Source organism: Cydia pomonella, chromosome 8, assembly GCF_033807575.1.
Source record: "Cydia pomonella isolate Wapato2018A chromosome 8, ilCydPomo1, whole genome shotgun sequence".
Lineage (NCBI taxonomy): Eukaryota > Metazoa > Arthropoda > Insecta > Lepidoptera > Tortricidae > Cydia > Cydia pomonella.
Window position 1 is genome coordinate 8,181,499 of NC_084710.1, and position 63,616 is coordinate 8,245,114.

At 36.3% G+C, this 63,616-nt stretch overlaps 1 protein-coding gene and 2 long non-coding RNA genes across 3 annotated transcripts; 2 read left to right on the forward strand and 1 right to left on the reverse strand.

Moving 5' to 3' along the window:
* Window positions 1-11,923: 11,923 nt before the first annotated feature.
* On the reverse strand, window positions 11,924-13,535 carry LOC133520477 (uncharacterized). Its single transcript, XM_061854912.1, has 3 exons — window positions 13,121-13,535; window positions 12,848-13,022; window positions 11,924-12,677 (listed from the first exon to the last, which is right to left on the reverse strand). Exons 2-3 carry the CDS (start codon window positions 12,876-12,878, stop codon window positions 12,034-12,036), a joined length of 675 nt encoding a protein of 224 aa, XP_061710896.1. The 5' UTR covers window positions 12,879-13,022; window positions 13,121-13,535; the 3' UTR covers window positions 11,924-12,033.
* Window positions 13,536-40,257: 26,722 nt separating this feature from the next.
* Window positions 40,258-45,276, forward strand: LOC133520487 (uncharacterized). The gene is made up of 2 exons (XR_009799763.1): window positions 40,258-41,177; window positions 43,249-45,276. It is a non-coding gene; the product is annotated as an uncharacterized LOC133520487 (long non-coding RNA).
* Window positions 45,277-50,600: 5,324 nt separating this feature from the next.
* Window positions 50,601-58,669, forward strand: LOC133520486 (uncharacterized). The gene is made up of 2 exons (XR_009799762.1): window positions 50,601-51,938; window positions 52,166-58,669. It is a non-coding gene; the product is annotated as an uncharacterized LOC133520486 (long non-coding RNA).
* The last annotated feature ends 4,947 nt before the right edge of the window (window positions 58,670-63,616 follow it).

Here is a 63,616-nt window from a genome sequence, read left to right on the forward strand (position 1 = left end):
ATGAATCTCTTTTCATCTTTACCACAGAGAATTTTCTTTCTTCTAATTTTGAGTGTAACATATTGTGCTTATCACTAATCAAATTATACATGTTATCATAGAGAGTTTTACTCAAGTCTAAACAGGTATAGTATTTATTAAAATTTAACCTACGTACAGCAGCGGCGTTAACACCTTTGTTTTTTTTTATACATTTAATTTCGTTATTGTCATCCGAGTCTAATATATACGCATACATTTTTGCCCTTAACCCAACAAATTATCGTATTATTCTTCCATTGTTTTCATCCTTCATCATGCCCACAACCTTTTTATTGAACTTGTGGTAAATTATATACGGGTATTTTTGAGGCAAATCTGAAAGTGTCAAATCTGCTTTGCAAGTCAGGTTTAATGTCTTCGTAAAAGTTATCTGTATTTGATATGATAAACAAAAGAGGCGGTGTCCGTGTATGAAAAGGCTTACATTAGTCACCGTATTTTATTTAACATGTAATCATAGTGGAAAGTTGTACATGATTTGTTTACCTCAAATCTAATACACTAAAACCATACATAAATAGGTTTGTCGTAAGTACAATTATGGTTTTGTTCATTTGCACAGCTACCCAGTTCTTCAGAGAAAATAGAGGCAACTGTGGAAATTTGGTCTGGAAATGTAACCGATCGAGACCATATGTAGGTTATTGTTCGTTTGCTTATGGTTTCGCTTTGTGCAAAGTATCCCATCTGTTTACACAACTTGACATCAACCCTTTTTCTCGACATTTTCAATAGTTTTCCCGAATATGGAGTTATTCATGAGTTTAAAGAAATCTTTTTCAAAACTGTTTTAGCTTGGACTCTCATTTGCGAATTTAAGTCAATATATGATTTAGCCAAGATGATTGATTGAAAGTGAGAATTCTATGAATTTTCTTACAAATTAACCCTTTTTTTAATATATAGTTTGAGGTTAGCATAGTGCACAAACATAATTGGTTTTGTTATCGAACGTTAGCAATAACTTTTTAATTTTACCCTCAATTGGTAGTTTGGTTTCAGCACAGAAAGGGTAATCATTATTGCAAGTCATGTAAGCTATGTGGCTACTCCAAATCTACTTCCAATATAGATCCAACATCAGAGTCTATCCGTTGTGTTGATATATCAAACAGTTTAACCTCGTCTTCACTCATCCACCTAAAGTTATCGATTGGAAGCGGGCGTCGCATGGCATCACCGTAAAGATTATTTATATCCAAATAGATGATAAAACTGCTGTCCTGATTCACGTCATAATCATGCATAAATATATTATTGGCCTTAGCATAGCGGTTTGACGCTTGACATACACCACCTCTTATACCTTTCTTTATAAATTGAATCATTTCATAGTCCGTAAACAATTCTAGGCATACTTCGGTATGTTTCAACATGGCGTCCCAACTCAAACCGGGTGCAGTGACATATTGACACGGATCTAATTCATACGCACCTATACACACTTGTCTAAAGTTTTCAACCACTTCAGCCAATAATAGAACGTCTGTCTTTAAATATACGTCACAGTATTCACCCAGAGTTGTAATATTGAACGCATCCCAAACATCTTTTGCATGTTGGTAATCCTCATCGGAAATATTTAAGTCCGTGAGGCTGCTCTATAGAAGGCGGCCTGAGGGGGTAGCGCAGTTTCCTCAAGCCGCCTCCAGTCACTTACATACTCGTAAGGGAAAACTCCCCTTACGCGTATGTAACTTCATATATTTCTCACGTTCGTAACAATTATCGGATGGTGGTACGACATTTGGTAGTATTTTGAATTGGTCCTGTGAAAGTGTTTTGAAACTAGTTTATCCAAGCTACTTGACATGAATTTATACGAGTCGACAAACCTTAGACTGTATTCGTCAATCCTTAAATCGAAATGAAATATATTTTTCCTTGTTAATGGGAATGCAGGTTAACTTTCCCTTAATCTTGGCTAATTCCTTAATGAATAGATGACAATCGTAACCGCTCAAATTGTGAAAGACGACTGGTATAAACTTTGGTAATTGGTAATTCAAATTACATGAATTGTGTGTTTTGCCTCTAATATTACCCGTTAAATGACAATGATCAATTACATAAGCTTCATCATCTCCAATTTTTTTCTTGCAAATATGACATATATTGGAGGATGTGTTAGCACCGCTGCTGTCGCTGTAATTTTTTTTTGGTGGTACGACTTTTTGCAAGATTTTTATGATTCTATCAGCGTCTTCACGAATGCTCTGTATAAATTTCTCCACACAATCTTCACCGCGATAGATAACAAATTTGGATAAATTATTGTCATATTCACAATGAATATAATAGGAAAAACTACATGGCACATGTTTATGGGTGTTACAAGTAGCACTTGTAGTAGTAGACTTTTCATTATCTAACGGAACTAAAATCGATTCAAAGTCACCATAAATTACAAATGGCACTTTCATTTTATTTTTATAATTTTTGAAACGTAAGTATTTATTATTAGGCTTAGGTAGCTCTACAAGTGTCTCCCCACAACCAATTGCTCGGTGTCGATCTAGTTTATTTTTATTTGCAAAGGGGTGTAAACACCCATCACATATCCATGTTGTTTTTCCATGCTTACTAATTTGCGAACTCACTAAACGAGACAAATTTTTAATCCAACAATAATGTGAAACATCACCTCTCTCAAAATATAACAAATTTACATGATTTTCGCAAGACATTTTCGAAATACGTAGAGGTACAATAGTCAGACCCCTGTCATCCCTTTTCTTATCTGTATCAATACCATATACATTAACACTGATTTTATTTAATTTTTCAAACTTTTTAATGTCCGAGAGACAAACCGGATCTTTTATACCTGTCACTTTAAAAATGTCTGTATAATGTGGGTACGATGAGGGACGATCACTGTTTTTATCAACTGGATAGAGAGCACTAATGATGGCCCAATAAAAACACTTGTTATCACGATTTTTCACGTTAACACATGCATTCTTCGATTGCACCTCGGGTGGCAGTGGTATATATGTAGATCCTTTGAGTGGTTGATATTTGTTAACGTTGACGTTGAGAAACTCAATCTTCTCGAGACCCCAACCGCTGTCCCTTTCGTCGAAATCTTCACATTTTTTGGAAATACACAAGGATATTTGTTCAAAATACGATGGAAAATCCATACATTCTTTATGCAGAGCCACGTTTTTTGTGTTGAATGACTTTAGATCACGTATCACTTCACCTTCAGCATTGGTTTTCCAAAAAAGTACCAAAGAGTTCAACATTTATTTTTACATGTTTATGTGTTTTTAGTTCAATGGTAATCAGCTTTTCAAGCGTTTTCTCCAATATTCAACAAATACATTTTAGGATCCAAAATGTCTGCACTCCCATTAATCCGGTATGTAATTATTCTGCACTTGAAGGCACTGTCAACAATGTAAACAGCACCGTCGGCAGACTTTTCTTGTGCACAAAGCAGGATGTGGCGGTCACTTTCCGAATGAGATATCAAACAGTTTGATAATACATCTTCGTTACAAAGTTTGCAATGATGTAACAACGCCATGGTTCAATTCACTCGCTCAGACAACGGTACGGTCGTGCCGTGAGGCGGGCTGCGGGCAACTAAGCGAGTTGCATCATGCCATGCGCTGGCGTCTGCGGTGCGCGGCGAAGCGGGGAAGGGGAGCCTAGCCGGCGCCGCGCCCACGCATGATTTGCACGTGTCGAGGTCGACCTCGACTCGTGCGCTGACGTCTGCGGTGCGCGGCGAAGCGGGGAAGGGGAGCCTGGCCGGCGACGCGCCATGCGACGCCCACACATGATTTGCACGTGTCGACACAGTGAGTCATTATTGCATCATCGGGCTTGACTGAGAATGGTTAGAGAAAACGGGGATTTCCCGTCGACCAAACACAAGTGAATGATTACATATCTTCAAGTATACTCTGGTGAACCCACTTTGTGAGTAGAAAAAAAAGACGTAATATTCAATTATGACTGCGCGTTATTACTGTACAGCCTACAATTGCATTGGTGTAGGGGAGGAAGAAAGATAAGGGTTCTATGTTAAAATAAATAATAAATAGGTTAGTTATTGTTTTTTATTTTTATTTTCATGAAACTTTAACCGTTTCAATTGAAAATATAGGTATTACACAAAATATCGGTGGCATAACACTTGATTTCAGAGTCGACAATATCGTTTACATTGCACAAACTACCTATAATATTGCGTGCATGTTGAACATTAGCGGGGTGATATATCTTGAAATGTTTCTTGAAGAAGTTGAGACGGTTTTCGTAGGTAGATTTTATTTTGTTCAAGTATCCGATACGTGCGTTAATACACTCCATAACACATTCGATATGACTCCATTCCATGTGGTTTATCACCAAGGGGTGTGTGTTCGTCACCGGTTCATTGTCACAGCTGAGTAAAAGTAACGGTACAGGAGAGATACACATCCGAAGACGATCGCACTGAATCAGCTCTGGTGAAACACACATTGGGCTATGAAAGAAGTTTCCAATGACGTCAACTTTTTCCGCAAACATTGCATTCCATTCTTCACAGGTGAGTTCATAATGGCCATTAAAACTGACACAGGTATGTAATCTGATTTTAGCTTGAATAAACTGCAACTTCAAGTATACATGGATATTTGCAATCGGAGCACTTGCACCAGCAGGACAGCGTTTGAGATTGTAGACACTCTTGCTCAGCTCACAGCAACCATCACCAGCACCGGAACAATCAATCGATGGTGTGTAAGAAGGTAAAAAAAATGTTTGAATAATTCATTTTTTAAACGTATTTTCAAAGTTCCAAGACACGTTTACAATTGAGGGTGGTCAATGCTCTACTGAATGATTTTACGTGTGGCACTGGTGAGAGCGTTGTACTCAAACAGTGAATCATTGATAATGAGACAGTATGCCGTGGTGTTGGCAGGTACATTCTCTTTAAACTCCATTTCCAATTTAATATCAATAGCACCAGCTCCCGAGTTGAAGCTGTCACACTGTCTGGACGTGTCAATGACTATTAATGGAGAGTGTGTCTTGTAATGAGCATAATTTACTTGAGGGCTGGTATGATCACGGCTGTAGTACGATCGTTGGAAATTGGTAAATGCATCATATAAGAACGCATAGTTGTTTGTTTTAAATTCAGCCGAAAAAGGATCGTATGGATAATACTGTGCATTCAAATACACCCTGCAATTGGTAAGATTACAATGGTCGAATATACTCATATCTTTGGTCTTGTCGTTCCTGCGTGCCGTTTGGAAACCAACAATGAGATAGCGAGGTTTCTCCAGCTGAGTACTAGTCTTGATGCACCAAATATGACGTTCTGAGGAAGGTAGTATGGGATATTCATACAGTTCCCACGTGCGGAACGCTATCTGAACTGGTATGCTGCCCTCAACATACGACATTAAGCGCAGTTTCTCCTTATCAGATACTTTTATGACTGGCATCCTCCATGTGACACGAGTGATTTCAATCTCACCATTTGGAGTCGGGCGGTTTCGGTACCGTATTCGGATCAACGGGTGCTAAATCTAAACAGTTTACATCTATACTGGCGCGATTTAATATCAACTCGTGTTTCCCATTCATTATTACCTTCTTGTAATCCTCGGCGAAACCCAAGAAATGAGATAGTGGTATGGTTAATGTAAACTTGTCATGTATCTTTTTAGCACCAACTTCCCACCCCGCTGTCTGAAGACTATGGTCCATTTCCTTGGTGTATGAGACTAGTCCCTTAATGGTGGACGTGATGCCGCAGTTTCTCGCTCGATCAATCTCCACACCGTTCAATTCATAACGAATGTCTTGAAATAAAAAAGCAGCACCATTGTTGACCAGTAGACAGCCTTTCTCCACAGTGCCTTCCACTAATATTTGACTTTGACTCGGTAGTAGAATTAGATCTTGACGGTTGATACATATGTGGATGTTATCGTTGTTTTTGAAAGAGTCATTATACGGAGTGTATGGGTGAAATTCTATACTTTCTATACTGTCATCGAATAACACCTTCTCACCAATGTTTAAGATAGATGACGAGGACATACTTTGAAACCGATACTCTGTAAAAATGTACTGTTTTCTCTAGTCAATTTCCTTGGTTGTTGTTGTTTTTGTAGTGACTGCCGCTGTCTCTCGTTAATACGACGAGTTGTAGTAGTTCTCTCGACGAGAGCAAGATCTCGACTAGTTGTGAAGGTGTTGTTACCAAGGCTTTTATTGTTATGTATAATCATTTTTTTTTTTTACTTTTTACGAATATGCAAACGAAGTGCAATGCTTTCACTTCGGAAATTTACCGTATTACCGTGCTCGTTTACAATGCGCAATTCAATGTTTTGTATGCGATTGTTACTCTTCTTGACGGGTAGATATATAATATTGGTAGGTTGTTCAATAATTTGGTAGCCGGGCGGGACGTCAGGTGAAAACTCGTGTAAAACATGTGACGGCTTGTTGTTTACGAATGAGCCCTCCACAATATTGCACTCTATTCTTATAGTGTTTGTAATGATTATGTTAATTGTTTTATCCGACCAATGTGATGTTTTTGCTTTAAGCTTTTTCGCTGAATAACCAAACAATGACCCTATGCTGTTTGGTTTGTCAAAGCGAATATCATACTTTGGCGAGAATATCATACACTTGGAGGTATTGTTATTTACAAAGATATCCACCAATTTTTCACCATCACCTTTAGCCCTCTTTGTCATTTCCTCGTTCAAGAGGTGTATTATACTGGAGAGCTCGTATGAACCTTCAGGAATTGCGATTACATCATCCCCATAGTGAAACATATTATTGCTCTTATCAACATTAGGAATAGTGTTGAAAGTCTTAAAGTACACGAGAGCACACTCGTAAAAACCATCATTGTCCAATTCTAGAGCCGGTTGAAAGTCTACATTCAACACAGGCTCGTTACCGCTCAGACTTATTGTGAATGATGTCATAGACATGATACTGACGGGTAGACGATTAATGTAAGAATGAAACTACACATGTAATGCTCATGATATTTATTTAAAACAAACGCTTAGCATTGGTACACAGGAAGGCCAAACATAAGTGTCCACAATTTACAGTATTAAATTTCTGTAATCGATTGTAATTATACTCTACTCGCATGTTGCGCTGTTGTTTGGTACTAGCGGAATCATTTATATAATCAATAAACTCTCGAGGTGGTCTCAAATCACCAAAGCTATCAAAATATAGACAATAATCACCCTTTTTCGCATAGGCACACCAATGTGTACCTTCACCCTGCTGAGAGTCTAAATTGATAATACCAGTTTCATAATAGTGAGGTTTCTTTGGGAGATTATCTCGCATGAAAACACCCCTAAAGTAGGGGATTTTCTCTCTACGTGCAAATCTCACAATGTCCACATCGGTGAGAGCTTGACCAATCGGAGGTAAATCTAATTTCTTGTTTTTTTTTTTTCGCCACTTTTGCAGTTGCCGATACTGTTGCTGCTGCTGCTGCTGCTGCTGCTGCGTTATTAGCCGGTGTAATGTAGAGTCCCATTCCACGTTTATAAGGTGCTAAATATAAACCTCTACCGACAATCTTGCTTTCATTATTATTATTATTATTTCTATTCCTGACCATTTCATAAATATTTTTAGCAGCAGTGGTAACACCGCCGGCCAAAGTTCCCGTGGCTGCTAAAGCACCCAGTAGCGGTATCAAAGCTGGTAGGAAACCGCCTTTCTTAGGTATTGGAATGACTCGCTGTTTCTGTTGTCCCTTAACAATTTTCCCTTTAACAAAATGTTTAGCAGCTTTTACACCCACTTTTAGTAGTGTATTAGTAGCTGTATCCTTCTTTTTCGCAATGTGTTTTTTTACAGCATCACGACTTGCTTTAATGACTTTAGATATGGGAATCATACCCATACCGTGTTTAACTTTATATTTCATAATCTTATCTACCGCTAACGCGGCAATACGTTCACCAATTGAATTGTTACCACGCCAACGATTTTCAGCAGCTTGGGCCAATCGCAAATCTGCTTGATGACGTCCCTCCAATGTTTTATCACGTGAGTAGGCAATATCGTGTAATTTACAAGCTTCGTCAAGCGGATTCACACCGGGATCGTTGCGAGCCAATCTCTCCTTCAATCTAGTACCGGGACCGCAATAATTGTAACCGGGTATGTGCGCTTCGAATGGTAGATTATTAATTAAATTATTTATAATACCCCCACCGCTACTATGAGATCGCAGTCGTCTAGGTCGTTTGGGATTATGCTTAACACTAACCCCGCCAATGTGTGTTATCATCTCAAGTATCTATACTTGACTGTGTACGTGAGTATAAAGTATGCCTATATATCTATATAATATTTAAACCTTTGAAATTTGATCATGTATGTGTGTATGTGTGAGTATAAAATACATGTCCTAACGATTTGATACATCACAGTGAAATGAAGCTTAAAAAACAAAACACGTCACTGGCTATTAAAGATTGGAGTGTTGTGCTAGATGATAATGTGAAACCAGCAATGACTCGTCGCTCCCTTAAACATGGCTCGTTGCTGGCGAATAACATTAGATGTCTCATCTGTGGACCTTCCAACTGTGGCAAGACAAATGTTCTGTTGTCTCTGCTCTTACATCCGAACGGTGTAAAGTTTCATAATGTTTATCTTTATTCGAAATCATTGAATCAACCTAAATACAAGTTTCTGAGTGACGTTTTAGAGCAAGCGGGTGACATACCGTTTCACACGTACAATGATAAGAGTCAAGTCGTCCCACCGGAGGAAGCTGCGGAGGACAGCGTCATTGTATTTGACGATGTGGCTTTGGAAGATCAAGATGCCATTCGTCAGTACTTTGCAATGGGACGTCATCGTTGGTTAGATTGTTTCTACTTATGCCAGACATATAGTAGGATACCTAAACAGTTGGTACGTGATAATGCCAATCTTATATTGCTATTCAAACAGGACGAGTTGAATTTAAAACATGCCTATGACGATCACGTGAACACCGATATGGGTTGGGAAAAATTTAAGGAAATTTGTCGCGAGTGTTGGCAGAAAAAGTACACTTTTTTAACAATCGACAAGGAGAGAGACATTAATAAGGGTCGATATCGTAAAGGATTTGACGTTTTCATTATTGTATAAAATTTAGTGTCATCTCCGGTTTATTATCAGTTTTATGTTGTCAGCTACTGAAGAACAACGTCGTTTAATTTATATCCTATCAACATATTAGCATCGGCCGTACCAAAAGCAGCAGCAGCAGCAAAAGCAGCATCAGCACATACACTATAAAATAAAATATGTTTGGTAATAAAAAGTTGAAACGGAAACTCGTAGATTCCATTGAGAGTGTAAAGAGAAAAGTAAAAGCGTTGCGAGCAGATAAAACTTTGCTTGACACTTCGCTAGCTCAAACCTTTGAACCAATTACAAAACCGCTCAATGTTTTAATGACTAAAGCTTTAGAATCTAAAGGTAATAATAATAATGATGACAATGCTAAACCAGCAGTAATGAATAACCCCCAGCTCCCTTTGATAAAGACCTCCACACCATTGTCAAAACATTCACGTAAAAGGAAATATCTGATTAAAACCGAAGAACCCAATAGTAAACTGATTAAGTGGAGTAATAATCTTTTTACAAAAACACAACAGTTTGATGATGCTGCTGATGATGATGATGATGAAGATGATTCTAATGATGATGCTGATAATGATGATGATGATGATGAAAGAAAAACAGAGGGAGATGAAGAGTTTAGCGATGCTGAAGATATGAAGTCGGCTCTTGAATTTGATGAAGGTGGTGGTGGTAGTGGTAATAGTAGTATTGATGATCTACAAAATAAATATATGAAACATCTTTTAAAAACATCAAAAATACCATTTGGTGTTTATCTCAAGGATAATAAAATGCATATTGGTAATAGTCGGGTTAAAATCATTGATGACGTGTTACATATTAAAGATTCACGATTCAACCTAACTCCTGGACTGTTGGAACTTATCTTTAAAAGAATACCAAACAAGAATATAGTTTTGAGAAAAGATGTAGAGGATTACAATAATATTTTAGACATTACAAACGCTCATCGTAGAGGATTCTCGCCAAACGGCCAATTGAGTGGAGATAGAAGTGTAAAATATCAATGTTACATTAAACAACCACAAGAATCAAAGAAACATAAAGAAGGTGGATGTTTGAACTCTGGTAGAAGAGATGTATTAACAACTAAAACTTTTTATCCTAAAACTGATTATATCTATTGGGATGATCCCAACGAACTGGTGAGCCGTTTACAGCTTTTGATAGCATCACAGAATGCTGGCAACACCTCTCATTCGAACGAGATCAATGCAATCGTTGAGGAACTGACTGAGAGCGGTATAATTTTAAAGTAAGAAAACAGACCCTCTTCTGTTTTAGCTGTTTTTAAACCTGTTCTGAGCTGTTATCTAATAAAACAGACATGTTTTGTAACTAAGCCTCTCCCCCCTTGCTACCTTGTTATAAATACCGATGAGGCCTCCCCCATCGTTCACTTTCACAATGCCTCTTAACAAGTTTGGACAATACTTGGGTAGCGAGTCTACAATCCGTGACGACTTGAAAGTGGAACGAGATTTAGTAAATTTTGAAAATAGACGGGTGGCAGGAATTCATAAATCTTTTCTTAAAACTGATGCTATTTGTAGGGCTGAATTGGATGAACAAGTAGTATTTTTAAACACAAAGCTAAAGGCAAATATTAAAGATATAAAAGATTTACGGGTAAAGGTTGAACAATTATCAGCTAGAATTACTACACAAACACACGCACCACAACCAGCCCAAACACCATCAGCAACGGCAATAGCTCCAGGAAAGCGATTGAAGAAAAATGAGTAAAGCTCAAGTGGTCAACGAGATACACAGGTATGCGAGAAAAACATTTCCACGTCGTCGATTCATTCAGAGGGGGCTCGATGACACATGGCAGATTGATCTAATTGATATGCAAAAGTACTCCAAGGATAATAACAACTACAAGTACATTCTAGTGTGTATCGATACCTTTTCCAAATACGCTTGGATGCAACCGCTAAAGTCTAAGAGCGCTGAAGATGTTACAAAGGCAATGAGCAGAATTTTGAGTGAAAACGGGAGAAAGCCCAAGAATATTCAATCAGATGATGGAAAAGAGTTTTTCAATGTCAAATTTAAATCGCTCATGAAACATCATCATATCAATCACTACTCTACCTATAGTGTCATGAAAGCTTCCATAGTGGAAAGGCTAATTAGAACCTTAAAACATTGGATTTGGAAACAATTTAGCATGAATGGTTCCTACAAATGGATACAGCTGACAAGTGAAGTGGAACAATATTACAATAACAAACTGCATCGTACTATCGGTATGGCACCGGCGAGTGTGAATAAAAACAACTCTAAACAGTTGTTACATAAAGTCTACAATCACATTAAAGTCAAACCACGTGCCAAGTTCAAGGTCGGTCAACATGTGAGAATTAGTAAATATAAATCCACTTTCGCCAAAGGCTACACCGGCAATTGGACTACGGAAATATTTACAATAACTAAAGTGCAAACTACTAATCCAGTGACATATTTACTTCAAGACGCTAATCACCAACCCATCTCTGGATGTTTTTATGAACAAGAGTTGCAGAAAACTAAACACAATGACATTTATCTAGTGGAAAAAGTTTTAAAGCGTCGTGGAAATAAAGTGTATGTAAAATGGCTTGGCTTAAATGAAAAAAGTTGGATAGAAAAAGATAACATTGTGTAACTATTTTACTCAATAAATATTCATTTACTCCAAATCAATGAGGTTTCACTCAATAAAACATTCCTATATTCAGTAATATGAATTTATTATTAATACGTGTACATTAAAACATTTACATTCGCAGCGAGCTAACAATTTAAAATTAAACAATGACAAGGAATAAATGCATCATCACCTTAATATGTACGAGCATTCTTACATTTAGGTTCACATTCATAATCACCGGAAGCTATTATGTTTGGACCTAGCACACAAAATATTACATTGATTAAATAATTAAAAGATTTAGTATTGAACACCACGCGTGAAAATAGTTCCGCTGTAACGCCACCTAATAACGCAATCCAGTCTTGATAGTTGATTTGAGCATCTCCCACTATCTCTTCTACGTCATCGTTTAAATCGTCCCACATTACAATTAACAGGTAAATATGACAATCGTCATGGTGACCTTCGATATACAATCGTTTTAACAATCTCGCTACTTCCGCTCTAAATGTGTGAAATGGCATGGGGAGGCGCCATCTATTAATCAGAGTATTGTTCTGGAACGCTTTTATCCACTTGCTTTTACATCCTTGATAAAAAGATTTCATTTCATCGCTCGTATCGCTCTCAGAAGCGCTCTCTAGGCAGTTTGTTTTTCCCTTGTCCCCATCGTCTTGTTTTAACAGTGCCTTTGCTGTTGCCATCGGTTGTGGTCCGGGTGACGATTGCGAAGTGGAGCTGCTACAGCCACCGTCACAGCCGCCGCCGCCGCCGCTTGTGGTGGTGGACAACCAGCACTGGCAGCACCAAGTGGTGATGGTATTGTTGTCGGCTGGGGAAAATATAATAAAAATATTGTTATTATTTATATTAAAAGTAAGCAAGTATTCCTAATTGAGAACATAGGGGATAGGTCGAAAGTGATAGATTATTTAAACTACAAAGACAGAACAGAGGTGAAATACTCAAATGTTAATGTGAGTATAATACAACTATACTTACATTTGGTATGTGATGAAGCTTGCGGATCCATGATTTCAACGCAATATTCGTTGTGACACTGTAGTGGGAATATGGTTCAACATGCTCTTTTATAGCAGAAAAATTCAGTGGAGGGGTGGGGTGTAGACGGGCGGGGCGCATGTGGTAAAGAAACGTGTGAAACGGTTCTCATGAACTATATGAAAAGAGGAAAAGATTTGTTTGTTGAGTTATCGTACAGGAAACGAAACTACATTATTTTGTAATAATTAAAATATAAATATATGTACTTACCTCAACTTTCGGTGCAAACTGAATCATCTTTGTCGAGCGAGGTCAAATGTAGTCATTTACATTATTGCTCAACGAGCTATAGGAAATTGGCATCGATACATGCGAATTTCACATAACGCCTAGTCTCATTACGATTGCATATATAGTCGAGAAATTAGGACCAGTTTCACCGTGACGGGGTGGCCTAGGGGTTCATGACGTTAACTGGCTAAAGACGCCCCGGTCAGCTAAAGACGCTGGTTCGAATCCGACCTTCGCCACTGGAGGCCACCTCGTCACTTTTTGTTTGTCGTACACGTACAAAGTGGTGCCATCTATTTTAGCGAAGTTTTCCCTCGGGAGATAAATACCTTAAACATAGAAAGTAGCGCCAACTGGCGAGGATATATGCACAACTACCAAGGGGCGCAGGGCCAGGGGCAGCGGCGGGGAGGGGGCGGGGGAGGGCGGGGAGGCGGCGGGGAAGGGGGCTAGTGGCGCCATCTAACGGATCTTTGCCGAACTACCAAGTGGCGCAGGGGGGGAGGGGGAGGGGAGGGGGGGGGGGGGGTGAGGGGGAGGGGGGGAGAGGGGGGGAGAGGGGGGAGGGGGGGTGGGGTGAGGGGGGGTGAGGGGGGGAGGGGGGTGAGGGGGGAGGGGGGTTGAGGGGTGGGGGGGAGCGGGAGAGGGGGGTTGAGGGGGGAGGGGGGGAGGGGGGGTGAGGTGTGAGGGGGGGTGAGGGGGGGGGAGGGGGAGATAAATACCTAAAGTGAGCTGGAATCGGCATATCCTCCCTACTGTTAATTCTTATTTAAAACCCTTCGTTGTTGTAATTCAGTAGAATAAGTTTCCTTTGTTCCTTGTAGCGTGATGAAATTTTACTCTCCTGACTAAGAAGTGAAATCATGATTTGCAATTTCAAAGCAAATATGTTAATTAAATACTTCTATACTGAAACTTACCCAATTGCTGTAAATTCACAAAATTAATTTTCAGTTTAAATTCCACATTTACCAGTTTTGAATTAAGTACCTAGTTTTTACTGCGATTGTACCTATGTTGTTTTGTATTTTGTTACCACATTAGCATTAGCTTGACTTTTTGCTATCTGCACTTCCATCTTGCGCTTTCTCTTTACGTAGCAAAATGTTGTGCCTATGCAGTACCTCAAAATAAGACAATTAACTTAATTTAATGTGCAAAAATAAAATAAAACCACGATTTCTCCATCTGCACCAACATTGACTGCGGAGTCCACATGCTGCTCTGTTAACGTGTGAGGACCTGAAGGCCTGTGACGTCACCTTATCCATGTGCACCAACTACCTCAGTAACTCTAATTATATGTAGCTATAATCATAATTGAAACATATATTTAATAAGCTGAAAATTCGTTGACTTGGTCATGTGACGATGAAAGGTAATTGAAATGATAAATAATCCATAAAATAAGTACGTTTAAGATACAAAATATATAATTAAGATGTATGCCAAAAACGGTGTATTAGTAGAATTTAAAATGGACTTAAAGCATGGTACTACATTATTTGAGCAGTTTGCCTTAGTCCGAGAGCTGCCAAGTTTTAAAGTGCAATTTGGTTCTAAAAGTCCGGCTATCATTCATTATTCTTAGAGTTAGGTAGATAACATGCCTACCAGCCTCCTCCCTCCTTATTTCGTTCTCCTCAGTGCTGAGGGTCGTGACCTTCTATGTGGACCACATGATTCCGGATGGCAGATTTCCAGGCTTTCGGATCCCTTGCGACTCCTAGGTAACTCATGTGTGCCTACCAGCTTTCTCGTATTAAGGTAGTAATGTGGTATCAGTGGGTTATATATTATATGTACCTATCAAAGACCAAATGGTACATATTTATCTTTCGTGGCCCTTATTATTATATATTTTATCTTTAAAACAACTGGCCAAGAGCATGTCGGGCCCTACTCTCTGTGTAGTGTTCCATAGTTACTACTGGGTACAATACAACATACAACACGGAATAGGTCTGAGAGCCTTCAAAACACTTGTACGTAATTTTACTACTTAAATAATCGGACAGACAGATGGACATGACGAATCTATAAGGGTTCCGTTTTTTGCCATTTGGCTACGGAACCCTAAAAATTGACTAAAGACTAGACTAGAGATAACTCAAAGATAGCTTAACCGATCACGTTTGCTGTAGCTTTTGTTGAAAACATTTTTTTTTCATACGTTTAGGACTCGTTCAAAAGTAAGAGTGCGGATGAGGGAGACATTTTTCGTCCATTCGGGGCAGTTACTAGAGGTAAAAAGCCGTATTCGTTTTGAAAGACCTATCCAACTACACCCCACACCATGGGTGTTGATACAAAAAAAACATCATCCTCGCTTTACGTGTCTTAGGCGAGGTACTCTATTTTTAGGGTTCCGTAGCCAAATGGCAAAAAACGGAACCCTTATAGATTCGTCATGTCCGTCTGTCTGTCCGATTCTGTCACAGCCACTTTTTTCCGAAACTATAAGAGCTGTACTGTTCAAACTTGGTAAGTAGATGTATTCTATGAACCGCATTAGGATGTTTACACAAAAATAGAAAAAAAACAATAAATTTTGGGGGTTCCCCATACTTAGAACTGAAACTCAAAAAATCTTTTTTCATCAAACCCATACGTGTGGGGTATCTATGGATAGGTCTTCAAAAATGATATTGAGGTTTCTAATATCATTTTTTTCTAAAATGAATAGTTTGCGCGAGAGACACTTCCAAAGTGGTAAAATGTGTGTCCCCCCCCCCCGTAACTTCTAAAATAACAGAATGAAAAATCTAAAAAAAATATATGATATACATTGCCATGTAAACTTCCACCGAAAATTGGTTTGAACGAGATCTAGTAAGTAGTTTTTTTTTAATACGTCATGAAATTAAAAAAAAAAAAAATTTTTTTCATCATACCCATACGTGTGGGGTATCTATGGATAGGTCTTCAAAAATGATATTAATGTTTCTCATATAATTTTTTTCTAAACTGAATAGTTTGCGCGAGAGAACCTTCCAAAGTGAAAAAAAGTGTGTCCCCCCCCCGTAACTTCTAAAATAACAGAATGAAAAATCTAAAAAAAATATATGATATACATTGCCATGTAAACTTCCACCGAAAATTGGTTTGAACGAGATCTAGTAAGTAGTTTTTTTTTAATACGTCATGAAATAAAAAAAATAAAAAAATTTTCATCATACCCATACGTGTGGGGTATCTATGGATAGGTCTTCAAAAATGATATTAATGTTTCTAATATCATTTTTTTCGGAACTGAATAGTTTGCGCGAGAGAACCTTCCAAAGTGAAAAAAAGTGTGTCCCCCCCCCTGTAACTTCTAAAATAACAGAATGAAAAATCTAAAAAAAATATATGATATACATTACCATGCAAACTTCCACCGAAAATTGTTTTGAACGAGATCTAGTGAGAAGTTTTTTTTTTTAATACGTCATAAAATTTAAAAAAAAATTTTTTCATCAAACATATACGTGTAAGGTATGTATGGATAGGTCTTTAAAAATGATAGTTAGGTTCCTAATATCATTTTTTTCTAAACTGAATAGTTTGCGCGAGAGACACTTCCAAAGTGGTAAAATGTGTGTCCAAAGTGGTAAAATGTTGAACAAGATCTAGTAAGAAGATTTTTTTTTAATACGTCTTAAATTGTACGGAACCCTTCATGCGCGAGTCCGACTCGCACTTGGCCGCTTTTTTCTAGTTGTTATTTTACTCTTATGTCAGCGTGATTGATTTATACACCTAAATATATTAAATTGCAGCCTTCTAGCAATAACGGTCAGTGAGTTAAGCCGTGGGTGGACAGACGGACAGACAGATAGACAAACAGACGGACATGGCGAAACTATAAGGATTCCTAGTTGACTACGGAGTGTAAGTGGTACAATACAAATGAAACAAAGGCAGCAATGCGAAAAAAAATCAGTGTCAGTTGGAAAAATAAGAGATGCATTTTCTTTAAGAAAAAAAAATATCGCGCAAGATAAAATTGTCCTAAATTAGTTTCTTTCTAAACTTTAGTTGAAAATGCAATTGCAAGCAATGGCAAGGAACAAAAGGAAGAGTAGTGGTTGAAAATGTATTATGAATGTGCATGATATATGTTAACATTTTTCTTTACATTTTTTTTATGCGTCTTTAAAGAAATTTAATTAGGACATAACACATACATATTTTTTTACACACACAAGTAAATTATTCAAAACTAAACAAAAAACCGTAATAATAAAATTAACTATACAATTAGCCTAAAATAACTCCCCCTGCATCGTACCTGGCCCAAAGGTCCCCATAATGCCTGCAGCATTCCCCCACTGAACTGCTATGGAGACTTGTTGGACCAAGTACGACCCAGAACGAGGATCACCACTCGGAAAATGACCAGCGCATCTCCGACAGCTCAGGCCATGATGCCCGTTCCGTATATTTACTTCTAAAAGTTTATTCAAATACGCAATTTAATATTGCTCTCTCCATACTGGCACACCGACGCTAAACTGAGGGCCTAAGCTAATCTGACGCCTGATCGTAACAAGAATCCAGTAAATATTCGCCTAAACATAAACCCCTGTTACAGCGGCGGTTATCACCAGGCAATAATTTTACGGGGCACTTTATCGCCGCTGCAACGAGCCACTTTTTACACCGTTTGGGCTGGCAGTGTTTTCACATTTTACGCGCATACTTGGTAATTCTAGTACTTGGTTAACCCACGGTATTATATCCTCTTGTTCCATAACTACTAAATGGAATCGGAGAGGGTAGTTACACTGTTTTCTATAGACTTGTTCAAAATTCGCTCGTGCTCGGTAAAGTCTAAAATGACACACCCGGTATTCCCATCGAGTGAGCGTTTGTCTCGGCCAAAAATTTTAAAACAATTGTGGTTATGAGATCAGATTTTTGTCATGACCAGAGAACTTAATAACGACTAAGTACCGTAAAATATATATGTATCTCTTCTTTGCATCCTGTTACCCCCTGCTGGGGTGTAGGGCTCGAACCATTTTCTTCCACTGACTCCGGTCCTGGGCAGCTTGGGTAACCTCCTCCCACCCCATCCCCAATACACCCAACTCTTGCTCCACGGAATTTAACTACATACTCGTGTATGTAACATAGAAATAAAATATTATTTGTAAATATGTAAATGTGTGTTGTTTTTTTTAACTATAAATTACTAAATATATTCATATGACGGTTAAAATGAATAGTTTTTTTTGTTGCGCCAATAAAAAGATAGCCCATACATCCAGGTAGTTACCCCATCGTGCGCCAAATTAATAGGCGCACGCAAAAAAAAAAAAGATTTTATTTTTACCAATGCGGCAATTCAATTTATTTCATTTATTTTCGTTTTGCTGAGTAGGTACCTATGTAAGTACGAGTACGTACTCGTACTTACATAGGTACCTACTCAGCAAAACGAAAATAAATGAAATAAATTGATTACCTATGTAAGTACGAGTACGTACTCGTACTTACATAGGTACCTACTCAGCAAAACGAAAATAAATGAAATAAATTGAATTGCCGCATTGGTAAAAATAAAATCTTTTTTTTTGCGTGCGCCTATTAATTTGGCGCACGATGTGGTAACTATGTGCCCTTGAAGTAAACTATAGGTACGAACTAAGATACTTATACAATGAATATCTATTTTGCTCCTTATCCATTGTTCTAGATATACATATAATAAAATAATTCATAAAGTTGATTAAACCGAATAAAATATGTTAGATAAATTTCTTCTTAATAATCTGATATTACCTTTATACGAGTACTAATACATTCATCTTTTTATTGGCGCAACAAAAAAAACTATTCATTTTAACCGTCATATGAATATATTTAGTAATTTATAGTTAAAAAAAATCCCTTAAGAGGGAAGAATAGCTTTGCGATCCTAACTAAATAACGGTACTTTTTCTATGAAATTTCTATTTCGGAAGAAAATAGTTTCCACTTACTAAATCTTAACAAATCGCTTTGATTTTGATTTCGATCGTTTCAACATCATAATTATATTCAAGGCTTATAATAGGCTATTTTAGGGCTTTGGGTTTCGGTTTATTTATTTTTATATATTGAAAATTTTGAAAAAAAAAGGAAAAAATATAAACCTTATTTTTTATTGTGTCAATAAATAATATACTAATAAATCATGGAGACTGGAAAATATTTAGAAGTGGAATAACATTTCCTCTTTTTGTATGGACGAGTACATGGTGTGCTTCCCTCTTCATTTGGAGCAAAAATTTTGGAGCAAAGTCGGACCATGTTATGGTAGCTAATATGAAACAATCAAATTGTTTAGTCGACGGTCGGTAAAGTTCAGCATTCGGAGGAATACAGTCTAAGAAAAATCATATAATCGTCTCCCATATGCTTCAAATTGTAAACTTAATTTCCATTGCATAAGGCTGTATTTTCCATGAGTCTACGATGTTATAAAATTAAGGAATCATTCTTGGATATTCATGCGGTTTTGTGAGGTGAAAACTGTGTTTCACTCCACCTTATTACCCATCTGTGAAACGCAATATGGGGTAAATGGTTTACGTAGCATCAAATTGTTTGTAAAAGAAGACTCAGGTAGGTATATCGTCCTATCATGATAATCTTATACCTTTAAACGAGCAATTCTTGTATATATATATATGTATATATGTTACCGGAAATGTATGAAATCTAGGAATTGTATACAAATCCTAGGAAATTTATACAATTCCGAAGCTATTTAGGAAATGTATAAAATATGGTTTCAAAAACTATTTAATACATACTTGTCCTAGGAAATATGTAAAATTCCTAGGAATTGTATATAATTCCAATATCGGATTAGGAAATGTATAAAAAACAATGCTTTCTGTAATAAAACACTCAACTATTTTACATTTCCGATTGCTATTTAGGAAATGTATAAATTTCCTAGGAAATGTGTCTAATATAATTTGTTTTACACATTTCCGTGCGATTTTAGGAATTACATACATTTCCTAGGAATTGTGTTACCGGAAATGTATGAAATCTAGGAATTGTATACAAATCCTAGGAAATTTATACAATTCCGAAGCTATTTAGGAAATGTATAAAATATGGTTTCAAAAACTATTTAATACATACTTGTCTTAGGAAATATGTAAAATTCCTAGGAATTGTATATAATTCCAATATCGGATTAGGAAATGTATAAAAAACAATGCTTTCTGTAATAAAACACTCAACTATTTTACATTTCCGATTGCTATTTAGGAAATGTATAAATTTCCTAGGAAATGTGTCTAATATAATTTGTTTTACATATTTCCGTGCGATTTTAGGAATTACATACATTTCCTAGGAATTGTATACAATGACGGATTACATACATTTCCGGTAACATATATATATTTCCGGAAACGGCTCTAACGATTTTGCTGAAATTTGGTATATGGGGGTTTTTGGGGGTAAACAATCGATCTAGATTAGTCTTATGTTTGGGAAAACGCGTGTTTTCGAGTTTTCATGCGTTTTTCTTTCGACGCAGAATATGGTCGCTAATTTCGTGTCGCCGGCCACTGTCTGTCTGGTCCAGCGGGTTAAGACGCGGACTGCTAAACGAGTGTTACGGGTTCGAATCTCACCCGGTGACTAACTTTTGTTTTTTTATATGTTCAAGTTTATATATAATTTTTGATTTTTTATTGTTTTAGACAAGTTTAATTTAATAAAAAAATGTAGTTAAGATTATCACCTATACATCACCATATTACAATAAATAGTTATCACCGAGCAAAGCTCGGTCGCCCAGGTACTGATATTAAAGATCGATAATTTACATGTAATCATTTATATCAGATTTTAAGCTCATTTCTTACTAAAAACGATAAAAGAGGAGAGGGACTTTGATTGAAGCCACGATCCTTAGCAGTAAAGATTAAAAGAGGAAGGAAGGATCATAATTTGTGGACGTGGAAATAAATTATTCGCTTATTGCGGCGTAATTCCTCATTATTTTCGATAGTTCGCGAAATTCCTAATTTTGTGTCATGGATTTGCCCTAAAGCCCCGGTAACGATTTTAGAGCAAAAATATAAAATTGATAGATTTGGTCGTTACACAACGTTAACAAGTATTGGTTTCTATTAGCACGTCTTCTCATCTTGCCTTTTGATAATGAGGTCGCAAGCGGGACGTATCCCCGGTAATATGTGACGAGAAGGAACAGTTTTTAAAAATTCATCAAAAAATTATGGTGGTAAATTATACAAAATGATGTAATAGAACATTTTAAGCAAAAGTTGTAGATTGTTTAAGTATCAAAATTACGTTGAAATAAAGTCGCTTTTCAGAGAACTTGTCACTTGTTTTGAAGAAATTTCCGGAGAAAATTATTTCGTCTAACTTTCATTTACACTACTTCATATTTATAATAACAAAAACGTATGTAGTTTATTAAAGTTGAAGTACAGAATATGTGTAACACAAAATCACTATTTTTAGCAGTCCAAACTTTACTAAATTTACAAAAAAGAGCTTTATTCGCATTTACCTGAAAAAAAAAACATTAGTAATTAAGTGAGTCTGTTTAAAAAATGATTTATTAAAATGAAAGATAACAAGACGTGCTAATAGAAACCAGTACTTGTTATTTCTAATAGTTAACAAAAGGTGTACAATTTCATCGACTAAATCTATCAATTTGACATTTTTGCGACTAAAATCGATAACGGCCTCCTAATCTCTTTATCAAGTTTAGAATTTTTTAAAGCAGTTCAAATAATAAAATTAGATAGGTAATTGGTCATATCACAAAATACTATTAAAGCTATTCGTATTGAGCCCCTTTTACACCTCTCACATGACGCTAATAGCGGCATAAAGTCAGGTGTCAATTGGGAGTGCGTTTTATGACTAAAGGTTTCCCCTTATATCGTCAATTTCTATCAAAGAGATTAAGAAAATGAACGTAAAAATTGCTGCGAATTGAAATCGTATTTCAATACTTTCAAGTAATAAAACGGAAGGAAGCCTATATAAAATTGAAAAATAAAACTCAACGCTACTTGATAATGACTTAACATTTAGTTTGTTTTGTCGAATGTTGAGATGTTTATAGTTGATATCGCACGACGCCGATACCGTTTCTGGATCAGATTAAAATAGGTAATGTAGAACGTCACGCATCTACAAGTACATGGTGAGAATTTGGTCTATAAAAGTTGTAATTATCAAAATAAATTATAAAGTTTACACCTATTAAGTACGAAAACATAAAAAATAGCTTCCACAATGTAACGTCTACTTTTCAATACTAATCATCGTTTACATATTTATGTTATACTTAAACAATGCAAATGTTCTTCTTATAATTTCGAACATCTTCTGGCGGGAGCATTATTCGCTCATTTGCAAGACAAGTCTTGATGACTTCCGGGAAATATGAATTTATTACCATAAACCATAATTTTCTTTTACATCTTTCTTTATTGTTTAAAAGCTACCCTGACTTAAGTTTTATAAATTGACGTTGACAAAGAATAAATCCAAATCTAAAATAATTGAAATAAGCTGTCTTTCACTTATTTTTTGGTCAGAAATTGAGTCGTACATTAATAGTTTCAATTTCAATTTATTTCTAGCATACAATTAACACTTACAGTTCAACCTTACGTGCTAATTGGAATTACATTTCTTAATAGCTAACGACATGCATTTTTTGGAATAAGTAAGTGAAATGATTATTATAAGTACATTCGATTTAAATATATAACACATTAAATTAGATTTATGAACCTATAACATAAAAAGAGATCGAAGGGGTAAAATAATAAATAGTATTTTATAAAATCGAGATATAACAGAGAGCTTTTTAGTCGAGTACCGGGTTTAGGCAACGATGCTTGCTGAGTTGCCTATATAAGGCACGAGATTGAAAAGCTTGATTATACCACTATTGTATACAATACTTTTTTTGGGACACATCTAAAACTTTTTTACTATAACACCTAATTTAAAATAAATGTAGTACTCCCGCCCCGCCACTGTTTAGTCTTTTTTATGAGAGCGCGGCGGCACGTGATTGGTGTTTTTTTTTTTAAATAGTTGAGTACAATTTATCGAATTAAATATTATAGTTGAGTTGGGATACATAAAATGTAATGTAATTATAGTTTCGTATACGAAATCTTAATTCAGCCATTACAGTCGACGAGTAGAAAAAGTAAGTAGTGCAGTCATGGATCAACTTTTTGTTAAATCTTTCCCGACTAATAACCCGTCACTTGCAACAAACTGGAAATATTCCAAGCACCGAGTGTGGATTTAATGTGATAAACAGAAATCGTAAAGAAGGGTTTACTGTTAATAAGCAGTTGGCAAGATCCAACCGCCGCAGCCAGTTGGGTGCCGTTGCCAAACCTTTCAAATTAACTCTAGGAAGCCGTTAAGTTCTGTTGTTGAATGTACAGAGAGTTCACAATCGGGAAAGAATGCGGTGAACTAATTGTTTGTTGGTAATGGATTAGCCTTTGTAGTTCACTTCTTATGAACCTTAGTAACTAGTGCCTAAAGAATGTACTAAAACATGGACTTCGCTTCACTGGTTAATTGACGTAATGATTGTGTTTAACAAGAAAATTAGAAAGATGGCGGCCGTTGTCATTTTTGATTTTGACCCTTACAACATTATGGTGGTTCTGTGACTCGGGTAATTAGTAAGGTGTTCCTAATAGTATTTTCATCTATAATTGAAACTTATGAATAATGTCACATACATTGAAGCATTTTGTGCAGAATAAATATAGGCTATGAGCAGTATCCTTGGAACAGATTGCTTGTACTGCATAGTATGTAATTTTTGTTCCTAAACTTCAATTAGCCTAGAAACGAGTTCGTTAGTGTGTTTGCACATCTTTGTGCAAAATAGTGTTCTCGGGAACTTTTCCTTTGTGCCTCCGAAGAAAGGCATTTCCATCGGGCTTGTTTTACGGTACAAATGCTAATGACTCTTCTGGTGAAGTTGGAGCTCTAGTCAGAACTCATCTTAACAGACTTAGGTTTTTTTGAAATACGCTTTTATTAGTTTTCTGAGTTTGATAAGATTTATTTAAATTAAAGCATTCGTTACAAATTTATTGAAAGTGAAGTTTTATTTCTAGAGTTTTCATTAACGTGTAAACTAGCTACTTATTCTTGCATTTTGCATAAAATATTATACTTTCTAGTGAATTTTGATAAAAATCTAAATGTAAAAAAAATCAACAGATAAGACATAAATTAGGTATATAAGATTTACAGTAACTTCTACACCTGATTTTTTTGTCGAAAGGGAACAATAATATGTTTAGTCTAAAAGTTTGTTCTAAGTAACCATTTTCTTATTACTAAATATCATATCATATCATTTATTGAATGCCAACTATAGTATTACAAGGTGTTTATACAATGGTTTAAGTATTACCTAAGTGTAGAAAAATACAGCCTGTAGTTTTGAAACGACCGCGAAACCAAATCTTAGGCTTTAATGAACAGGCTTTTATAGGTTTTATTAAAAAACAGACGACTTTTATTTTTCCATATACAATAATTCAGCGAGCAATGTATCACTACTTTGTTTTAACTCAAAACGACGCATTTAATGACGCGAGGTCACAATTGTTACTACATGTGCCTATGGTGTATGAAATACATTGCGGCTCGAAAAAAATCTAATATTAATTATGCTCTAGTAGTTGAGACTAATTAAAAATATTATTTTATACAAACGTGATATAATAGAGAACTTTTCAGTCGAGTACCGTGTTTAGGCAACGAAGCAGCTGAGTTGTCCAAGGAAGGTATGAGATTGAAACGCCTGATTATATGACTTTTGTATACAATAATTCTTCTACGAGTCATCAAAAATAATACTTATTTTACTATAAACCTAAATAAATAATGAAAAATGATAAGTATCTCAGTAGAAAAAAATGTAGTACAAAGACATAAACGCGCGAGCCCCTGACCGCTCGTCCCCCGTTATATGGGTGCGCGGCGGTAAGTGATTGGTAATGTTTTTTTAATACTTGACTAAGCGTATCGAAACTTTTATTTTAGTTTTGTCGATGTCGATTAGTCGATGAGTGGAAAAAAAAAACTTTCAGAATTGTTTTAAAGCACTAAAACCTACGTCTAGTTTACGTTTGCGGTTTTATCAAAAATAGATACTCGATACACGAACGCAAACTTTTGGTGGCGTCCTCTAGACAACGGGCTGTTGTTCTTCATCTTCAAATATTTCGTGAATCTTTGAAATTTAAAGTCCTCTCAATACCTATCAACCTATTTATGCATGTCGAACTGCTTTTAAAATGTGGTGATTAGTTTTTACAGCTTTCGTTTGTAGGGCTTGATATAAAGTTTATTTGGAACTTATATTATATAAAATATCCCTAGCAAAAATAGCTTTGTAAGTAACCGTTGAATGAGGAAAAAGGAGATCCTTTTCAATTCAAATGCTGATTTTTTTTAAACCTATTTATGAAGGAAAACGTGTCTACATTTAAATACATCGTCATAGGAAAGGTAAGTTATCACTTGAGTGATTTTTTGATATTGAATATCAAATTCATATTTCACGGAATTGCATCGCAAAGGAAGTGAAGGTGTGGCATTATGTCGCCGTATCGACCAACTTCAAAGGCATAGTTGATATTAAAGTGTGCGACAAAGCCTTTAATCTCAAGGATCCATTAGATTACATTCGACGATGCGGATATTATTAAAAACGTTCGCACTTCAAAAAATTTTATTGATGAGATGATATTTTAGGAAATGGGAAACGCACCTTTACTACTTAGTTACTTACGTAGGTAAGTGTGCTAAGTGTGTGAAAAGTTATAAAAGGAAATTATGCGATAATAAAAGCGAATTAAAAATAGTTATTTGTTTTACAGGCGGGCAATTTTTTTGTTTAACCGTTCGTGCTAATATTGATACCCGGGCAAACGAAAGGTTCCAAATTTTTGTTACAAGCGCAGCGAGTGGTTCCAAAGTGAGATCTTAAGCGTTGCGAGGGTTTCAAGGCATGAGAGTTCTACAAACTTTGCCTCCGAGTGAAACAACACCAACCAACGCATGGATAATACTAATACTAACTAAGAAATATAAAAAAATCAAACTAAATTAAATCATTGGATTGAACTAAACAAAAAAACGTACTGTAACGTGAACGTTATAAAAAAATTATCATTTTAAAAAATTATCATTTAAAAGTCAATTCTACCAGCTAACATAAAAAAACAACTCAACATCTGATTACTTTGCCCCACATGTGGATATAATGCAACTTTCTCATTAGTTTTTGAACAATCAAGAGGGCCTTTACCAGTTGGTGTGGTGAAAAATAGATTTAATACTTCACAATCACATTTTAGTTTAAAAGCACATCTACAATAGTAACTGGCCAAATTAAAGAACTGCCTAATAATTATTAGAGGAAATGACATGCCACCGTTATTTCCACGCAATTTACTAAAGCAGAAATAATTACTCCAATAAAATGGGACAAATAGCTATCTTGTACCTTTTCGACGGCGACCATTAAGTTGGTCGCCGTTATTGAGGTACGCTATCAATGTGTAGCTATAAAAGTGCTAATAACAATAAGAGATACCAAAAATATCGCCAATTTCTTGGCAGGCTTCCAAGTTGTGGAATAGTGTCCTATCCTCCTAGCTCAATGATATCGAATAGAACGGTTTTGTTTGGTCGATAGTTATAGCATTGTGTTTGTGTAATACATAGTAATGACAATATTTTTTACACGGACCACACACTAACAGCTTGAAGAAATTACTGTTACATTATGTACATATGGTGCTACTTTCCCGCAAGTGTGCGGGAATGAGCACTTTCCGTATATATGTCGAAACTTTCAAGAGCCATATGTACTGTAAAACGCTGTACGATACACGTGCGAATAAGTAGTTCCTATTTTCTGCACTTGTATCGTAAATAACTATTAAGTAATGATATTGCTATCAACTGATTAGAATGACATGAAATACGAAGCATAAAAATTCTCATTCTTACTTTTTTATGATACATGAGGCAAACGAGCAGATGGATCACCTAATGGTAAGCGATTATCACCGCCCATGGATACCTGCAACACCAGAGGGTTTAAGTAAGTATATAAATATTCTTTATTGCACCACAAAGAAAACTAAGAACAGATTTACAATGTAAAGAAAGGTAGCAACAAACGGTCTTATCGCTGTAAGCGATCTCTTCCAGACAACCTTAGGGTAGCAAGATATAAAGAACAGTAAGTTTTTAGAAACTGTTAAGTTTGTTGCCGGCCTTTAAGATGGGAGTACGCTCTTTTCTTGAAGGTCGTATCGGTCCGGAAATACACTTACTGAACTTGTCTGGTCCACTTGAAAATAACAATCATCGGCAGCCGGTTACTAAGCTTTGTGAAAGGCAATTTATGTCAAAACCTAATATTTTAAGAGGAAAGTACGTACGAAAGCACGATCTCGTTCATACAAAAAAGAGAAAATGTTTTTCCACTTCTAAATATTTTCCATTCTTCATTAGTTTCTAGTATGTTATTGACACAATTAAAAACTAGGTTTACAGGTTTTCTTTTCTTTAAAAATTAATAAACGAAACCTATAAACCTAGAATATCCTGAAGCGTTCGACATCAAAATCAAACTGATTTGTTAAGATTTAGTCAGTGGAAACTGTTTCTTCCGAAATGGAATATCATAGTAGAAGTACCATTATTTCGTTAGGATCGCAAAGCTATTCCCTCTAAACAAGAAACCAGTACCTAAAATACTTACAAGACTTACTTTACTCTTTGCTTACGAGCGTACGAGTATGTACTAGTATACCTTCCTTGAATTTGTTGTAAACGAGCTTCAGAATACTATAATATTAGTATTATAAAAAAAAGAACAGTAGTGATTTTCTGTACAACAATATCAACCACAGAATAATGTAAACTTTCGTATCTTATATTTTATTAGAAGGAAATAATTCATATCATGATTTTGTAGTCATAAGTAAAATTCTTGATCACCATACCGCCTGTACGAGTACAAAGAAAAACTATATTTTGCAAACGGGCTATACATAATATATTTGTGTCTACTTTGCCTAAGCGCTATGCAAACTCAACGAGCAAATACAATTAATGTAATACTCGCTCGAATCACACACGCCGGCTATCCTGCATAAACACCGAGATTGAGTAATACACGGCAAGTGGATTATTCCACTGCGGTTGCTTCATTCGCCAACTGCCAAATATGAAATTAATTATAATTAACATGGAGTACTTATTACAGTATCCAGAATACGGGAGAAAGAGCGAGTATTTTTAATGAGATAATCAGACACTTTCTATGAATTAAAGATGGTTATTATTATGGTGCAACCAGAGACTATTAAAAATCAAGACAGAAAACATTTATACAACACCGTGTTCCTCACTGCCCTTTAATATATTTTTATTTTAGCGGTATATGTATGAAAACCATCGCTTTTATTAAAATTTTTAGTTAAAACATAACGTGTAAGTATGGGACATACAAACGCAGCGTATATACAGCGCTCTGCGCGTCAAGTATAAGTATAATGATACGTGTAGGGTGCTGTTCGGGCTGCCGGCCGCGACACTGCAGCTCCTCCGCGATGTTTGCGGAGCGGCAAATTGATCGCTTTTACCCCGTTATCAGGAAGCGGGCCGCCTCGATGATGAGACGTGTGCGCGGCTCCACGAACACCATCCTACAAACGCTGGCTGAGAGGTGGGACTCCCCGATACTGCGGCGATGGATTCAGCTCTATAACACAGTGGTATTTTTTTTAAATTTTGAATGGATTTATGATAATATGTAATCGTAATTGTAATTTTGATTAATTTTACTAATTTATTTATTAACATAGTTTCTTAAGAATTACCCATTGTTACTAACATATTTACCTAATTTCAATTTTAATGACAATTTATATTTTTATTTTAGTTATTTTATTTTGAATGTAATTTTGTTTGGTTTTATTTTCTGAAATAAATTATTAAATTATTCTAGTATCAGACATATTATACACCGTGTTTTTGTTTTATTTCCGTTATTTTCAAGGGTGCATTCCTAAGCTTAAATTAAGTAACTTTCTCAAAGACACCGATATTCTAATTAACTCCATTTCGGAAATAATCAATAATGTATTATTATCTTATAAGGCCCTTACGAGCGTATACACTTGCCTCAGAGCCTGTTTACATATTGATTAGTGTTTAGTACGAGTGTGCAAATTTGCTACTAAACGTAAGTAGTAAGTATCTGGGACGATCGATGTTCGAAATGACATTGATATGTCACAGTTTTCAAATGTAAGTGTTACAACAACGCGATATGCAACATTTAATTACTTTTTATAAAATGTTTTTTAATTAACGATGCCATTTAGATTCTTTAAACTTACTTACTCATACCCTGGAGTTAACGGAATTCAATAAAAACACGGTGTATATGTCTCATACTAGGCGGCTAATTAGAACATACTCTGTCATCAGAATGATATTTGAATCATGTTATTTAGTTATCGTGCGTCTCGCCCGCGCTAATACGTGTACTGACAAGTACAAGCGAAATGCAAAGATAACTGAATGACAGCGTACGCTCGAATTGGACTCTTAATGTGATTTCAAGTTAATAAATCGTACCTAAGGTAAGTTTATATATCCACTCAATTCATTCCCGTGTTTTATTCTGTTAAAGCTCAACAATATATTTTTTTAAATATTATCTTTCTAAATCTACTATTGCAATTACAATCCAGATAGCCTTTTCCGCTTTAAATCCGGTGCAGCGAGAACAACTCCCCTCGTTGTTTATTGTTGACATTACGTTCAGTTACTGAGTTCACTTAGAGCTGTTTTTATTACGAGTAGGTATCTTTTCTATCAAGCTGCAAGAGTACGGACTTTCGGGCTTGTTTTTTTTATTTAAGTACATTTTCTAATTTCTTTCTAGTCGTTTATGTAATTTAGTTGGGAGGCTTTTAATAAATAAAAATGTAAAATTAGATATTTTTTCAACTGCTATTTAATTAAGTAATTATATTTTCTTCCTTGGATTTATTCATTATACAATTCTCTGAACCGTACATACTATATCGAACTAATCACTCGTATTAAAAATATAAATATCATATGGTTAACGAATGCTTAAAAATATTTATAAAATCTAAGAAGTTTTTTGCAGTAATATCAGAAATACCTACACTCATTTTACTGGAGTATACTTGTCTTGAAATATTATAAACATTATTAGTTAACATAATTACATAATTAATGTAAAATATACCCACATTTAGAGGCGAAAGATAAATAATAAAATACTTAAATACTTCATCCCGATGCTCGAATATCTGAGCAAACGCTTGGTTAATAACGTGAAGTTCAGATATTTGGGGACACTATGTTCGCTCCAAAATGAGTATATCTAATACCCGTACGCGGCGGCCGCAGAAAAATTACCGGAAACCCTTTTCGGCAAACTGTAAAACGATAAGGGTACCGCAGCGGTAGAACAAGTACGAAGTTTACCCAACTTAATTTCCCTTTGGCTAACTTCAGGGAATCTCGTCGATAAATCTCATCAATTTGTTCGGCATGGCATCGTGGGTTATCGGCCCCGCTGGGGGGCCGGTTTCTTATTGAATTACGAACCCAAAACCCTTCGGGTTTTTTCGGCGCGTGACGTTTTCGCGTAGATAATGTATTTATTGCGTGTTTAAACTCTGATAATGTCAAACGGGAAATGGGTCGGGTCTTCCGCCATATTGCTAGTAGATGTGACATAAGTTTTATATAAAACTAAATGGTACTTGCGCTCCACACAAAACTATCTTTCTCAAAATGATAAAATGAATTGTATGGTAAGTTCTGAATTTAGGTAGTAATTAGGTATATTAAAGTAGCGGAGTTTGACTGTATTAATGACACGGAAGTCAAGTTCGTCATTAGGTAAATAAAAAAAAGTCGGGCTCGGCTCTCTATTGTTTCACATAAAGTTTTAAGTCATAATGTATTGTTAGTCCTCATTTATTTTTCTCAGAAACGCGTTACTTTTCAGGATTGCCATAAAACAAACATAACCTAACCTAACCTATCTATAGGATAACCTTACGAAAATACTGAAAAGTAAGCAGTTTCAGAATTATGACTAATGATAATCTGACATTCTCAATAATTATGTCAAAAAAAAGTCACCTATGACTGGAATACCACTCTCCTAGCGTTGTTTTGAAAAATATGCTTAGTAATACTATGCAACAAGATATGTCACGTTATGTTTTTAAAGTTATTTATTGGAACCAAACAGTGAAGCCAGCCAGTAACAATGTTGTTTTTGTAAACGAACATACACTTCGGATACGAAACCAAACTAAAATCTAATTATAAAAAACGGCCAAGTGCGAGTCGGACTCGCGCATGAAGGGATCCGTACCATTTAAGACGTATTAAAAAAAAATCTACTTGCTAGATCTTGTTCAACATTTTACCACTTTGGACACACATTTTTTCACTTTAGAAGTGTCTCTCGCGCAAACTATTCAGTTTAGAAAAAAATGATATTAGGAACCTAAATATCATTTTTGAAGACCTATCCATAGATACCCCACACGTATGGGTTTGATGTTTTTTTTTTTTTAATTTTATGACGTACCTATTAAAAAAAAAACTACTTACTAGATCTCGTTCAAACCAATTTTCGGTGGAAGTTTGCATGACAATGTATATCATATATTTTTTTAGTTTTTTCATTCTGATATTTTAGAAGTTACGGGGGGGGGACACATTTTACCACGAACCCCCAAAATTTATGGTTTTATTTTCTATTTTTGTGTGAACATCTCAATTCATAGAATACATCCACTTACTAAGTTTGAACAGTAGCTCTTATAGTTTCGGAAAAAAGTGGCTGTGACATAATCGGACAGACAGACGGATATGACGAATCTATAAGGGTTCCGTTTTTTGCCATTTGGCTACGGAACCCTAAAAATTGTCATGTTCCATTAAGAAGATAAAATAAATCTATAAATTTAGAAGAAAAATGAGCAAGCATGGCAAGTAAGTTGATAACTCAATTTGTCCCCGCGCTGGGGGCGGTAAACTTCAGTGGATTTATCTCGAGTCCAAGTTTAGACTAAGACAGTTCCCAGGTGCAATCTCTGTAACTATTGTAAGGTACAGAAATTTATAGTCCGTTTCTTGTAACATGAGTCGCGCGTCACACCGACCCGAACAGGTGGAGACAATTGGTTTACGAACGGATTTTGTAACGTTAAATCTATGCTTACTTAGAAACAAATGTATTCAAAAAAGGAAAACAAATGATTTTGTATAAAAATATACATACGTAATATTGAAAAAAAAAAAACTGATTTGAGATTTACTTTTATGAATCTATCGGCCGTCCAGTTGCGCCTGCATTAGGGGGATTGTGATAAAAGAAAAACAATTCAGTTCAGTACATTAAAGTTGTTGTCCTACTTATTTCCCAACTTGATCTATGTGATATAGTCTTAAGCCGTCGCAAGTAATAAGTAAGTTATCACCTTATACAACTACTAGGTATACTTAGCATTACCAACTATTACCTTAATACTATACTTAACATTACAACACCGTGAAACAGTCTCCCCGAAAGTCCGAAGCACGTCAATTGCAGAATTTGGAATGCAAATTCGAGACTTGACGTCTGGACCGTCTCTCTGTAGTGAACTTATTTGCGCTGCAAATCGATCTTGTTACTGTCTCGGTACAAATGCTTTCAAGTTTGGCTTTACAGCTTACTTTGGTAACGAGCATTGTGGACTTTACTACACTTAAAAATTTAGTTTCTAATATGGCAGATGAAAATGTATAATTAAGTCTTCTTAGTTTATTTGGCCAGTGTTATTTTAACACACAGCGCTCGCCCTTTGACTTAGCAAAAGGATCAAGATTAATAATATTCTCTCTGTATATATGTACTGTAAAACATTGTACAGTCAAGGTATTCAATATCGACACGAACAAAGTATCAAAAATATATATACACGACCTTATTGTTTTATTTATTTAATTGTATTGTATGAGTTTTTAAACTTGAAATAAAAGAAGAAGAATTATTATTAATAAAAAAATTAAAAAAAAAAATATTGCCCATACATTAAAGCAGTGTGTACATTTTTGGCACTATCTGAGTCAATATTTAGTACCTTGACTATACGATACATATGCCAATAGGTAATTCGCAATTCGTGTCGATTTAAAATACTCACGGTCATCGGTCATGTTTTAAGTTATGGCCACTCGTTAAAAAATTTCATTTTTTCGCAGGTGTATTGTTATGTACTATTGTTGTATAATGTTCGAGAAATTAGAAAAGGTGTATATAAGTGTAAAATATCGATAACTAACCGACATGACAAAATTGACGTTTAGGTATTTCGATTCTACTGTGATCCCAATAAGATTTATTACGTTACCTGTGCCTACGGTCAAAGTGACATTGGTTGCCCAAATCGAGCTGCTTCTGTCAATTATACGACATACAAACGATATCTAAATCTAATCTGATCATATTTAGTATTTTATTACCACTTCATCCACACTTTTACATCACACTCACCACGTGATCTGGGTTCCGGCAAAATACCAGTGCTTTGCTCGAAAGAGTGAAGCGTATAGCTGAGGCAGCACCCTTTTGTTGTTGCTGCAATGCACACATTGTAACTACTACTATTCCACTATTCCTGTTTGTTTATAATATTTATAAGAGTTTGTTTTAATTGATTGTGTACTTTGTTAATTTTGTATTCCTCTGTTTGCCTATGTGTTTTTAAATTGTGTGTATTTGCAGCCTTTCTAGACCAGAATTTATAGTTATCGTATTTCATTCTTCGAATCGGGCCGTAACTCAATTGTACCTTTGTTAGTTACTTATGTAACTGACGGGACTTCATAATTGCTGTCTATATTGATATCACAATTTTATTCGCGTTGTTTATCATCTGCTAATTTTTTATTACAACACGGTGTAAGGAGAAGATGTGAAAGTACCAAATATGAAATCCAGAGGAGCGTTAAAATACAGAAACAAGACGGTGACACGGTTTTTATTTCAAAGCAGTGTATAAACTGACATTTATCTTATAAAGTCAAGGGACAAAAACAAGATGGAGCTTGATTATACTTCAAAACAACCCAGCTTTTCCACTGTGAATTTTATGATCTCCGTCTATTTTGTGCCATTTGAAAGAGATGGGGTATTTGTTTATGACATTTTTAACCGACTCCAATTTCATAGGAGGAGGTTCTGTACTCGGTTGTGGCAATAGGTACTTATTATAAACGTGAAATTAATTCTGTCTATCTCTTTGTTACGGCTACGTTCACGGCTAAATATCTGAATCGATTTAGGTGAAATTTGGCATGAGTCGGTCCTGGAATTGTTTTATATTTTGAAATGAAGTTCTCTGGATAAGGGACTGGAAATAACTCAGTCTCAATTCCACACTTGCGTGCTATGGACAATTCGAAAACTAGTTTATATATAGCTCTTTAAAAATTACGACGGTAAATAAACGCATTGGATTTATACTAACATACCGACAAACATGGTATGGACTGCGCTAAGAAGGTTCAACCGTGTGTTCTTAGGTACTTACCTACAGAAAGTATACTATGTTCATTGCTGTCGTGTAAGGCAATCCAACGTATTGTATTTACATATTTATATAGTCGTATCCTTATTGAATCGCACCAAAATCATGGTATGCTTCAAAGTTTGGCTTGGCACCGACTTCAAACATATCAGTTGGTAACACATACTTAAAAAGGATAATATTTTATTTTATCCTTTTTGAAGTCGGTTTACTTTTTTTGTAAAAAGTTTTTATGTACTTACGTATAGAAAATAATACATAAGCTTCTATCTAAGTAGTACTGTCCTAAAACTACTGTCAGACCTCCTAGTGGGTATTGTTTTAGGATTTAGGCTAGGCATGTAACATTTGAAAACCATGCCTGTAAATGTTATTGGCCTGTATCTGTTGTTTCCCCAATAAAGAAAATAATATATATATATATATATATATATATATATATGATTCAAAATTCAGATTTAAGCTTTTTCGAATTAAGGTTTAGTCACTTCGGTATTAAGCATTCTCGTTGCGTGCGTAATGTTACTAATTAAGTATTTTTACAACAGTGATTAAAACGTAAAATGGAACCCTTAAAAATGTCCAATCTCTTGAAAATAGTCACTTTTATTATGTCTACAAATACTGCCGCAATAAATTACGGTGAATTATTCCTCAGAAGTTATTATTTTTTGCAATTTACCCACGTTTAAATAATCTCCCTGAACGTTGCAGCGTTTTATCAACGGACAACGGGAGACTTTCGCCCCCAGATGTCGAAATTCATCGTCAGCAGTATCGATGGCACGGACGGAGATATCTCATTTATTTTGCTTATCACTCGCCCCTGGAATGAGTATCAACATGACGCCCATTTATCTCCGCCCACTTGACTTGAAAGCGTAACAGGACAGCTAAGCTGATTCCGTACCAAAAAGGTACAAAAGGAAGCCTTATGGTCTGTCTGTATATACTCTGTCCATCCGTCCGTCTCTCTGTCACATTGTCAAATATCTCGAGAACTACTGAGCTATCGATTTGAAATTTGGAATAGTTACCTATGAAGAACGCTAACCCAGATACATTGATTATAGTGAAAAGAAAATTTAAATGCAAGGAAAGAAACGACATAGTCAAACTTTCTATCGAGCGAACTATAGAAATATCATGTGTGGAAATGGAGAGTCACATTATAATATGTGTCTATAGACCACCTTCGTCGGATTTTAGCCAGTTTGAGTCCGTGATGGAAGATGCGTTGAAACGAGTCTTTGTTAGCAGTAAGAAGATAATAGTTTGTGGGGACTTTAATGTTAATATATTAGATCCCACACATGCACACACTGTAAGACTTCTAAACCTTTATCAGTCTTTTGACTTGTTTCCGCTATTCAACGAGCCCACAAGGATTACAGCTAGCACGGCGACATGTTTGGACAATGTATTCTATAATTGTGAAGTTATAAAAAAAGAGATCTTTAGCTGTTTCAACTCTGATCACTGTGGTCAAAAAGCCTATTTCCAAGTCAATGTTATAAGACAACAGCAATCATTTACATATAGACTCATCACTGCCAGTCGAATGGAAAGGTTTAGAGAAGGTGTTATATCCCCCTGTAGTTGACTCTGTTCACCCAGCTCAGATCACCCGGGTCAATTAAGTAAACTAAAAATACACTTAGTTCACCTATGATTTTCTTGGGGGTATTAAGTAAACTTTAAGTATATTTGATTCCCCTTTGTTCACCTGAGGTGCACAAAGCTAACAGACAGTAAATTTAATGCACCTGTGACCAATTATGGGTGCATTAAGTATACTTTAATTTACTTTTTGTTTACTATGTTAACAAATTTAATGCATCAGTGACCCATTATGGGATTTATGTGGGTATAAAAAGTACGTTTAGTGTACAATACTGTAAATCTACTGTGGTGTACCTACCTAATTAGTGGTAGTTTCGGAGACAAGAAGACTTCAGCACAGAAGTGCCGCGACAGTATTTCACTTGTGAGATAAATTACCAGTCCCTCTCTAATGAATACCGCTTCAAAAATACGGGTAGTCTATTTCGCGGGCGATATCCTGGCGCGCCACTCCTGTTCTAGGCCGGAAGGTGGGGGAATGGTTATTTTTTCCCATATCTTAAATAACTTCTAAACTATTTATCTTTAATTTATAATGAGATTCTCTTAATGAGTCCTTTCATTCAATATTTTAACACGATATCGTTTGCATAACTTTTTTTTTAATTTTTAAGAGTAATTTATATACGTTTCATGGCCGTCTTTGGGTTACAGACTTAGGTACTTCAATATCTGTACCAAATGTTAACTGTAGTTATTAACTGGTTATAACCCGAAACTATGTATACATAGTTTCGGGACAAATAGGCTACAGCTGGACAGATAGACGTATTTAACCGAGGTACAGAAGCCTAAAAATCGGTCAAATGCCTCTCGGGTGATGGATAGTTTTCGTATCTTCATAAGTGTCGCACGATATCAGAAAGACGGCAGGACCGACCTGGAATAGAACCGCTGCATACAGAACAACATGGAAATCCATGAAAGAGGCATGTCTTCAGTAGTGGACGCATATATTCTGAGAAGAAGAGAGAATTTTAGCGTCGTAAAAGCCTACAAATCTGTGCTTTTAATTCTTTTGAATCTCTACAAAAAATGTTTTCTACTCAACAATAGATGCCGCTACATGTCATAATTGTACTTAAATATTTACATTTAAGAACGACGTTAATGCCGTCGGTCTTACTCCATCATTTTATTAAAACGTATATAGATAAGTTATAACAAAATTGTCTATGCATGAACAAAAATAGAGTTGTCACCTTCTATCAAAAATGACATTTTCAATCATTAGTGAACAATTTGCTAATACAGTCATGATATTTTGAATGTATAAATGAAAAAAATTAAATACCCAACCACGACTTCGTAAACATTGTGCCATTTATATTATAACTATAATAATAATCTTGAAACGCTGTGGCTACGTTCAAGAAGTCTAGCTAAAAATTCCGTCACTCTTCCCATCATCCCTGAGAATGTTGGGCTATATTGAAATTAGTTGATGTAGAACTAGCATGTTGACGCTGACAATAAGAGACCGACAGAATATCGTTGAGCACGGCGTGCCTGTTGTGTTCAAAGGCGTCGTGGCGAGGACCTCGGGTGGTCGATCACGTCGGCGTCGACATCATTACCGCAGTGGCACCGAGTCGCAGGCAGATTGCAAAGCACTAAGTGTGATATTCGAAGAGAGTTTCAGTGTGTACAGACGGAAGGGCGTGTAACCAGACAGCAGATTCCTTGCTGCTAAGCGTCTGGCGTATGCAAAACCTGTGCTGCGTGATATAAATGTCGGAGAACGGCTGAATTGTGCCATCAATCGCTTTTAACAAGTGTATAATCACGCTATCTTTTACAAATAGAGCAAAATCAATCTTCAGACGAAAAGAAGCGGGAGAAGATGGCGTTAGTGGTGGTTCTTGGGATCAAATCAAACCCACTGGTTTTCTTAGGCTAAGTAATGTAACGTGTACTATGATTTTGTAATCAGTATTGTCCAGGAAAGACTGTGAGTTGAATATCGTTTTTCATTGAAAGCCCTCGTCATACACGATTGAAGGTTCTGATGTACTGTCTCTAGTATTTTGTAGTAGTATATACATATTGATTCTTTTACCATAGAACAGTAACCATGAGCCTCTAAATAGAATGGTTTAACTGTTTAACTGCAAATTCTATTCTTTAATAAAATTAAACCTAAAATAAAAATTCAAATGTCCGTACTTATTATGTTTGTTTGAGAGGCAAGGCTGAGCAAGTGTTTTTTTTATATATACTTTGTTTTACCCACTTACTTGATATAATGCTAGGTCTCGTAAAAGGCATCGACTGATCAGTACGCGTCAGACACTAGTTTGGATTTAAGTTTTTATTGAAACATTCGTCGCCAGTGGTTTGTTTTAAGTCCAGCGGGATTTTGTTATATATGCTTTTCATTTCTCATTCTCTGGAAGTGGGCCGTTGTTCTAAAAAGTGTACAGAAAATGATAAGTTTCTGCTTTAGAGCACTGTACTTTTTAAGTTCATCTTTTTGTACTATAAGCAATTAAAATTTGGTTTTAAATGGATTTGTCTCTCTCCATTCCATAAATACCGATATTTTTACCGAAATTGTTAATTGAAAGCACGCTACTGAAGTTTATTATTATTATTATTATTTAAACTTTATACCTACCTACCTATTATTTTAGTTTATACCTACTTAGCAGTATTTTGTGAAATGCACAAGTCTTTTAATTTCCTCAAATATGAAATGAAAATTAAAGTGTTTAACTCGGGTGAAAAGCACCAATTCAAATGGGTGCCTTTCATCTCTTGGCTAACAATATACTATTTATAAATTGTATATACAGATGTCAATCACAAGGAAAAAACAGCATATGGTTATTTATTTAATCTATTGAATCGTCTATCGTACTGGTGTGGGACGCAACGTGTGTCGACACCTTTCCACAGTCCCACATTGGGGCAGCCCGCAATCAGGCCGGCGCTGCGGTTGACCAGGCCCAGATGCTCAAGCGCCGCAAATACTCGGCCTTACTCAAAGTCCATGAGTTTGCGCGGCGCTCTCGGTTGAGACTTTTGGTCCCTGGTCAGCCGACATGAAAGCATTTATGAGGGCACTGTCGGCGCGGCTTGTCGACACAACAGGGGACCCCAGGACTGGCGCGTACCTCTCTAAACGTATCTTCCTTGCGATACAGAGAGGTAACGCCGCCAGTTTCATGGGGTCCATGCCGCAGGCAGATTTATTGGACGGGGTGTTCTCTTTGTGATTGGGTTTTTTTATTATTTTGTAGGTAAGTATATTTTTATTTTTCCTTTGTTATTTTCTACACTTAGTTTCAACTTTAGTATTATTTATTTTTTTATTTAGGTTTTACGTTTTTATTGATTACAAAACTCTAGCATCATAGAAATAATATTACGCCATTCAATATTATTTATAAACGCGCTGCAAGGCTAAATTAGCTTTTTCATTTACGCTTTACATCCCCTTCGGCCGCGTATGTAACCGGAGTTTTGTAACCAGTTACCTAAGAAGAAAAAATGATCCTCATAGGATACTGGTATCCAAGTGATATATTTTTTTCCTTTCACGTAACCGAGTTACAACCTAGGAAAACTTCCTAATGATTACGAGTAAGTAAGTACTTTATATTCCTCGCAGGTAACTGCTTGAAAGATAGGTATGGTATTATCAACCTCTTTTGATATCATGCACTCAACATTCTTTATATAACTGACGTTTTCATAACACCTAGCACGGTACTGCTACAACCTGAACGCACAAACTGAGACAGAATAGTATAGTACTGTTCTGTCTCAGCTTGTGCTGCCTACTATTCTGCCCCGCTGCTCTGCCCTCGTGTGAAACGGGCATAACTTTGCAACTCAAATATCATGAACTAAGCGTAATACTTTCTGTTGCCCTGGTACTTTTCACTCTTTTCTCACCACGATATTCGTCACTTATTCCAGATGTCTTCAATTACAAAAAAAATAATATGGTATAGGTCCTCGGTAAAGCATGGGTCCGGATGACTCATGGTTTCATAAGAGTATTATTTATTCCTTACTGGATACTAGTTACGAACAATCATACAGGTATCAGTAAAGGTAAAAATCCTATTACTTGGATACCAGTATCCTACGAGGATCATTTTTTATTTTTATGTAACTGGTTACAAAACTCCGGTTCCATACGCGGCCGAAGGGTTTATTTACATCATAAACAAAAACCTCTTTGACATGCCAAGGTCCCGGGCGCAAGCAAGCTAATGTATACCTAACTTGTAAGTGTCAAGTTTATTTTGACAGTGTCTTATGACAGACGTTTTTAGTTGTCCCTGGCGATGTGGGGCTGTGGGCACGACTACAGTCAGAACAAGACAAGTCTGCAACGATTTTGATAGCACACGCAGAGCAAGTGTTATTTTTCTACGTCATAATTTCATAGATGTTTGACGTGCCCCTCCCCCGCAAAAATCAGTAGACTGTAACAGGCTTGTTTTGTACAGAAAATTCTCCAATTGTCAAATCCTCCAAGGTTAAAATCGACAATCTAGTCCAAACATCTTAGAAAGGCGTCATCATAGTCTATGAATAAAGCACTAAAAAATAAAAGTGACATTTGTCATTTTATATCGGGTGTCATTTAAAATCATAAATTTATTTACAGAAAATAATTCTAAAAGAAAATCTACCAAACTAATTTACAATAAAAACCATAAATTCCCAAGATTTGATCAGTGTTCCGTCCTATTGACAAGGTTAGTTGACTTTTATTCTACTAAGATTGCATGCGTTTGCTGCTGTTGACTATAAGTATAGCGGACTTGCAGACCTGCGATAATTATCATTGTATTTCCAACTGACTTTTAAAAGGAGGAGGCTCTCCATCCGGCTGATTTTATTTAACGAGATAACGACAAACCCAAAAAGATAGAGTTATGATTTTAGCAGTTTTTGTGTGCATGTCTTTGATGTGTCTAAAGAATAAATTACTCTTGGTGAATTGGAGCTGCTCCTAAAAAACATTACACCGTCAATGTTAACTTATAAGTATTATGATGATAGCTTTATAGTCGTTCGTAAGATATTAGCATGCTGGTATAACCTGTAAAGTACTAATAGCAGAATAAGCAACCAATTGCCACCTACCACGTAAAAACACTATACTTATTCTTTACAAATAAATACTGTAGTTAGGTAGATACTTTGTTAATTATATTCCATATCTGATCATTAGATTTATTTGTTGAAATTTGTTGAAAAAGAGGACCTGTTCTAGTGCTCATTAAGATCGTATAATGATCAACGGAACTCCATAATAAACCAATTTACCTATCCTAGTCATGTTTGGAACAATTGAAATAAGATGCACAAGTATATGTGAGTAATAAATGATTTCAAAGGTATTTTCACTACTCTTAAGTTATTATTATTATTATACTTGTTGTATTCCGAGGTTATAAGCATTATTTGTTATAAGTTAACTGTAGTCGAGCACGACGTTCTAATATTTAGAATTAATGGTTTCGTAGCCAAAATGGCAATAAAGATCCATCCGTCCGTCCGTCCGCCCGTTCGTCCGTTCGTTCGTCGGCCGTCCGTCCGTCCGTCCGTTAGTTCGTCGGCCGTCCGTCCGTTCCCAGCTGTCCGTCCTTTGTCTGTCCGTCCGTCCGTCCGTCTGTCTGTCTGTTTGTCTATTTGTATGTTAGAGCCATTAGACTAGGAGTGTATATAGGTATAATAATGATAATGACATTTAGGATGTAGGTAGTAAAAACGTATAAGCTACTCTTTTTTACAGAGGCAACCAGGCGTACGGCCCGGCCCGTCCGATAGTTTAGTTTAGTTTATTCATATCACATACTTACAGGTTTCATTTTATTAAGTTAGCTTAACCGTTATAAAACGATTGTTTAGATACTTATGCAAAGTAAGTTCCAGAAGAAGAAAATGAAAAATGAATTACTAGTTTTGAATTTTGACAAAGTATTTATATAAGCACCAGGTTTTAGTAATGTTACAGCAAGTCGGCAATCTACGACGGTCGCTTAGCTTACGAGTAGTTGCTGGTGATTCTACCCACAAAACTGCAAATCCCGGGTTCGATTCCCGATAAGGGCATTTATTAGCATGATGAACACGGATATCTTTATTTGTTTATGTAAGCCCATACAAGCTTTTATTTAACTTGCTCTGTTAGTATGTAAGTTTGTTAGTTAGGGTGGGTCAAATCTTGGAAACTAAAATTGACCCACTTCCCGATTCCCGATTAAGCTGAAGATTTGCATACATAATAACATATAAGTCGGGTGACAATGCAATATTATGGTACCATCGAGCTGATCTGATGACGGATACAGGAGGTGGCCATAGAAACTCTGTGATGAAACAACGGAACTATATTGTGTTTGGGGTTTTTAGAATTATCTCGATGAGTATTTAGTTACCTATGGTAAGAAAAGTACAGTCAGCGACAAAGGTTTGTACCCAAAAAAGATAAAAACTTTTTTTTTGGCAAAAACTTACCTATTTATAAAACAGTTTCGTTACTTATATACTGACAGACAACACATACAGCTTAATAAATCGTTGAAGTTAAAACTATGAAATTTAAAACATTACATATATAGTACAAAATGATGTAGAGGTGCCCTAAGGTAGGATTTTCTGAAATTTAACCCTTAAGGGGTAAGAAGGGGCTTAAAGTTATTTAAGTTATCTTTAATTATGTGAGTGTATTTTTCAGTTAAAATATAAGTGATTGTGACTGATAATGTTTTTTTATTTTCATAACTGCAAATCTGCTTTCAACTGGCCTGGATATACAAGGAGACAAATCATGAATGGACCAGAGCAACTATGTTGAGCTACCTTCTTATAATAATTAAGAAGTGGAGGGCGATCCTTATTTTAACAGTCGGAAACTTATGCCTGACGAAACCGAGACGTTATACAAAATGCATTTATGGTAAGATATTGTGTATACATAGAAATGTATATTCCCAATTATTTCCAAATCAGTTCTACTGATCTAGTTGCAGTTATATGTAAAGCATTTGTGATACACCAGCGATGGTTATTAGATGGTTTTGAGGTGACATTGTTATAATTGTCGATTTTTTTAAATTTAAACTTAAACTTCTTAAAGACTACACATGCGCAGGCATGTATGTTCGTAACAAGTAAGTCAAAGATATGTAAGCCTATATCTTCTTTAAGTAATTTAAGATCATATGAATTTATCCTCGAAAAGTCTCGATTTTCTCATTATGAAAACGCTACCCACTGAGTGATTAACCTTGATACTTTTTTATTTGTTTTGAAATTCGACCAACATTTGTAATAGTGTCATATGATTAAATAAATGAATAAATTACAAATATACTGATATCCCAAGAAACAGAAAAAATAATCGCATAATATTGCCGAGTTATGTCTGTGGGTTAGCTTAGAGAAGAACCACTAATTACGAGTACATACTCGTATTACCAATACTCTGTCTATGAAGTAGGCGAGCCTGGCTTCGAATCCTCGTACGGGAATTTAATTGATATGTTTTTTGCAAATACCTTGGTAACCTTTTTGTTACGATGTGAGAACTGTTACCTAAAACTAATGTAAGTACTTTTGTCAAGGTAGAGAACTATAGTACAATGGCTACAAATATACATAAATAGTTGGTACCAAATATGAGTCGTGCGTAACAGAAATAAAATATTTTTTATGTCATATTCCCCTATAGGTACTAGGAAACTTTAATGTGTAACTCATCATCCCTTAATGTGTGTTTTTTTTTTTGCATTGCTTAGACGAAAAGCTCTTCATTAGTTTGGCTACGGCGGTGATCAGGTGTAATCGGAGCGATGTTGTCAAATTGAAACGGAGATAATTTATAATTATATTGGTGACAATATTGGCTTGTTTTTATTTTGTAAGTAGGTGTGTAGTTTTAACCTAAATACTTATTTAAATAATCTTCAGAGTGGTACTGTCAGCATCTATCATAGTGGATAAAACAACGCGCCAAAAGTATCTGCCACCATCGAACACTTTTCCAATATATCTGTACAGTTCGCGTTACAAAGTATTTTGTCGCAGTTGATTTTTTAGGGTTCCGTACCCAAAGGGTAAAGCGGGACCCTATTACTTAGACTCCGCTGTCCGGCCGTCCGTCCGTCTGTTCGTCCGTCCGTCCGTCTGTCCGTCCGTCCGCCCGTCTGTCCGTTCGTCCGTCCGTCCATCTGTGCGTCCTTTCGTCCGCCCGTCCGTCTGTTCGTCTGTCCGTCCGTCTGTCCGTCTGTCCGTCCGTGCGTCTGTCTGTCTGTCCGTCCGTCCGTCTGTCACCAGGCTGTATCTCATGAACCGTGATAGTGAGAAAGTTGAAATTTGCACAGATAATGTATTTCTGTTGCCGCTATAGCAACATATACCTACTAAAAAACAAAATTAAATAAATATTTAAGGGGCCTCCCATACAACAAACATATTTTTTTGCCGTTTTATAGATAATTGTACGGAACCCTTCGTAGAGTCCAACCCGCACTTGGCCGGTTTTTTGTGTATAGAGACGTATCTCTTTAGGTTAAGTTATATGTAAAGCATTTGTGATACACCAGCGATGGTTCTTAGATGGTTGTGAGGTGACATTGTTGTAATTATCACTGTTTTTTTTTTAATTTATACTTATAGTACTTAGTAGTAGCTTCTTAAAGACTACACATGCGTAGGCATGTATGTCCAATGTGTGTATGAATGTATGTAGAATGATAGCTACTTTTGATGCTGACTATACGTATAAGTAGCGGCTGTAGAGTTCGGAACATTTGACTAGGTATATCTAATAAGTGTAATGTTAAATGTAAATCCCTACTAATATTATAAATGCGATTAGTATCTAACTCTGATTCAAATGAAGTTCAATTCAGGGAGTCCTCGGAGATAGGATGTAGGTTAGTTTTATCCTGAAATCCTGTCTACAGGAGATGAGAAGGGAATATTGGATCGCGTACGCAATACATATTTTTAACTAACTACCTCTTAGCCAATTTGAAACATTGCAAAAAAAAAACCCTTTCATTATAATAAGTACCTAATTATGTTACTAATAAATAAATAAATAAATAAATATTATAGGACATTATTACACAAATTGACTAAGTCCCTCAGTAAGCTTAATAAGGCTTGTGTTGTAGGTACCTAGGCTTGTGTTGTAGGTACCTAGGCTTGTGTTGTAGGTACTAATTAAGCCTTATTTATATCTATTGATTTTGTATCATAATGTAAAGCGAAGTATTTGCCGTGCACGTAGGTATGTACGAGTATGGAATCATATCGTTAAGTATGTATGTGTGTTCGTATATTACATGTGACGAAGATGTTGATATTTGTAAGAAGGATCCCTACAAACTACTTTAAACTGAGAAGTAGGCGGTCCCAGGTTCGAATCCTGGTAAGAAAATATAGATGCTACAATCCACTTACTGCACCACTTAGCAGAATTGAAACTAAGATAACTGTTTGTAGCCTTTTGGATAGAAACCCTGGCTAAGAAAAAAGCGACTCTGGGTTCGAATCCTTGTTAGAAAACTAATTTATATGTGGAGACTTGAGAGGTTTTTATTGGACGTACTTTCGCCACTCTTAGAAATTAAATAAACTTCCTAAATTTAATCAGTGTGAATAAAAAAGTATACATAATATATACTGAATAGGCATTCTTCGCAAACTGAATAGAATTGACCAGAATAGGTTTTTTTACTGATCATGTAAACTTGACAAAGTTATCTTATTAAACACGTCCATATGTTGCTTATGCATGTATGTATGTAGTTGCGCTTTTGATTTAACTCCCGTCTTCCATTACGATGGTACAAAATACAAACGGTAAGCTTTACATAATATGGATACCCGTTATCAAAATTCTAAATAGCCCCACAAGTGGGTTGGTCTAATTAGTACGGTCGCCAAATCTCAAAAGCCCTCTAGAAACACGATTTAATTGACTCGGCTCGGCCTTACCCACAACCGGTATCAATGTGTTCGGACAGTTCTCCTGATCACCGTACATGCGGTAGTAAAGCGGAAAAATGGTGGAGGGGATAGTAATGACGTCACAAAGATGGCGGCCGGACCTATTCTTTTTGGCGGTGTATCTCGAAAACCACTTAACCGATTTTAATCATCGAGGTGTCAAATAATAGCTTATATTATGGAGATTATTTCCTTTTCTACAAACATTTACGTGAAACCTATAGGAAAAAAAATAATCACAAAAAACAGTTTTTTTATAAAATTATTTTTTTTATTTTGTAAAAATCTCCGTAAATATTAGCATTCCGCAAATTTTGTTTAATATAAAACATATTGCTTCATTATCAAGGAATATAATGAGCCTTACAACATACAGATCGAGTAATAAACAATGAAGCTACACTCATTTATTTGCGCATGGGTAACGATAACTGGCTTTTACCGGTCGAAACTGTGGTGACTGTTACGATACGATTTGAATGGAATTTATAGAGTATCGGTTTTAATTACTGAAATTATAATGACAATTATAAAAACCAGACACAACAATGTTACCTTACTTCGACGTTTAGTCTCTTTTTTCGTCTTAATCATAGGTAGGTACATATTTCTTTTTACTTAAAATTTTTATACAGGGTGAACTTTTAACCACCAGTCATACTCTGCGCAGCGACTTTATAGGTCATACTGAACAACTTTTACTATTAGTAGTCCCCAAGCCGCTCCGAGGCCAGATTTAATTGACTCAGCTCGGCCTTACCCACAACCGGTATCAATGTGTTCGGGCGTTTCTCCTGATCACCGTACATGCGGTAGTAAAGCGGAAAAATGGTGGGAGGGGATAGTAATGACGTCACAAAGATGGCGTCCGGACCTATTCTTTTTGGCGGTGTATCTCGAAAACCACTTAACCGATTGTATTCATCGAGGTGTCAACTTAGATTATTTCCTTTTTACAAACATTTACGTGAAACCTATAGGAAAATAATAATCACAAAAAACATTTTTTTTATACATTTGGTTGGTAGGTTTGTCTTATGTTTTAAAGCAGTAAAATCTTTCAAGTCGAAACACAGTATAAATATACATTTTGTTGTCTAATCTAAAAGTATGATGTTCATTGTTTAAGACTGATTAGTGATTACTGAATTAAATAACATGCTATTTGTTATTTTTGTTTTATTTTTTAAATCAGGTATTAATTTATTCACTATGTATCACTATACAGGCAAAATGTGTATCATAGTTGGTCTGTAAGTACTTACTACTTGTGTCGAATATAGGTATAAGATGAAATTTTAACCACCAGCCATACTCTGCGCAGTGACTTTACAGGTCATACTGAACAACTTTTATTATGGGACCAATGCCGAATCACGCAAGAAAATTTGGATCTGGAATGACACCCACTGGCTGTGCCCTACCACACAAAGCGAGATGACATTCACAATGCCCATACCTCTCTTTTGGACGTAGTTTAAGGACGTACCCGGGTCCATGACGCATGCTCGCCACACCGCTGCTTAAAATAAGCTGACGCACCGTAAATTGAACTGCGTAAAAATCGCAAAAAATATTACACGGAGATCTTATGGCAGACACCGTACCGGTGACGTAAAAGACGCAACTGTTTTGCGAACAAAAAAGATTCGCGTGAAGCACGTCACTGCGATTCCGTACCGTCACCGTTTTTTAAACAGCGGTGTGGGGAGCATGCGTCAAAAACGGTACGCATACGACGCGTCACTGCGATTCCGTATCGTGACCATTTTTTAAGCTGCGGTCTGGTCGCACCTTGTATTGTATTATATTCGGGCGATTTTTCCGCAACTCGACGACTTGCGCCTATTTTGCGTGATATGTTGGGGGTGGGCTAGTCCTGCCAGCCCAGCTCCTCGAGGAATCCTATCAAACCTTTGATGTTGAGTAGGACCTCGGGGAGGTCTCTCGGAGATCCGAGATGTTTAGCCCTGTATGGAGTCACTCCGCTGCATTCCAGCACCACGTGAGAGGCTGTTTCTTCTGTCTCCATGCAACCTCGGCACAGGGGACTGTCTGTGACACCTGTTGTGAAAAGATGTTTGTTAAATAGTCCATGACCTGTTATGACACTGGTTACCATACTCAGTCGGACCTTCCCTAGTTGCAGGAGCGCCCTTGTGAGTTTTTCGTTGATGACAGGCATGGCTTCTTTTGGCTGTCTGCATCCAGTCTGGTTCAGCCAGTGTTCTGTGTGTAGTTTCCCTGTACGTGCCAGCAGCATTGAGCGTACCTTGCTAAATGGTATCGGAAGAATCGGTTCCGGACCAATCGCCCCCGCATTCGATCCTTGCCTGGCAAGCTCGTCCGCAGCATCGTTACCTCGGGATCCACTGTGTCCCTTGATCCATTGTAGGGTGATCTTGTTATTATGACATACCTCCATTAGTCGTTCGTGGCATTCGTGTATAAGTTTGGATGTAACTATATGGCTATTTAGAGCCATTAAGACTGCTCTACTGTCGGAGAGTATGCGGATGGAGGATCCTACTACCTTCCTTGCAGTGATGGCAGCCGCCGCGTTTATGATGCCCACGCACTCAGCTTGGAATACCGAGTTATGGGCTCCTAGCGGAGTGGTGATCGACATGTTCAGGTCTTCTGAGAAGGTTCCAGAGCCCGATCCGCTGTCTGTTTTGGACCCATCAGTGAAGATTCTCAGCTCCCGGGGATTGAGTCCTTCATGATTGTCGTCCTCATATAACTGTATTTTGTACCTTTTATCGAAGATAGCTTGTTTGTGAATCCGGTCCGTGCCTGACCTAAGCACTGGAAATTCGTCATACACCTTTTCCAGGCATTTTGTGTGAAGAGCTCCTGTGATGTTAGACCATATCTTGAGGGTTCGCAACCTTACCGCTGAGAGACTGGCCTCTTGCTGTATGTGTAGGTGCAGCGGTGGAAGGTTTAGCATGACCTCCATGGCTGCAGTCGGGGTAGACCTCGTGCAGCCAGTGGTGGCCGCGCATGCGAGCCTTTGAAGTCTTTGTAGTTTGTCTCGTACGTTGCCTAGGTTTGTTCTTGGCCACCAAACCAGAGCACCGTAACAGAGTAAGGGGCGGATTATCGTCTTATAGAGCCAGAGGGTAATTTTCGGGTTGAGTCCCCACCTCTTACCAATCATCCTTCTGCACTGCCAGAAGACAACTCCCGCCTTGTCTATCCGTTTGTTGATGTGGTTGTTCCAATTGAGTTTATTGTCGAGAGTTAGTCCTAAGTACTTAACTTCATCGGACAGCTGTAGCTCAGTTTGGAAAAGTGTTGGTCTGGTAAAGTTGGTCGTACCTTTATATGGGACAGTCAAATTTTTTTTCGCGATTTCGGAATTGGTCCCATAGTAAAAGTTGTTAAGTATGACCTATAAAGTCGCTGCGCAGAGTATGACTGGTGGTTAAAAGTTCACCCTGTATAAAATTTTTAAGTAAAAAGAAATATGTACCTACCTATGATTAAGACGAAAAAAGAGACTAAACGTCGAAGTAAGGTAACATTGTTGTGTCTGGTTTTTATAATTTTAATTATAATTTCAGTAATTAAAACCGATACTCTATAAATTCCATTCAATACGTATCGTAACAGTCACCACAGTTTCGACCGGTAAAAGCCAGTTATCGTTACCCATGCGCAAATAAATGAGTGTAGCTTCATTGTTTATTACTCGATCTGTATGTTTTAAGGCTCATTATATTCCTTGATAATGAAGCAATATGTTTTATATTAAACAAAATTTGCGAAATGCTAATATTTACGGAGATTTTTACAAAATAAAAAAAAATAATTTTATAAAAAAACTGTTTTTTGTGATTATTTTTTTTCCTATAGGTTTCACGTAAATGTTTGTAGAAAAGGAAATAATCTCCATAATATAAGCTATTATTTGACACCTCGATGATTAAAATCGGTTAAGTGGTTTTCGAGATACACCGCCAAAAAGAATAGGTCCGGCCGCCATCTTTGTGACGTCATTACTATCCCCTCCACCATTTTTCCGCTTTACTACCGCATGTACGGTGATCAGGAGAACTGTCCGAACACATTGATACCGGTTGTGGGTAAGGCCGAGCTGAGTCAATTAAATCTGGCCTCGGAGCGGCTTGGCGACCGTACTAAATAGCATTTTGCGAGTCGCATTCCAAGTTACAGTGGTATATAGGTATACAAGGAAACAATACCAAAGGTATTAGATGTAAAAAATATATATTAGGGCATTACCTTACAACTTCCTAAAGTGGAGATGAGTTTGTTCTTGTCGATCACACGGTCTCAAGTATCATTGTGCAGGTAATCCATTTCCCGCCCAGGAGCCTAAAGTATAATTGAGTGCTAGTCAAAGTTTAGAACTCAGAATTAAAAAAGGTTTCTTTCTCTCGAAAAGGCGTCGCCATTGTTTAATATCTATTTCATTTTGTTTATTTTTTTACGATAATCTACACACTTCTACCATTCTTACTATATATATTATAAATATTATAAATGCGATAATAACTCATATCACTCGTCTTGCTTATGGAAAAAATCCAGAAAGCGTTTCTGCGATTATTATATAAAAAGGTTTACGGGTATTACCCATATTTGTACCCATCAAAGTTCCTGCTTGGCGTTTTAGGGTTTAATTCCTTAGAGGTGAGACGTAACTACGGGCTATTGACTACTGTATGTAACGTCTTACGGTGGAACTCAGACTGGCCTGAACTGGTTGCACAGCTCGTACGCCTGTTCGTTCCATCTGTGGCTAAGGCCCAATTTAATTTCCGACCACGAATTCGTCACCTATTAGCGGTGCCTAAAACACGCACTATGTCCCATGGCAAATCACCACTTGTCCGCGCTCTACAATATATCGCGCTCCTCGCATCAGCACCGGAATGTAATGTATTTGCAAGTAGTAGGATGGATATGTGTAAAGAATGTATGAAGTTCTGTGAGACGATGGATAAGCGAGAATCTTCTGTTTTTTATTTGTTTTTCTTTCTTACATTTGTTCTCTTTTTCCTTTCTAGACTGTATCATGTACCTAGTTTGTATACATACTGTCTATTAAAAATTTCACAGTGTATTAGTTTGCTGTAATGCTGTGTAAATTTTTTGAATCAATAAAATAAAAAATAAACTCTGTGTAAAATTTGGTATGGAGATTGTTTCAGAGCCGGGGAAGGACATCAGGATAGTTTCTATGATTCATCATCATTCTACGTCTACGCGTACGAAGTCGAGGGCAGAAACTAGTACTTAAATAAATGTAATATAAATAATATTACTTAATTAAGAGGGTAACATAAATAATAACTAGACTTCGATAGGTACCTAAAACAGTTTTATATTAAATCAGGTTTCGTTGGAGGAAGAGTCAGAATTTTGAGCAACGATGCTATGCGAGAAGTCGCGCAAAACAACGCGAGTTGCGTATCCTGTACTGGAGGCCAAGACCCACGGTGCTGCTGATTTACAAAGTTAGTATATTTTACTCTGCACCCTACCGGCAGATCATTAATAAATTCGAAAGCGAGATAAACAATTGTAATTTACAAGATTCGATAATTAGAGACGCTAGTATTATATCCTAATGGACATTTATCATTTGTAAATATTACTTGTTATATACAATGACCCAAAACTTATATGTACTTGTATGTATATAAACATGATAACTTAAATATATATTGTATAATACTTGCAGTGAAAATTTGTGTAATGATATGCAAACGAAACCAGAGGAATTAAGTGTTCAGCGGAACTGCTCCTGAAAAAAAGATTGCTGTCATAAGGTATGTTTATTAATAAATATGTACATATTGTGGTACCTAATAGGTAATATTACCGTGCTACATCACTCGTTCTCTAATCTCAAAGTCAAATGGACCCCATTCCATGTAGGCAGACATTCATAATAACGTTTATATAAATCAAATGTTTGCGTTCTTAACATTTCATAACATACCAACGAAATTAAACATTATTATTAAACAGAAACGTTTCACATAAGGCAGTAATTTTTCTCTTAAGTAACTTTTTAATTTATTAGATACTTTCTTATTAAGTACTTTATTGTGCAACCAGGACTCTTAGCGTCTAAGACGAAGAGGCAGTCTTAGAATTCGGTTCAACTATATGTACTCGTATGGCGCAAACACATACAATATGTATTTTTATTTTATATTTCATTGAAATAAACGATCCGTTTAATTATATTATGTACTCATAGAGGTAGACATTAATATTTCATACAAAAAAAAGTTGACCAGCTAAAAATTGGGCCCGAAAATGCGAAAAGTTATTTTTTTAAATTATAAATCAAGATGACAGAATATCCAAAAGTTGCCACGGTTTTAAGATGATTGTTATACAATCAAGAAAAACAAATATAATGTGATGTACTTGTGTACATATTGTAATAAATAAATGATCGTGGAGATTTACTGAAAGTCTTTCCCGAGGGCCTCCATGACGACACGTTGTGCCCTCCCATTGCGACCAGGCCCACATATATCGACAAGGAGCCGTTTTGCCTTGTGGTACGTAATTACTGATATTTAAATGAATTTGGACTTATTGTGTTTTACGCTGTTGAATTTCGGTAAAGGTCAATGTCGGGAAGTCCGTCTATAAGAGAAGACAGTCTGACAAGCTCTTTCGTCGCTTTTAACTCCGTTTAATTTTACACTCACTGAAGCGATCAGGTCTAGCGAGTAGCAGTCTAAAATGATCGCCGACTGCGTTGAGTTTTGCGCATGCCACAGACTGTATTTTTCAGTTTATAATTTATATTATACTACTTACTATGTCGACTTACTACTGTGACTACTTAATAAAAAAAAACACAAATCAAAATATTTAATAATATGATTTGATTTGTTCCCAAAGTTGTAGGTATTATGACTGTGTGTTACTTTATTTTATGTAGGTACGTATTGTATGTGTTTGTGTACATACTAAATATATGGTGTACCGAACTATTTGGCTACTTTGACTGCTACGAAGTATTTGACGCTGACTGTACATGGTTGAAAATAAATAATTTGAAATTAAAATATTTAGAGAGCACTAAATTTGAAACGCTTGTTTCATGTATAAAAAATAAATTAAGTAGGGTGACTGCTATAGTTATTGGCCACTACATGGGAATTGGCCACTCATAACAATAAGACTTCAATTGGCTTCTTTCTTCCTGATTTGTTAGGAGTGGCCAATAACTATAGCAGTCACCCTAGGTAAGCGTAACCAAAACTAAAACGCACAATTTCTTTTTCAGAGATGCGGGTATCTACTTTCAATATGTGTGACCAGCCTATAAGATCGAACCTGAAGCAAACAAGACAATTTACCCTTAAATGTATTAGTATAAGTTAGCCTATTTATTATTAATTCTCCATATTGCCTAATAAAACAACTATATTGTGCATTAGAAGACAGTATCATCCGGACATGGTATATCAGAATGTTACGTTCTGTGGATATACTCTGTTCTAATGCACAGACATTTTTATTGTGTGATTAATTCATGGGATCCATAAATTGAGACTATGACGATTGCCCATGGTATGTGTTTAGTAGTAGTAGTAAGAAAAGCATTCCTTTTTACCAATTTGAGAAAGGCCCTTTTTTCTTGTATCGTCGTCATATATATTATGTCAACCTTAAACTTGTATGTAGTATTAAAGTCACTTCTAGGGTACTTTTGAAGGTTTAATTCTACTTACTTACATATATGACATGACAATAGGGTTAGTGGAAGAAATAAGATGTAGACGAGTGCATGCTATAATATCGTAAATTAAGTATCTATAAGTATTACTCCTTCAGTATTAGACCTATATAGATGAGCCTTTCAGCTTTTTTTGGACAACATTTGTAACACTTGATGAGGTTATTGTACATTTTTTTTTCCTTTGCTACTATCTACTCAGGTTGCATTTTTTGTGATCCAAGCTTGCCTTTTGGAGTGAAATATAATGGCGAAAAGATGAATGTAAATATTGTTGTCCATTGATAACGTTCTCTGCAGATTTTGACGGCGAAATTAATAACACTGTCAATAACTATATACTTATTTTATTATTCATATTTTAAAGGGACTCTTATTATAAAAGTATGATACAAATTTCGGATCGGCAATCCAGAGGTGTGGGTTCGAGTCCCACGATGGCCACAGTTCATCATCACAGTTAATTTATTACATTGTGATTGACATCTGTATATACAATTCATAAAGTATACCATTTTAATATTTGCTGCCCACCTTATTAAATTTTAGAGAAGAAGAAACAATATACGAGAAGTTCTGTACTAAGTGCATAAATACCAACATAATGACAATATTGTGTAATAATTCTGTCTATTTTTGTTAAGTACCTACGTTATAATGTATAGTTTTTATTTTATTTATTGATTAATTAGTCACCTTAGGATGTCGTTATAGGTACTTGCTAAGCTATAGGTTTAGCTTGTAAGACTCCAGTAACATCATTATTAAGATGTAACTCGTTTGTAACTACAGGATCTACAATAGCGTCTTATAAGGGTGAAGTATTATTTTCTTTTCCGATATAAGGAGCTCTAAAAGACTTTTTTACGCCTGTTTAGACCCAGAAAACGCAAATAGCAGCTGCTTATTGCGTGTATGGATGTTAAGGTTGTACGATTCACTTTAAGCTGTAACACTAACTTCTTACAAGTAGCATGCATTATAGCGACCAATACAGCTACCTGTGGCTCGGTGAACCTCTTAAACACTTTTATGTCAACTGTACCTGTAGGCTAAGACTACGAGTATGTAGCTATTCTAGAGCTGTTTTATGTCTATATTAGGTTCGGCTTTTCGTCCGTCTGTCTCTCTCTCTCTCTCTCTCTATCTCTATCTCTATCTCTCTCTCTCTCAGTTACCACTTCACGCTTAAACCGCTTTAGATAAAATTTGTTCTGGAGGTAGTTTGAGGCCCGAGGAAGATAATAGGATAGTTTTTATCAATCATCATCATCATCCCACGCAGACGAAGTCGCAGGTAGAAGATGGTTAACTATAATAATGGATTGGATAACAATGCGTACGGTTACAGATAACTTCTTGATACGTTTTTGGTGACCGTAAAAAATAATAGCAGCATGCAGAGGCCTTGGAAATTGCACTTAAAATGTAATACTTATATAAGCTGTATATAATGTAAATACGAGTATATCGATCACTTATAGACAGGAAGGAAACTTATCGTAAGGAAATGTGATGCAGTCGGCGAGACAATACAAAGTCGTATAGATAATAATATAATATATTAATGTAAAAGGCTGAAAGAGAATAGGTAAACTGATTATGTAATTAATGATTCGACCAAGAAGAAAATGAATGACTGAGATGTCTAGTAACCGAAGTCTGAAAGCGATACTAAGGGCCAGTCGCACCAACCGCAATTAGCGGACTGATTAACGTCACTCACCGGTGACATGAAATTTCCTAAAAAATAAATTTAAGTAGTGAAAGCTTTAACTGTGACAAATGGTCTGTGTACGTGAGATATGCAAACGGATGACAAACTGCTATAATAGTACGGGCACGTCTGAAAATATCGATACAAAAAAAGTGCCAAAAATATGTGTACACGACTTTATTGCCCATATATTAAGGTGGTGTATATTTCAGACGTACGTTACTGTACGTCCTATTATTAGAGTGGAACCAAGGGCAAGATTTTTAAACTCTTTTTTTATTTAGTTTACATAGTAGCGTTACAAAATCGTTTATATAAGGTATAATTATGGTAAAAGGGAATGCACTATTATATTTCTAAAGTCGTCGTTACTAGTCGTGCCCACAACGTCGTGGCGCTGTGGGCACGACGAGCGACGACGCCTTTAGGTGTTATTGGCGTTCAAAGGGTTAAAAAAATCAGTATGAAGTGCCTACCGCGAAAATCAAAATTTTGCTATCCGTCTATCACTCTTGCATAAACGAGCGATACAATGGCGGATAGAGAAATTTCGATTTTCGCGGTAGACCTCGATGGTCTACCGTGAAAATCGTTTTTGGTGACCATAAACAACGCATTAATCAACAAAGCCGTAATATTAACCCCCTTAGTACATTAACCTTACGTCTATGGACGGTAGAGAACTCCATACTTACGTCCGAAGTACGTATCGGGTCTACGTTGGTCAATTTAGATATACTAATAGTCGCGTGTCACCATGAGGTATACGGCCGTTTCCAATTAGCGTTTTATACAAGCGTACGTGTACGCGCGTGTAAGCTGGTATAGACTAAATGTAGGTAAAAGTAACGCGCGCGTATGCCCGTAAAAAGCAAATGCAGGGAAATGTAACGCGCGTATAAGCTCGTATCGCTGTAAGGGCCGTATACGCTAGGCTGAAACCGCTCATAACGAAGCGGCCGAAGTGCACAAAAAAATCGAAACATGCACTCTAACGCCTTGACAATAGAGGCATGTTCAGATATTTGTGAGTATCTTGGCCGCTCCAATATATATAATGGCGACTACATATTACCAAAGAGCAAATTTTGTAGCCACAGTAAAGTTACTGCCATCTTTCGACATATGATTAAAACTTTTGGAACGCACGAATAAAAAGTGGCAACATCATACCAAGCATCGGCTAAAGGTTGTGGCGCCATCGCTCGAAACGATACCGCCATGCATTTGGCTTTTGATCTATTAGATTTATTCATTAACAAATTTAACATATATCAGTGAAAGAATAATGATCAAAGTCAAATGGCGTTCTAAAAGTTTTAATCATGTGTCGGAAAATGGCAGTAATTTATCGTGGTTACAAAGTTTTTTTTTTAGAATCCACCTCTATTTCAAATTATCTTTGATACCCATACATTAACCCTTTGAATGCTTTATGTCATAAACACAACATCAGTCAAACACCAAAATCCCGGGCGCAAGGGGGCCAATGTAAACCTTAGGTATTCGAAAGTGTGAAGGTTACTTCGACAGCGTCTGCCAGAACAGCTATAGGTGTCCTTGGCCCTGTGGGTACGACAAGTAACGACGATTGTAGGTATTTTTGGCGTTCAGAATGTTAATCTGTACTGCATATCTCGTTTTCGCTCATCCTAACCTATCACCCATCCTGCGTCCATAGACGGTAGAGAAAGGACGAAAATCTCTTATGACAGAACTATTGCAAAAGTAACCAGCTTTCAGCTTTAACCTTTTGAACGCCAAGAGCCACTAAAGTGGTCGTGTGCTGTCGTGCCTACCACGCCAACGACCACTAAAGAGGTCATGGCAGACGCTGTCAAAGCAATTTTACTGTTGACAGATAAGGTTTAAATTCGTTTCTCAATAGTTGACATATTGGCGTGTATGCCACATTTTGATGAGAGGGAGAAAGCGTTGAAAAGGTTAACCCTTTGCCAGGCTAAGGAATATTATTTCACACATGCGGCTCTTCAAACATGTGTTCTATTTTCGATGAGTAAGACTGACATTCGATTGTCATTTTTGAACTGTCAGCCTGGTAAAGGGTTAAATAATAGTTCCTAATCTCTCCGGTGGCGCTAGGTAGGCTCATGGATATTACATGAATCATATACGTATAATAATATAGAGATGAAATGGGGAGGGGCAGCAAATAACCCGACCAAATTACGACGAGCCTACCTAGCGCCACTGGAGAGATTATTAGGAACTATAATTTAACCTTTTGTACCTAACCCTTACTTGAAAAAAAGTCTACTTTGACAGCGTACGTCATGACACCTATAGTTGCCTTGGCGCTGTGGACTAGATAACGACGCTTTTATTTTATTTTCTTGGCGTTCAAAGGGTTAAAGCTGAAAGCTGGTCACTTTTGCAATAGTTCTGCCATAAGAGATTGTCGTCCTTTCTGTACCGTCCATACTTTAGATTGACCTATGTTAGCCCAATTTGACATTGCAAATGTCAAGCAGAATTAGCTTTATCCGACACGACAGTGTGTACACCAACCATACAAATGGCGACAGCACACGAAAACTGATTGCATTCACACTGCGACAGAGTTAAGCGCCACCATAGCGTTATATTCCTATAAAAATGTGGTGTTTACCTAGTGGCGCTAGCACACTTTGGAGGGGAAGGACATTATTGTAATATTTATAACACAAACGTTATGATTTTTTTCTAATGTCAAGCAAATGTTAGTCCAATTTATATACGTTAAATAAAGTATCTGAATGATATTTGAATGTTTTATTAACTAAAGAGGTTTTAGTGAGGCATTAGTAAGGAATTATAGGAAGCCCGGCAATCCATCGTAGCTATTAAATTTGTAAAGTCCAGCGGTGGCAGCATGGTTGCATTTTTATCATTTGTCACTATGCCTGTCACTTTCGCACTTACATACCTATTAGAACGTGACAGGCGATAAAAATGCGACCGTGCTTAGCCCGCTGCTATCACTTTACTATGAGCAATCACCGTACAACGTCATGCTTTACGAGCACATTTTTATATGGTGAAATCTTTATATAAATTTGATCGTTCAACCTTGACGCTGGCAAAATTGTCCCATTTTACAAATGCCATTATTTAAAAATACTGGATTGAATTGCTATATGCGTGACAGGGAGCGAGGGACAGAATATAAGCATTACGACGAAATTAAAAACAAGTTTTTACTTTGCCGTCAACATACTCGAAAACGACCTACGTAATTTAGTCGTATTTAACAATGTAACCTCCTTGCTGAGTCCTTTAGATACTTTTTTCGAGCGTGTAAAGTTATCATGTGGAGCCAACATTATTGACAGATATACCTATGGTTAGTTCGGCTACTCGCCACCTTACAGTTTGAGTTCTTCTATCGCATACGAGATGTCACTAGCTAAAGTGGACACAAAGCTTAAACATTTCATTTGGAATTTTTATAAACCTTTCCTAGGTTTGTAAATTACTTATTATTCAGAAAACTTGCAGTCTCACTGATATTTCTGTACAGTATTAAGGAACCATAGACTGGAATCGTTTTTGTGCCTAGTATTACACGTTTTTTTTTCAGTTTTGTTTCAGTAATTTCAGAAACTACTTACTGGCTCATTTTGTGGTACGTGGTACTTACCTAACGCTAGGCCATCAATGCTCTCTTTGTAATTCCTTCGTTTTGAATATATCAATGAGCATGCTATGGCCGTTTCATTGAAACAATTATACACTGCATTCATTCTCCTGGTAATATTATAAGAGTTATAAGACCCGTTTGGCCTAATCTCATAATTTTTAATCAAATTTTATACATTGTAATAGGATTTAACGGATTATTTTATTCGGAACTCAGTAGTAGAACAAAACAAATTAGTTTTCTACTGCGAAGTCAGAGTCCTTTCCTGTCTTGAATATATTTATTTCAGGTAAACTTACTATATTTAGGAACTAACATAATACTTGACCCTGTTAGGAAAACTAAATCGAAGAAAAAATATACTTGGTGCATCGGCAATTCATCGTGAACATTAAATTTAAGTCCGCTTAATTCTTCTGCATTCGGTCATAAATACATCAAATAAACTTTAAAAAAAACTTAGTTCACCTGCAGTTGGTCACAAGTACATTAAGTAAACTAATAGTTTACCTAATGCACCTGGGTGAACAAAGTAAACGAAAAATATGTCACAAATTTGACAATGACGTAAAGGTGAATAAAGTGTATTTTTAGTTTACTTAATTGACCCAGGTGATTTGAGCTGGGTGAACAGAGTCAACTACAGGTTATATCCAAGGTACCAGCACTGGTTACAGGTGAGCAAGATCCTGATACACTATACAAGGAACTGTCGAATGTGATACATGACGTCCACAAGAATATTTTTAAAACAAAGACTCTAAAGCAAGGATCACTGAAAACAAGGTTTAGTGAATGGGCCACAGTGGGCATCCATAAGAGTAGGAATAGATTGTATGACCTGTATGAAATGAGGAGCATTAACCATGACGAGAATTTTGCAGAATATGTAAGAAAATATTCAAAAGTGTTTAAGAAAGTCTGCGCCGCGGCTAAGTCTGCCTTTATAGGTCAGAAAGTCAGGTCAGCTGACAATAAAGTAAAAGCTACTTGGACTGTAATAAACACTGAAACTGGAAAAACGAAACCCCGTGATGGCCACTACAGACTGAAAGTTCAAGACCGAATATTGTCTGCAGACCTGGATGTTGCTGGCGCCTTTCAACACTTTTTCACCAACATAGCCACAGATGCTACACGGAACTTGAACTCCTCTGTAGCAAAGGCTGGTGTTTACTTGGATACAAACAATGTCAAGAAATGCAGCATGGAATTATACTTCCAATATACTGACCCCCATGAAATCATTAAACCGTTCAAGTCCTTGAAATTAAAGAATACTGAGGACCTTTGGGGGATCTCTGTGAAAGTCATGCAATCTGTAATCGACGTAGTGGCACCGTATTTGGCCGATATATTTAATGCTTGTGTTAGAGAATGTGTATTTCCCGATCTGATGAAGTACAGTAAGGTCATTCCTCTATTTAAAGCGGGCAGCAAAGATGACCTTGGAAATTTTAGACCTATTTCAATACTTCCTGTTCTCAGTAAAGTGTTTGAAAAAATTGTATTAAACCAATTGCTTCGACATTTCAACTCGAATGAACTACTTCAAGATCAGCAATTTGGTTTTACAAGAGGTCGTTCGACGACTGATGCCGCCTCTGTACTAATCAAGCACATATACGACGCCTGGGAACACTCGCTAGATGCTATAGGTGTCTTCTGCGATCTGTCCAAAGCATTTGATTGCGTGGAGCATGACACACTTCTACACAAGCTGAAGCACTACGGTCTGTCAACGGAAGCTCTAAGCCTTGTTAAGTCTTACTTAAACCAAAGAACCCAGAAAGTGGTTGTAAATGGAACGGAGTCTACTGGAATGACTGTAAAGCTCGGAGTTCCACAGGGTTCAATTTTGGGTCCTTTTCTCTTCCTTGTATATATAAATGATCTGCCGAACCTTGTAAAACATAAATGTGAGATAGTCTTATTTGCTGATGACACCTCACTAATTTTCAAAGTTGACAGGAAACTGAGCGATTATAGCCAAGTCAATGAAACTTTGGAAAAGGTACTAGAATGGTTCACAGCAAATAACTTACTTCTTAATGCGAAAAAGACGAAATGTGTCAAATTTTCGCTGCCGAATGTAAGAAAATCTGAAACTATCATCACATTAAATGGCGAAACGCTGGACCTTGTCGAGAATACGGTTTTTCTGGGCCTTACTTTAGATAGTAAACTGCAATGGGCCCCTCACATATCTGCCCTGGCGAAAAGGTTGAGCTCTGCCGCGTATGCAGTAAGAAGAATCAGGCAGTTTACTGACGTGGAGACAGCTCGCCTAGTTTACTTCAGTTACTTTCACAGTATTATGTCTTATGGCATACTGGTGTGGGGCAAAGCAGCTGACATAGAAACCATCTTCGTTCTTCAGAAGAGGGCAATCAGATCCATTTATAACATGGCTTCTCGTGACTCACTGAGAGAACGATTCAAGGAAATAGATATTCTCACAGTAGCTTCACAATACATACTAGATGTGATAATGTATACGCATAAGAATATAAAGTCCTTTAAGAAACTGTCTAATATCCATAGTTATAATACGCGAAATAAACATAAGTTAGTAGTCTCCAAGTTTCGTCTACAGAAAGTTAAAAAATCGTTCATGGGAAACTGTGTAACATTTTATAACAAAGTACCCTTAGAGGCATGGAACCTGCCCTATACTTCATTCAAGCAATACGTCAAAAATGCACTTCTCAAAAAGGGATACTATAAAATAGATGACTACTTGGGAGACACGGAATCATGGCCAAGTATCCAGTCTCAAAAGCTGTAATAGTTTTGCGTGCAGTGTCCCGGAGAGGCATATGGCGCTGTTGTTTCTAGCTGTTCAACCTTATGTATTAATGTTTGTTATGTTTTAGTTATTTTGATGATGACATTGACATATTAAATACATAGTAGTTATGTATTCTGTAGAACTAGTTTTAAGATTGTTAGCTTAACAGTCTCTTGACGTGAAATATGTATTTCATACAATTTTTTATTTTTTTTATTCTTTGACATTTGGAGAACCTTTACACCTCCAAATCTTATTATTGTGTATTATTATTTTTCTCAGACCGTGGGGACCTTATACATCTCCAAACTTAATGTATTAACCGTGGAGACTATACGTCTCTGTCATATTGTATAATATACTTGACTTGGTACATACTAGTTATGTACAGAATGTAGCATTAGTTTATGAGACTGCTAGTTTAACAGTCCAGACGCGGTTTATTTATTTAGTATAAATTTTATTTTGACACTTGGAGAGACTTTACACCTCCAAATTTTATTAATATTAGTACTCTGACATTGGGGACCTTTTACATCTCCAGATTTAATGTGTTTTTAACCATAGAGACTATACATCTCTATTGTATTGTAGTAATTATTTATTTTAAGATTATTATAATGTAATGTTTACCCAGGTATTGGCTGTTGTATTTATAAAATGTTGTTATGTATTTTTCATGTCACTATATGATGTTACTGTAAATGTTGTATTGACTTGTAAAAGAGCCCTTGAGGCCTACTTGCAGAATAAAATTTTGAATTTTGAATTTTGAATTTGAATTTTGAATTGAAAGTGTTATTTTGTTATTTTATTTGTATTAAGTATGTAGATAATGCCTAATATAAAGAGGGAGTATAAAGTCTATTTACTAGGTCAAGTGGGGTATTATTTGAAAGATCTCGAAACCATTTTCAATTTTTTTCCAAAAAAGAAAACAATTTTCCCCTTTTCCCGCCCGTTATCTCCGAAGTTTAAGAACGAAAAAATATATCTTTTATACCGGATCCCTTTCTTTCGCATAATTATCGAAAGTCATAATATACTGATAGTCATATTATCATTAGTCATAACTCTGAAACCGTTAACTTTACAGGAATTACCTTAGGTTTAGCCTATAGATAGGTTAGGTTAGGTTAGGTTTGTTTTATGGCTATCCTGAAGAGTTACGCGTTTCTGAGAAAAACCAAATTATGACTAACGAAAATGCGGACAAACAATACATTATGACTTAAAACTTTATGGGAAACAATAGAGACCCCTTTTATACCTATAACA

Excerpts from the sequence above, each read along its gene's own strand:
- LOC133520477 (XM_061854912.1), bottom strand. The coding sequence starts at position 12,878 with ATGGATCCGCAAGCTTCATCACATACCAAAT. Across the intron at positions 12,678-12,847 it reads AGCTTCATCACATACCAAAT|CCGACAACAATACCATCACC; the intron begins GTAAGTATAGTT and ends TATTTTCCCCAG.